At 40.4% G+C, this 64,048-nt stretch overlaps 2 protein-coding genes across 4 annotated transcripts in view; one reads left to right on the top strand and one right to left on the bottom strand.

Moving 5' to 3' along the window:
- Window positions 1-30,041: 30,041 nt before the first annotated feature.
- On the top strand, window positions 30,042-42,270 carry LOC144716138 (beta-galactosidase 6-like). Of its 3 annotated transcripts, none has more exons than XM_078591194.1 (19): window positions 30,042-30,265; window positions 31,544-31,639; window positions 31,698-31,810; window positions 31,888-31,954; window positions 32,821-32,913; window positions 33,313-33,456; window positions 33,539-33,633; window positions 35,287-35,392; window positions 35,483-35,567; window positions 36,733-36,851; window positions 36,921-37,085; window positions 37,252-37,433; window positions 38,815-38,906; window positions 38,974-39,083; window positions 39,168-39,275; window positions 40,493-40,600; window positions 40,678-40,775; window positions 40,889-41,045; window positions 42,075-42,270. In XM_078591194.1, exons 1-19 carry the CDS (start codon window positions 30,092-30,094, stop codon window positions 42,180-42,182), a joined length of 2,220 nt encoding a protein of 739 aa, XP_078447320.1. In that variant the 5' UTR covers window positions 30,042-30,091; the 3' UTR covers window positions 42,183-42,270. The 3 variants fall into 3 exon arrangements, with proteins under 3 accessions (XP_078447320.1, XP_078447319.1, XP_078447321.1); XM_078591193.1 differs by having other exon boundaries at window positions 40,678-40,823; window positions 42,075-42,222; XM_078591195.1 differs by lacking the exons at window positions 30,042-30,265; window positions 31,888-31,954 and having other exon boundaries at window positions 31,545-31,639; window positions 40,678-40,823; window positions 42,075-42,222.
- An 18,809-nt stretch (window positions 42,271-61,079) lies between these two features.
- The window catches only part of LOC144716133 (MATE efflux family protein), a 3,377-nt gene continuing 408 nt past the window's right edge, over window positions 61,080-64,048 (bottom strand). Inside the window, exons 1-2 of the mRNA XM_078591183.1 lie at window positions 62,794-64,048; window positions 61,080-61,795 (exon numbers count right to left, since the gene is read on the bottom strand). The exon at window positions 62,794-64,048 is cut by the window's right edge and continues 408 nt beyond it. Coding sequence (XP_078447309.1) covers window positions 61,259-61,795; window positions 62,794-63,690 — 1,434 coding nt within the window. The 5' untranslated portion in view covers window positions 63,691-64,048 and the 3' untranslated portion in view covers window positions 61,080-61,258. The remainder of the gene's footprint in view (window positions 61,796-62,793) is intronic.

Here is a 64,048-nt window from a genome sequence, read left to right on the forward strand (position 1 = left end):
TCATCTGCAACTTGACGACCAACTCGAATTCTCAAAATTTAAGCTTTACAATGACCTTGATTTCATTCCGTACAAAGCAATCTTGCAGGAATTAGGAATATGGAATATTCTCACAGTTGACCCAGATATTCCACTAAGAAAGGATTTGATAACACAATTATTTGTGTATTACATACCCTCCAAAAGGAAAAGCTGGATTGATAATGCCAGGATATCCATGAGCCGACCAGACCTAGCTAGAGCAATTGGAATTGATTGGAAAAAGGAAAAATTCCACAATAGCAAATCTGAAACCATTATTCCTCAAAGTGATGACTGGATAACTGTTTCTCGATTACTCAAAAATCTTCTCCAACATTGGCACACTTTAGGAGGTAAATTCAAAATTGAGAATTCGGGAATTTTCTGAACAGCAGCAAAATGGATACAAGAAAAAAGACCAATTCGTATTGAATGGACAGGCCTTTTATGGAACATTATGGAACGTGAAATTAAAGAGCTGATGGTTACAGGAACATGCCATTTTGCACTGCTATGGCAACTTATGATATAGACTCAAAAACCAAAACTTTTGCAGGGAGGAGAGAATGGAAGAAGTAGAAGTACAGTGATAAAGATGACATATATAGATGTGCAAGACAATCTTAGGCCAAGGTACAGTAAAATCAAAACTGAAATAGAGTTGGATAGTTCCTCTCAACAAAAGATCGAGAAGGAAAATATAATTAGGACAAGCCATAATATAAATCAAGAAGATAAGATCAGTTATGGTCACCCTACAGCTGTTGATGGAATTTTGTGCGAAGTGGACAATACTGAATGTTGGAGCAATGATAAACGTAACCAGTCATTGAACACACAAACTGCTTCTCAACTGATTCAGCTCCAAAACAATCATTACAACAGAAGATTTACACCTTTGAGGACTAGAAAGCAGTTAAATCATAGTCGACATGTTACACGACACAAAACGTGTTCTAAATTATTTACCCCATTTCCATTCAAAATTAAACATATAGCTTGGAAATTGGTGAAAAAAACAAAAAAACACCAACTATCAGAACAAAGACCTGACTTCCAAGATCTGATCTCGACTCCCCACAGTTTAGTAATACCTTCAAATCAAACTTCAAAATCCAAATCGGGTACCCCAACTATAGGAAAATCAGTTAAAAGGCAACAAAAATCTGAGCAAAATTTGAAGAGACCCTTTAAAGATGCTCTCTTGGCAAACTCGTCAACATATATGGACGACAAAACACCATCATGCCAACAGGCTATTCTCAAAAAATTGAATTCATTCCAAAATTTACTCAGTCAATATCTGCGCGGAATTATTCCATACGTGATGGAATTAAACTTATTACATTTTCAGATGAGGAAATCATCCAAATGGCACAACCTTTTCAAAACACGCTTGTAGGTAAATTTACATATGGAAGGCCAGGTGTTGATTTTATTATTGCACAACTTGAACAAACAAATATCTTTCAAAACAACTTTATAGTGACAGTTTTGGATGATAGACATGTCCTTGGAGCAAAAACATATGGAAAATGGACAAGGTGACTATGAGAACATTTCTATGGACGCCAGACTTTTCATCAGAAAAAGAATAAATTCTTATTCCCTTATGGATGGGTTTCCCAGGTCTTCGACACCAATTTTTTAATCTAGAACCCTTTAAATCCATTGCCTCCATGATCGGAACTTTTATTAGGACTGATGAAGGTGTTAGCAAATTTACGAGACCAGGATATGCAAGAGCATGTGTAGAAGTAGATATTTCACAAAAAATTCCTGAATATATTTTTATTCAAAATGGTTCTAAGGAGATCATTAAACAGAAAGTCATCGTGGAAAGGCACCCCTATTTTGTGCACAATGTCAAATGGTTGGACATCAACAGGATACATGCCGAAAGAACTTCAAAACTAGACAACAAACACACATAACCAACCATAGTAACTACAATAACTTACAAAAAAAATACCACCGACCAGTAGGATCTGATAAACCTAGACACGTGATAGAGTCTGGAAAATTTGAATGGAGACGGAAGGGTATATCGAATTCTGTAGAAATAGATAAAGCTTCTCCCACAATAAATTATTATCACACTCGACACTCATCATCAAAACTCAACGATAACCTAGTCACCACCAATCAGTTTAATATCCTTGAACCCTAAGAGCAACTCACAATCATCTCTCCCAACTCAACTAGAACATGTACCACTATACTCAATGCACAAGCATCACACCCAGATACAAAACTGACTAACTTCAAAGGAAGTGTCCCTAAACTATATGAGGTGAGAAACAAAACAATGGATGGACAGATTCAACAACATCAACACATCATGTCATCAACACTATGCATGTAACCGTCCTCTGATGATGCATGGAGTACCCAAAGTCTAGACAATGGCAAACATTACCTAGACCATCACAAAAACCCAAAAAGAATAGTGACTCATAAACCATTTAGAAAATCAAATTCTCTAAACAACCTGCGACATCCACCCGTTAACACAATAGAGGACTTCTTAGAGAATTTAACTTCTGATGATGAAACAAGAAACACCGATAAACTCCATGTTTATCACACACAGTTGAATCTAAATGGAAAAGTCTATAACCATAGCCTCGGTTCTGTTCACTCAGTTCACAGCAAAAGCCCCTTAGAGAGTATGAGGCTCATCCATAATAGTGATTAATGTTTAATGCACTAATATGGAATTGTAGAGGCATTGCAAAAGCCAAAACAGGGACGAGGATAAAAGAACTAATAAGGAAGTATAAAGTTAACATTATAGGCATATTAGAACCGATGACTGCCCAAAGCAAGATTGATCGATATAAAATGAAATTTGGTCTCCAAGGATGTTATGCCCAACATCGAGGAAAAATATGGATCTTATGGGACAAACACATTACCTTCAGACGACTTCATGAATGCTCTCAGAGCATAACAGCTGAAATTATCTTTGAGGCTAAAACCTTCTTGATAACTTTCATTTATGCATCATATTTTAAAGAGCAAAGGAATGCATTATGGGACAGCTTATATCAAAATAATCATACATCTAATCTGCCATGGATTGTGGGAGGAGATTTCAATGCAATTCGAAATTGCTCTGAAAAGCAAGGAGGGAAAGAACGAAACATGAACGATATGGATGGATTTAACTCGGGAATTATGAAATTAGCATTATCAGAACCTATTCATGAAGGAAATCCTTTATCCTGGTGTAACAAACAAAGAGGTCCAAAATGAATTTATGAAAGACTAGATAGGGTCTTGATGAATAACAGATCCCTGCTTCACTACAACTTTGTTATCAAATACTTGCCTCGTAGATTATCAGATCACTCACCAATGATCATTTCCTTTCAACAACCCGCTCAAATAGTAAGGCATCCACCTTTTAGATTCCAAGCGATGTGGACTAAACATCCACAATTGCTTGACTTAGTTAAAAAGTCCTGGGATCTAATTCATCATAATGATCCCATGATAATTCCTAGCAACAAACTAAGAAATCTTAAGGCAGTACTTAAAACTTGGAATAAGGAAGTGTTTGGAAATATCTATACTGAAAGGGACAAAATGAAAAAGAGAATTGACACACTAGAAAATGACCTACAAGATCAATGGGATGATAGTAAAGATAGAGAATTATATTTACTAAAACAAGAGTTCCTCCAAAAGGAAGAACAATATCTAATGTTTCTTAAACAAAAGGCAAATAAAAAATGGATGCAAGAAGGCGATAAAAATACCAAATATTTTCATTTGATTTTAAACCAACGTTCAAAGCTAGATTATTATACCACCATGAGAACAAAACATAACAAGAATCAGAAAGCTATGGAACTAGAGGCCGTGCAATATTACAAAACATTATTAACGTCACCATTTTCTCCACTGAATCAAGAACTCCTAGAGGTTATACCAATAGGAGTACATGAAGGAGATAACCAAAGATTGTGTAGCCAGCCCAATCCACAAGAAATTGAGAACGCCTTAAAATCCATGCATCTTGATAGTGCACCAGGACCAGATGGCTTTACTGTCCGGTTTTTTACATTTTGCTGGGAGATAATTAAACGATATGTTTACGCTGCCATCCAAAGCTTTTTTGAAAAAAAGATATTACCTAAAGCTTGGAAAGCAACATTCATAGCATTGATACAGAAAAAACAAACTCCATCATCATTCTCTGAAATGCGCCCTATAAGTTTATGCAATGTCACATACAAAATTATATCCAAAATATTGAACCAACGATTAAGTTCAGTACTACCAAAACTTATTTCCAAGGAACAATTTGGTTTTGTTCAAGGAAGAAATATCTATGAGAGTGTTAACCTGGTACATGAAGTTTCACAATCTCTTAACCATAAAGTTTCGGGCCAAAATGTTATCATTAAGCTCGATATGGAAAAGGCATATGACAGGATTGAATAGCCATTTCTTATTTCAGTTTTACAATGTTTTGGCTTTAATTCAGAATGGATAGATATGATAAAAGCACGTGTTGAAATGAATCTTTTCCATTCTAGTAGATGGAAACTCCACACCTTTTTTCCAAGGAACAAGAGGCCTTAGACAAGGCGATCCAATATCACCGAGCTTGTTCATATTAGCGCAAGAAGTCTTGAGTCGAAACCTACACTCTAGAATTATCACATCTTCCATCGGAACGTATTACACGAAACATGGAGCCCCTATAATATCACATTGCTTGTTTGCAGATGATACAATTATATTTTTAAATGGAAAGAAATCGTCTTTACAAAATTTGATGAAATTAATAGATGAATATGAAATATTGTCTGGACACAAAGTTAATAGAGATAAGAGTGCTTTCTATATTGCTGGAAAAACTCCCTTAGTTCGAAAAAGAAAATAGCAAAAATTACAAACTTTAATGCGGGCACACTTCCTTTTTTGTACTTAGGTTGCCCTATATTCATAGGACAAACCAAAGCTATTTATTTTGATCGTCTTTTGGAGAAAATTCGCAGGAAACTGGACGGATGGCAAAGTAAACTTTTATCTCCAGGTGGGAAAGTTATTTTAATCAATCATGTATTGAACAGCATTCCCATTCATACATTAGCTATTCTTGACGCCCCCATGAAAATTATAGATTCTATGCACAAAATCATGGCAAATTTTCTATGGTCTAACAATGATGGCAACAAAAAACATCATTGGACATCGTGGAAAAATGTTTGCTACCCTCTAGATGAGAGTGGGCTAGGAATTAGAACCCTAGCAGAAACCATAAAAATTCTTCGAATGAAAAGGGCATGGTCTTTTCATACGAAAGATACCTTATGGGCATCATTGATTAGAGCAAAGTTTGGAAAACTGGACTCAATGATATCTACTCGATATGTACCAAAACGTATTCAGAACCTCATAGAAAGCTGGGAGGAAATGAATGACGTCATTCAGTGGTCTATAGGCGAAGGAGAAGTTTTGGTGTGGCAAAAAAATTGGACAGGACTTGGATGTCTAGGAAATCTTCCAAACATCCAGATTCGGGATCAAAATATAAGGGTTAAGGATTTGTTAGATCATCAATGGGATCAATACCTTCGGCAAGACGGAGTTGAGGACACCATAATATCACAAATTAAGCAGGAAAATATACATATTTATAATCATCCTGACCAACCCATTTGGACATTGACTACCCATGGAAATTTCACAACTAAATCTGCATGGGAATATTTTAGGGCCAAACAACCCAAAATTCACTTTTTTGCTGCTGTTTGGAAGATGAGAATTCCCACGAAAATACAATTTTTCATGTGGCGATTACTAAAAAATATTTTACCACTGGACAGGAATGTAAAAGCTATTGGAATACAAATTGCTTCTAAATGTGTATGCTGTCTTAAAAGTCCACAGATGGAAGACATGGAACACTTATTCTTTCGTGGTGAATGTGCGATAGCGGTATGGAAGTGGTTCCTAGCAAAATGGGATATACCTCACAGGTACAATTTACCGTTTACGCAATTGTTAGAATCCTTCCTGAAAACAAAGACCAAGGAAAGCAAAGCATATTGTTTAAAAAAAAATTCATTTGTGTTCATGCTATGGGAAATATGGAAATATCGAAATAAAAGAAAATGGGAAGGCGTGACTGTCAATGACCAAACTATTATTCATGCGGTAACCAATATGATGAGACTGACTGAACATAATATCACCCCTACCAAAATAACATCTCCCACTGAATGGAGAGGACTATGCAATTGGAATTTTACATTCGGACATACATTGTACATTTACATGACTCAAATTATTCGTTAGGTATCACCCCCATCTTCAAAATTCAAATTCAATATAGATGGTACTTCTAAAGGTAATCCAGGATTATCATCAAGAGGGGGCTGGGGTTATCTTAGAGATCAAAGGGGAAATTTAAATTTTGCTTTTTCAAATTTATATGATATAGGAACCAACATGGTAGCCAAATGTAGGGCACTATTCGATGGACTTGAGTTATGTGAACAATTTGGCTTTCATGAGATTTGGGTGGAATCAGATTCAAAAGTAATGTGTGATATGATCAATTCACAGAAATGCAATAAATGGAAACTGAAAAATTGGTGGAATAAAATCCTAACACATATGCATCTAATTAAACATATCTCACATATTTTTCGCGAAGGTAATTCTGTTGCAGATGCTCTTGCTAACCATGCTTTAGTTCAGAAAGAACAACAAATTTTTTGCAGGGAAGCAGACTTGCCCACAATGGTTCGTGGGAAATTAAGGACAGATCGTCTAGGGATGCCCTATCTTAAAATTCGGAAGCACATACAGCGAGAGCAAGGGAAGACATGAAGATAGAAAGTGCAATCGTTGAACACTGCAAATTTGAAGTACAGGCCAGCAAGATCATTCCTAAACACCATGTTGAGATAAGCTGAGTCCGGAAACAAGCGAATCAGGTGCACACTTTCCTTAATCAAATCACCTTACATACAGTATCTGCATGATATTAATTCCTAATATCTAGTATTGCATCATAATTTGAAAACACATGCATCCAGTAATATTGCACATGCATCATGACATTCTAATGCATCCATGATCATAATTCTGAATTTAAACTATCCATACATACACAAGAAAGTATCCTTACTATCCTTGATGAGCTAATATTCCATAGAAGATAAGGGAGAACATTGGACTATTTCATGACCATTATGGAAATAACTGCCCTAGTTTTCAGCATGATACACCATGTCCTGTATCGTCAGCTACATATAGTGTAAGCTTGTATCCGTAGAGTCTTTGATCAATGCAGCTGAAGGCGACCGGGGAAACCAATACATCAAATGGGGAGAAATGAATAATTCACGTGATAGAACAGAGTTCAATAATTTACAAGCAATGGCATCAAAAGAGATGCATGAAAAGCGCAAAACACTAAAAATCCAGAAGCAATGGCATCAAAAGAAATGCATGCAAAGCCCAAAACAGCAAAAAATAAAAACTTTATAGCCAACAAGAAGCTGAGGCACAAGATACTATTGATCATATCCGAGGGCAGCATATCAAAGCCGCACAAGAGCTAAGCAATACAATTCCGCTATCATCATATATCCAATTCACTCCTCAGGCGATTGATGCTAACTCTCATCCAATTCACCTGTATTTGGAACTGGATTTGGGGAAACAGGAGTATACTATGTGCAGCTAATTGGTAACTGATAACACCCTAATTTCTGTCTTTATTTCAAATTATTAGCATGATTTTATGCATTTAAATAGCTTAAAATGGGGCTGTTATCATATATTTACATGAAAATAATTTTTCAAGTAATTTCTGATTTTTCCCTAATTTTCTGTTAATTATATGAATTTTAAAGGATTTATTGAAGCTCGAAATAATTATTTTTTGAACGAAAATGGCATATTTAATATTTTATTTCAACATTTATCAGCATGGGAATGAATCAGTGAATTTTCTAGCATTTTTTCAAAAAAATTTACGAATTTTAAGGATTTTCTGAGATTTATTTGAAGAGGAGATGTATTTATTTCAAGAAAAAAAAGTAAATTTATAATAGAATAAGAAGTATTTTTATTATTTTCTAACTTTCAAGGGCCTTTTTGCGAACTTTCGTTGCAAAAAGACCCTGAAAACAGCTCTCGGTCGCCACTCCAGGCGTAAAGATCCAATTTAAAATTCTATAGGGTTTTATTGCAATTATGTTTTAATGTTTTAGAAAAAAAAAATGGAGGAGAGAGAATGCGGGAAGGGCATATACACGAATATTTTGAGGGCGGCGTCCACATGCAAATTTTTATTTTATAAAGGGTTTCATTGAAAAAAAAAGCAAGGAGTCTCTTTTAGGTGTCGGCGTGGCACTCGTGGCCGTCAGATGATGATCGGATGGGGCGTGAAGAGAGAGGCTGCGGGAGGTAAGTTCACCGCCCGTGCGGCGCATGCGGCACGCGCGCCGCGGCGGTGGCGTGGCGCATTATCAATGGGAGCTCTAGCGCCCAGCGCGCGCAAAGGTGCGTATCGCTATGTATACAAATTCCGCTTTTGAATTTTCCTTTTGTTTTCTTTGTTTTTCGAAGTACGTTGCGTGACGAGAGAGCACCCGCCCAAGGGAGTTGAATCGGTGCACCCAATAGGAGGGCGACACCTCAGCCTGCGGTTCAGAAAAATAAATTGATTAATAAATGAATTAATCCAATGGTTAACATTGGTTTAACTTCATTTATTAATAACTTTTGATCCAGAAGTCTGATTGAGATGATTTTTTTATGGATTTGTTCGTCTTGACCACCTCTTTCACTCCTTAGGGGCAAAATGGTAATTTATTACATTTTACCTAGGTATAAAAGCTGAATTTCGAGAGGAGGGGGTCATTCTTGATGGTTCTCTATCTTAGCTGCAAGACAAAGAGGAGCCCCAGCCTGGATCAACCCTTTTGGTACTTTTTCCCTTCATTGTATTAGAACTTTGATGAATTTTGAATGAAATTGGTTAAGTTGTTTGTTTCTTCTTCTCGATTCTAATCTGAACTTCTAAATCGCTTGGCTTGAGCGGCATGTACAAGCCCTGATTAGGATTGAGAGGAGAAATTGAGGGATTTACCCAGGCATTCAGTTGCATTACCAAAGAAAAACTCTAAAAAAATTTAATTTTAATTCTTAGGAGATTGAATTACCCATTTCAGTTCTGAATTATCAAAGTTGCAAAAACAAACCAAACTCAATTTAAAAATTCCCTTTTAACCTCTCTAATTGACCTCTTGGATCCTTTCATTAGGATCAAAGAAGCCAACTTAGAGTCCATAATTCTTCTACTCATCTCACCTCTTCTACCCCCTTTCTAAATTCTCATCTAATTAGGGTGACTTGATCCTCATTGAAGATTAAATTCACTCTAATTAGGATTAAACACCAAAAAGATCATCAAATTGAATTTCTTACTCGCTTCCCTTGGACGACACTCGTACTTATCACTATACACCTTAAGTAGAGTTTTTATAAATTTTATTGCTTAAGCCAAAATTCACAACGACAAGGGCTAAAAATTCATAATTTTTACCCCTATTTTTGGCTTATCAGTAACGGATCTGTTGTGTCACTGGAAGCATAGGTTTCAGTCATGACCACAGTGATTATGATTGTGTCCAGCTATTTCCTGAAAATAACATGGAGTATGAAAATCACAAGGATAGTAGGGTCATTTAAACATTACAATCAAATAAAGAGCTTCCAAATTCTCTGTTGCATGATCAACATATACATCTTTACAATTACATAATCATCTTCTTGGTGTAAATGACAGATTCACAGGATTAAACCACAGCGGGAACGTGCATCCCGACAGAGCTGCAAGTGCAAAGACAACAAGATACCAAAATAACAGAGGGGAGAACGAGAAGAAGTACCACACTATCAGCAGCATGGTCAATGTATCAAACACTCTCCACCTTGAATACACTTCATGATAAGAAAGATATCAGCAAGCAAAAAAGCTACACGTAGAAGATAAAATCCCCAGAACAAGTTCGTACAAGGAGGCATTGAAGAAGAAAAACAAAAAGCATGGACGAAGCCAATGCAAATTCCCCTCAACGAGACTGACCAAGCATGCATATGGTTCAAATTTCAAAATCTACCAGTCACAGCAATATTCTATCAATCATGTATGACCGTAGGGCATCTTGAACTATGTATCCTCACATTTATATCAATGAAGAATTTATAACTAAAAAAATAGATAGATAGATAGATAGATAGATAGATAGATAGATAGATAGATAAAAAAGCGGGGGTCGAAGGAGGGGCATGGACGAGGGATGGAGGATTGAGTGCGAGGGTAGGGAAGGGCGGGATAGGGAAGGGCGAGGGTTGAGGGGAAGCGGGGGCTGAAGGAGGGACGAGTGAGGGGGATGGAGGATTGAGGGAGAGGGAGAGGCGAGGTTGGATAGTGCGAAGGAGGAAGGACGGGATAGGGAAGGGCGAGGATTGAGGGAGGGGCGAGGTAGAGTAGCAGGAGGGAGGAGGGAGGGGATAGGAAAGGACGAGGGTGAGGGAACGTGAAGGAGGGTCGAGGACGAGAAAGGGGGAGAAGGGAGAGTTTAACTGTGCAGCACAAGAACATAGAAGAAAAAACCAAGCAGCCATTCAGATCAGAAACGTGAGAAGAAGATCCTTGTGAGATAGAGACGATGAAGGACCGGGGAAAAATTCATATGGTCAAGGCATTTAAAGTATATACAACTTTGTGGAACAAAACAATCAGGTATTCTCACAGGTATGTTCAAACTCATCAAGATTAAATTTGCCTTAACGCTTTCTATAATTGGCTGAATTTAAATGCTAGATAGAAATAACTGATGAATTGTTTTTATACTTTTTTCTTGTCTTTAGTTGCTTTGTGGTTATATATTTCGTGTTGATTAGATATATTTAAACCAGACCAAACGAAACAACTCTTATAATTCACGATAGACACAGAAACAGATCTCTAAAAATAACATAGGAGTAGGGTTAGTTGTACTTAGCTATATTTATCATCCAAGAGAGTGAGTGAACTTCTAGGTCGTCTGGATCAGTGGAAAAAAAAAACAAAAAAGAGAAAAAAAAAAAGGGAAAATTGACTGCAATGGAAATCAATTTACAGATCTCCCCATATCTACAACTCACAACAAATCAGTTTCCAAAAAACAGCTGGATATATATCATTCAAAATATGCTCATTTGGAAGACAAGCTTGAGATCATAACATTTCCATTGGATAGAGGTATAGACTTCAGTCGTTTTGAAATATGGATGGAAAGGTGTGGATTACTCAAGATTTTGGAAGTAGAATCAGATACCCAGATACACAAAAACCTTATCCAACAACTCTTTGCATGCTATGAACCTCAACATAGACGAACCTAGGTCAATAATCTGCGTATCTCGATGAGCCGACCCGATTTAGCTAGAGCTGTGGGATTAGATTGGAAAGAGGAAAAATTTAACAACAGCAAATCTGAAAGGCGGGAGGAAATGACAGATACATGGATTGAACTGAGCAATCTACTAACGACCATGTCACAAGTCTGGAAAACAATGGGTGGGATATACAGCAGAACGAAATGGGCAGTGATAGATGTACCGTTGAAGTTGATCACTGAGAGAAAATTGGTCAAGATTGAATGGACAGAAATATTATGGGCCATGATGGAACGAGAGATTCTAGAAGTACCCACTACAGGAAAATGTCTACTAGCCCCATTCTGGAAAAAACTGATAACTTTCCAAAAACCGAGATTACTTCAGGGAACTAATCCTTGTGTGCTTGAAGATCAAACCCTCATAAAAGGCTTGGCAAAAGAGAAAAAGGAAAATGCTGCAAGCTGAAATATGGTAGAACTCATAGCTTGATTCATATTACAGAGCACAGAGCATTACATGGAACCAGCAAACAATTGGGGGAAAATCAGGACTTACAGGTCCACGAAATTCACGACCATCTAGAAGATGATCATAAATTATGGAATGTGAAAAAAAATAAGCAGTTATTCAAACATCAAGGTGTGGAAGGAAAAAATTACACACAAAAAATTTTACAAAGTTACCCTGAAAAAATAAACGGTTGATTCATCTTAACGTTCAGAAGATAGCTCGAAAAGATCATAAGAAAAAAGATTTAAAACTGAAATCAAAGACAAAGAGGAAGAAACTCCTTTTGGAACGGGTACCTAAGGCAGGTTTAGAATCCATGATGGCTGCAGCAAAAAATTGGCAAGGGAGAAAGGTACATTCTTCACCCACAATGAAGATACACACATATAAAGAAATATTAATCAATAGTTACGGAAGCCAAACTGATCCACCAAACATGAAAGTACCTACAAGTCCTATGATCCCAAATTACACCAATAAGGTTTCATTTCGACCATATTCAATATATGAAGGTCAAAGGATGATAAGTTTCACAGATGAGGAAATAGGAGAGATGGCCCGACCATTTGAGAAGACCCTTATTGGTAAGTTCACCTATGGAAGACCTGAAATAGATTTTATTGAACAGGCCTTCGCCAATCTCAAACTTTTTCACAATATAATACATATAACGGCTTTAGATGACCGGCATGTCTTGATTAGATTTGAGAATGAAGAGGATTTTTAAAAAGCCTAGGCAAATAATGTGTGGCCTTTAGGAAATCATACCATGAGACCTTTTAGATGGACTCCAAAAATTTTCATCAGAGAAGGAAGCTACAAAAATTCCTGTGTGGATAGGTCTACCTGGTCTACGTCCACAATTTTTTAATCCTGATCCTTTCAAATCCATTATGTCCATGCTTGGTACTTTTATAATGCAAGATGAGGGTGTAAGTCAATTTTCTAGACCAGGGTATGCAAGGGCATGTGTTGAAATTGATGTATCCTAATCTATTCCAAAATTTGTCTGAATTAGAAATGGCAGCACAGAAATCATTAAGCAAAGGGTGATAGTAGAACGATATCCCATGTATTGTCAAAACTGTCAAATGGTAGGACATAATTTAGAAAATTGTAGAAAAGTAAGAAACTTTAGTACTCCCTCCCAAGAAAGAAGATATCCAGTTGAGAAACATCAACATCATGCTACAAACAAACCCCAACGACCTCTAGGAAACTACAAATGGGTTCCCAAAAAGAAAAAACAAAATTACATTTGGATCCCAAAACCGATAGAAATCCAACCATCACAGCACACCTTAGATCCATTTCCCAGAGGAATTACTCAACCATCCATACCTTATTATGCATTAAATGATACAAATATGTTTAATATACTAAATAATATCCAGGAAGATGAACAGTCAGGATTTCAAACAATAGATACACTTAGTGTTGGAAGTTTAGATGATGGATTTAATTCTCAGACACCTAGCAGAAAAACAAATTCTCTGAGAAAAACTAAATCGCCTGACACACTAGACCTCAGAAAAAAAAGTTTGATGAACATAGATGATTTCTTAGAACAAGTTACATCCGATGACGAACATCTGGTTCCATATGACCATAACATTCACGGCCCCTTAGAGAATCAAAGGCTACTACACTTGAAGTTAAATGATTAACACCTTGTTTTGGAATTGTAGGGGCATAGCTAAGGCTGAAACATGCTTACGTATTAAAGATCTCATCAAAGAATTTAAAATACAAATGCTAGGAATTATTGAACCAATAGCTCATGTGAATAAGTTGGATAAATATAGAAATAAGTTAGGCATGGATGGCTGTTGTGCACAACAAAGAGGCAAAATTTGGTTGTTCTTGAAAAATGATGTTAACCCAAAACTTATTGATTCATGTGAGCAAAGTATTATCGTTTAAGTCAATATGGGACTTACTAAGGTGATGATGACTTTCATTTATGCATCTTATCATGCTGAAATGCGAAAAACACTGTGGGAAAATCTTGCTCAAAAATTTAGTTTTACATCAAATCCATGGATTGTAGGAGGTGACTTTAACTCCATAAGAACGGTTGCTGAAAAGAAAGGAGGAAAGGATCCGCACCTAAGGGATATGGAAGATTTTAATAATGGTATTATGCAGCTTGCACTATTTGAACCCCGACATGAAGAAAATTCATTTTCCTGGTGCAATGGACGTCAAGGTAGTCATAGAATATATGAACGACTGGACAGGATATTAATGAATGAACACACACTGACATTACCACCTTACGAGATCAAGTATCTTTCCAAACGACTGTCAGATCACTCTCCCATCCTACTCAGATTCAAACCACTTACTTCCCCAATTCGGAAAACCCCTTTTCGATTTCAAGCCATGTGGACCAAACACCCTAAATTCCTCGAACTCATTAGAAACAATTGGGGGAAGGCAGGCCACACAGATCCTATGATAAATCTAAGCATGAAATTAAAAGCATTAAAACAAATTCTGCGGTCTTGGAATAAAGAAAATTTTGGAAATACTTACACAGAAAAAGAAAAGTTAAAAGCTCATATAGACAACTTGGAACTTGATTTACAAAATCAATGGGATGAACAAAAATACAAAATATCGACACAATTTAAGAAGGAATTTGAACTTAGGGAGCAACAATTTGAGATGTTTTTGAAACAAAAAGCAAATCAACGTTGGTTGAAAGAAGGTGATCAGAATACAAAGTATTTTCATTCCATTATCAATGCACGCAAAAGAAGAGACCATTACTCAAATATTAGAGAGCAGTTTGAGCATGATCAGAAGAAATTAGAAATGGGTGCAATAGACTTCTATAAAGCATTGCTTACTTCGGAGCCCTTACACAGTGACCAAGACCTATTAGAAGTAATTTCAAATGAAATACGGCCAAAGGAAAATAACATGTTATCTAGACCTCCAAACATAAAGGAAATCTTCGAGATACTAACCTCTATGAATCCGGATAGTGCCCCTGGTCCAGATGGTTTTACTCCTCGATTTTTTATTAAATGTTGGGAAATTATTGCATCTGATATTTATGTGGCAATTCTATCTTTTTTTATCACTAAATCATTGCCGAGAGCATGGAAAGCCACCTTTATAGTTCTGATTCCAAAAATTGAGACACCAAACTCATTTTCACAACTCAGACCAATTAGCTTATGCAATGTAGCATACAGGATTATCAGTAAACTTTTAAATAAGCGTTTAGGTATCTTACTTCCAAAGTTAATTTCCGAGGAACAGTTTGGTTTCATTAAATCTAAATCAATTCATGAGAATGTGTGTCTTGTTCAGGAAATTGCACAATCAATAAATCATAAAACTGTTGGACAAAATATTATCATGAAACTTGACATGGAGAAAGCATATGACCGAGTAGAATGGACATTTCTTTTCTCTGTTTTAGAACGATTTGGATTTTCTACCTCATGGATAGATATGATTAAAGCCTGTGTAGAGAATAATCATTTCTCTGTGATAGTAGATGGAAACTCTACACCTTTTTTCCAGGCATCAAGAGGCCTCAGACAGGGAGACCCCATCTCACCAAGTCCCTTTGTTTTGGCAGAAGAAATCTTGAGTCAAAATTTAAAGAGGAATATTCAAACAAAGCGGGTTGGTCCATTTTTTATCAAACAAGGCGCACCAGTCATATCCCATTGTTTATTTGCTGATGACACAATTATATTCCTCAATGGAAAAAAACAATCAGTAAAAGATATAATGCATCTATTGGAACGATATGAAAATGCGTCCGGTCAAAGAATAAATAAGCATAAAAGCGCCTTTTGTCTGGGAAAATTTCTACTCAGTGACTAATGGACATCAAAACCATAACATCTTTCAATCAAGGTAGTTTTCCATTTCAATATTTGGGATGTCCTATTTTCACAAGACCAGCAAAATTGAAATATTTTGATGGCATTCTCACTAGTATGAGAAAGAAGCTTGATGGATGGAAAGGTAAATTGCTTTCGTCTGGAGGCAGAATTATTTTGATAAATCATGTCCTAAATAATATTCCTATTCACATGTTGTCAGTTTATGATGTTCCAAAAAAATTGATTGACTCATTACATCGAATTATGGCATCCTTCTTATGGTCGAGCATTGGGGAACGTAAGAAAAGACATTGGAGGTCATGGTCAAATATATGCCACCCTAAAGAAGAAAATGGCCTTGGAATCAGAAATATTGAAGACATTATGAAAATTCAACGCATGAAAAGAGCATGGAATTTCCACAGAACAACATCACTCTGGACCAAACTACTCAGAGCAAAATTTGGAGATTTGGATCAAATTAGATCGACTCGACGTGTACCTCAAAGAATCAAAAATTTGAAGAGTTCATGGCAGGAGATGCTTGAAGTCATACAGAGGAAAGTTGGAAAAGGGTTGATAAATCTCTGGTCCTCAAATTGGACTGGTTTGGGGCCCTTAAATAAACTACCAGGATATATCCCCTTGAACCCAGACTTTAAAGTTAAAGATTTGTTATCTCAAGATTGGGAATGCATTCTCAGAAATACTGGAATCGCAGAAAACATTATTTCTAGGATCAGAGAGGAAAGTTACAATTATCACAAAATCAAGATATAGCCATTTGGACTCTAACACCACACGGTGAATTTACTACAAAATCTGCATGGCAATACTTTTGTTCAAAAAAGCCAGCCAATCCCATGAACACAGCCATTTGGAAATTACCTCTCCCAACAAAATTAAATTATTTATATGGAAGTTGGTGAACAATATAATACCTTTGGATAAAAATGTTCAACAACTTGGTATTCATACTGTTTCAAAATGCGTATGTTGCATAAAAAATCCTCAAATAGAGGATCGAGAAAACTTATTTTTTGTTGGAGAGTGGGCAGAACACACTTGGCACTAGCTACTGAACAAATGGGCTATTCACATAGATCCAAATCTTTCTTTGATACCATTAATGAAGCACCTTTTATTAGACCATATTACAGAGAGTAAAAGTGTTATCCTCACCAAATGTTCAATACTGGACCATTATACAGAAACTACAATGATGGATTAAAAATTTAGAACCTCTTGTAAAGCCTACAAAGATTACATCTAGAAAAGAATTCCTAGGTTTGAACAACTGTAAAATACATCCTGGAAAGTTAGTGTATAATCATGCTATTATTTTTACCACATGGGTACCACTGCCTATGAGAATGTAAAAGTTGAATGTAAATGGTGTGGCAAAAGGAAACCCAAGGAGAGGCATGGGAGGAGGAATGGTGTGAAATGCAGAAAAATTAATGATCTTTGCTTATTCTAATCCATACAGAAATGACCACTATGGAAGCTGAATGTGAGGCTTTATTTGATGGTTTGGTAATCTGTAGACAAAAAGGAATTGATAATATATATGTGGAATCAAACTCATTGGTATTGTGTCAAATAATTAATAGCCATGCTTGTAAATTATGGAAGCTACAACCTTGGTGGGACAAGATTCAAGAATTTCTTCCACTAATAAAACAGATCCTACATGTCTCAAAAGAAGGCAACCAGGTAGCAAATGGACTCACTCATCATGCATACCGCCACCAAGAAAATGTTTTGTTTTGCAGGACCGAGGAGTTGCCAAATCAGGTACGAGGCTGCTACCACATGGATACATTGGGCTTGCCATCGATAAGAAAGGTAAAATACATGGCATAACAGGTTCAAACTTCACACATAAAAGGAATGCAAAAAAGAGAGGTAATTTTTATTTATCCAACCGTATTTGATTCATATGGATATCTGTTTTATGATTCTTTTTTATGCTAATTTTATCAGCATCCACTTAGACCATAACAAGTATCATACATGAAGGTAAGGGGATAGTATATATGTTCCTTCTCTAGCTCATTGATTATTGAAATCCTAGATGGGCAAGAAGCTAGTCTTGTTGAGTATTCTTAGGGCCTATGAAGGAGTAGCAGAGGTTGGATACTCGACAAAGTAACACAACCTTTATTGCAGACTCAGCCATTATATACGTCTTAGCAAGGGAACTGCTAACCATTATCATTGGCAATGAACGGGGGAACCACGATGGAAAAGGGGAAAGAGGAGAAGAAAAGGAAAAAAAAAGAGAGGGAAAAAAAAAAGGGAGAGAAGCAACATGGGAATAGAAGGAAAAAAAAATGGAAAAATAGTTGAAAAAGTTTCAATACATAGGAACCTGATAAAGGCAATACAAATGTCACACATATCGATTGCCACCAAACCCTCCAAATCAAAGTTGTCAAAAAATATACACGAAAACGAGATTTAGAAAAATCTCATACAGTCCATCCCAAAGTAAAAGTGAAGAAACAGCTGAAATCAGTCTCTCCAAACTTTTCAAGAAGAGAGAGAGAGAGAGAGAGAGAGACTCCTCTTTCCCCCCATAAATCAATGCTAACCCTCTTTAACGTCAAGGTTGTGGTTATCCAGCTTTTCGGGCCGAGAAATATATTTTGTCTGAGAACTGCAATAGAGATTGTGTTGCTGCGCCGATTCTCATTTTCTATTGCTCTTTGACAGACGTTGAAAATGCTTTCAAGTTGATAAGCCGAAAATAGGGGTAAAAACTATGCAATTTTAAGCCCTTGTCGTTGTGGATTTTGGCTTATGCAATAAAATTTATAAGAACTCCACTTAAGACGTATAGAGATAAGTACGAGTGTCGTCCAAGGGAAGCTAGTAAGGGATTCGATTTGGTGATTGTATTGGTCGTTTCACTCTGATTAAACTGAATTTGATCTTCAATGAGGATCAAGTCACCCTAATTAGATGATAATTTAGAAAGGGGGGTAGAAGAGTTGAGATGAATAGAAGAAATATGGAGCTCTAAATTGGCTTCTTTGATCCTAATAAAAGGATCCAAGAGGTCAATTAGAGAGGTTAAAAGGGAATTTTTAATTTGAGTTTGGTTTGTTTTTGCAACTTTGATAATTCAGAACTGAAATGGGGGTAATTTAATCTCCTAAGAATTAAAACTAATTTTTTTTGAGTTTTTCTTTGGAATGCAGTTGAATGCTTAGTTGAATCCCTCAAATTCTCCTCTCAATCCTAATCAGGGCTTGTACATGCCGCTCAAGCCAAGCGATTTAGAATTTCAGATCAAAACCAAGAAGAAGAAACAAGAAATTGAACTAATCTCATTCAAAATGCACAAATCCAAATACAATCAAGGAAAAAGTACCAGATAACTTGATCCAGAGTGGGACTCCTCTCTGTCTTGCAGCTGTAATAGAGAACCATCAAGAATGAGCTCCCCCTCTCGAAATTTAGCTTTTATACTTAGGTTATATGGCAAAAATCACCATTTTACCCCCGTTTAGTACTTAATATTTATCTATCACTGTAGGCTGGATCTGAATGATCCAACCATACAGATAGAAAGAGGGGATCAAGAAAAAAAAATCCATAAAAAAATCATCTCAATCGGACTTCAGGATCAAAAGTTATTAATAAATCAATTTTAAACCAATTTAATCCATTGGATTTAAAATTTATTTATTTATTAATTTCGTTTTTAAACGCGCAATGACGTGTCGCTCTCTCATTGGCTGCCGCATTTTGAATCCTCCTTTTTGCAGAAAAGTCCTTAAAAATCCTGGAATTGCTTTTGGACGCCGCCCAAAAGTAATTGCGTATATGCCCCTGGCGCACTCTCTCTCCTCCGATTTATCCTAAAAACATTAAAAATATATATTAAAAATTGCAATAAAACCCTGTAAATTTTAAATTGGATCTTTACGCCTGCAGTGGCGACCGAAAGCTGTTTTCAGGGTCTTTTGCAACGAAAGTTTGCAAAAAGGCCCTTGAAAGTTCGAAAATAATAAAATACTTCTTTTTCTATTATAAATATACTTTTTTTCCTTGAAATAAATACATTTCCTCTTCAAATAAATCTCAGAAAAATCCTAAAAATTCGTAAAAAACTCTAGAATATTCACTGATTCATTCCCATGCTGATAAAAGTCGAAATAAAATATTAAATATGCCATTTTCATTCAAAAATAATTATTTCGAGCTTCAATAAATCCTTTAAAATTCATAGAATTAACAGAAAATTAGGGAAAAATCAGAAATCACTAGAAAACACTATTTTCATGTAAATATATGATAACAACCCCATTTTAAGCTCTTTAAATGCATAAAATCATGCTAATAACATGAAATAAAGACAGAAATTTGGGTGTTATCACAAGTCACGCTTTGAAACTCAAACGGGTTTTTAATGGTCAAGATACATGTAAATGTAGAGCGATTTCTCTCATGTTTCCCTAGATAATAGGATACATACAGTAAAATTAGCACATGGCACATAGATCAAAACATTCTGCAAACATTCTCGCATAATGCATGTTCATTTATTTTATCGATCGCAAATGACATGGTTGTAGAACAGGTAAGTTATTTTCCTTTGACTTGATACAGGAAAAGCACTATAAAAGGTGGAGCTAGTGATGTCAGACATGAGAGAAATCCAACCAGAAAGATTGAAGATGCAGTCAAGAAGGAGCAGCTATGAGCCGTATAGGTCAAAGCGATCTACACAATAAGACAAGAGAAGGAGACAAGCTTCTCCACTCATGTATATGCGACCAATCTCCAGAGATGCAAAGATATGCTGGGCAATGATAATGACAGACCACAGGCATGGAAAACATCTAAAAGATCAAGATCCATTAAAAGAAAAAGCTCCACACCAGAGATCTGCAAAAATGGAGGGTTGACCAACCAATCTAGACTCAAATCAACCTTCGTGAAGAGCACAAAAGTCTCAAATAAACCTTGGTCAAGAGCCTAAAAGTCTCAAGACCAAAGTGAAAAAACAAGAATGCTCCACTCACATATCTATGTTGTTTTTTCCCAAAGTCTCATCAAACAATGTATTTTCACGTTCAAATCAATTAAATTTTCTTTTAAAAAAAAAGATAGATAGATAGATAGATAGATAGATAGATAGATTAGAAGAAAACTGGAAGGATGGAAAGGTAAATTTTTGTCACCTGGAGCACATTTAACATTAATAAAGTTTGTTCTGAATAGCGTGCCCATTCATAATCTGTCTGTCTATGACTTTCCTCAAAAAAAATTTACATTCATTAAAAGGATTTTTGCACAATTTTTATGGTTCAATGTTGGGGGACAAAAACTACGTCATTGGACATATTTGGAAAACATTTGCTTTCCTAAAGATGAAATGGTTTGGGGATTCATAAGCTTGAGAAGATTATGAGGTGTCTTCGTATGAAAAGAGTGTGGTACTTTCATACTAAGGATACTGATGACTCTAATTATGTCATAAAATAATCAAGGATTTACCGGGCATCAACGTGCCTTTTGCATACATTCAGTCCACATTTGTCATTGTTTTCATGCATTATTTCCATACTTACTAACCCCTCTTGATTCTCTGAATCAAAGTGGATTAGATCTCACTTTTCTTTTTGATGAGTACAGATGTGGATAAAACACAAGAAGAAGGCATCTGATGAAATGAAGCTTACAAAATTTACAAGGAAAAGCACTAAAAATCTCCAAGAAGCACTCCAAAGAGAAACCTATAAATGGTCTCTTGAAGGATCATTTTGGGGTCGTCCAGAAATTCTGTCAAAACAAGCTAGGGCTTGGAGAAGAGGAGTTCTGCAGAACCCTCCACACACTGATGAGCATTGGAGTTGGGAGGAGAAACAAGCTGAGGCATAACAAGAGCAAGAAGATCATCACCTCGCCGGAAGGAACGTGACACAAGGTTGGTGTGATTACTGTGGTTTCAGAAAGTGTATTCTCCTCCCTCTAAGACAATCTAGGCTGGCTTGGGAAGCATCCATCAGGGTTCTTCCAGCATTCTCCAACCAAAAGTTGTTTCTATTTTAGTCAATCTGAAGTTTTTGTTGTTCAACAAGCGTTCTTTTCCATCTCTTCCTTGTTTGATTTCACCACCACCTCAATATTTCTTGCTCACCTTCAACTCTGTGCAAGCCTCGTCCAGGTCTGGTTCAGCTGGAGCAGAGCACAACCAAGGCTACGCCCAACTAAGCTAAGCACAGCCAAAGTTGTGCCCCGCCAAGCTGCACCCAGCCAAGGCTGAGCGCAGCCAGGGCCGCGCCAGCCAAGGGCCGAGCGCAGCCAGGGCCACGCCCAGCCAGGCTGAGCGCATCCAACAAACAGGTGCACAACACCTGTTTGCTTCCTGTGCGCAGAGAGCGCCGCGCGCAGCCACCAGGCCGCGTGCCTCTCCTGCGCACGTCCCGCGCAGAGGAAGCCGCGTGCAGGAAACTTCACGCGCAGCTCCTGCGCCCCGCTACAGGAGTGCGCGCGCAGCTCTGCGCGCCGCGCGCCATAGGCGTCGTGCGCAGCCTTCAGGCCGCGCGCAGCTCCTGTGCATGCCCGCGCACAGGGAGCGCCGCGTGCAGCCTTCAGGCCGCGCGCAGCTCCTACGCACACCTGCGCGCAGGGAGAGCTGCACACAGCCACCAGGCCGTGCGCCTTGCTCATACCCGGCCTAAGATTACAGGCTTAGAGCCTATAATCAATCAAACTGCTCCATAAGCTAAGATGTCGACGTTGAATTCTCCTAATCCAATCTTCAGAGAAGAACTGTAACAGAAGTTAATTAAGTTTGGCATAAACTGAATCGTCCACTGAAGATTTTGCTAAATTGATTCCACAAAAGAACACTCTGCAGAGAATTGATACTTTAGACCAACTTGAAAAGAACTACTATTTTCTTATTGGCTCCCTGTGGATCGACACCTTACTCGCCCTACGGTTGTGAGGTTAATTTTATTGTTGATTAGCTCAAATACTCACACGACTAACCAGTAAAAAACCCCTAAATTTGAGCTTATCAGATACTCTTTGGACTAGATTGCTAAGAGTTACATTTGGAAATTGGGAATTGAATACTTTAGATAAGAGGCTGCCTCAAAGAATTCAAAACCTAAAAGCTGTATGGCATGAAATGGGTGAGGTTATTCGATGGCATATTGGGCAAGGTCATATGAATGCATGGTCAACAAATTGGACAGGTTTGGGATGTTTGGCTAATTTCCCTGGTATCATATGTCCAGATCCTAACTTATCGGTTCAGAATTTTCTGCAGCGAGATTGGGAAGAATATCTTGAGGAGTGTGGTTTTTCAAATACTGTAATTTCAGATATAAGGGCCATGAATATAACGTTGTCAAGTGAGAGGGATAGAGCTATTTGGAGTATTACAACACATGGAGCCTTTACCATTACATCAACGTGGAAATATTTTCGTAAAAAAAAACCTAAAGATGCTTTAACTGAGGTGATGTGGAAAATGAATATGCCCACAAAGATTCAATTCTTTATTTGGCGATTGCTGAGAAATACATTACTTGTGGATACATCTGTTAAGAAACTTGGCATCCATATGGCCTCAAAGTGTCTTTGCTGTATACGAAATCCACAGATTGAAGACTCAGAGCACTTATTTTTCAAAGGAGAATGGGCGATCCAAGCATGGAGATGGATGCTAAATGCATGGGATATTCCTATCAGGTCAGATTTCTCATTACTACATTGGATTCAATATTTTTTACAAAGTTCATCGAAAGAAAGTAAAGCTGTTATCCTTAAACGATATTCGTGTATGTTTTTACTGTGGGAGATTTGGAAGAAAAGGAATTGCCTAAAATGGGAGAATAGTAATAGAAGATATTGGTCTATTATTCAATCTTTACAGAGATGGATTAAAATGATGGAATATATAATTAAGCCTACAAAGATCACTTCAAGGAGAGAGATACCGGGGCTATTAAATTGGATGCTATCCATTGATCATGTTGAGTATAGTCATAGTGTAAAATTTATTTACTGGGTGCCACCCATTAGCCCCATGCACAAATTAAACGTGGATGGGGTATCTAAAGGCAACCCAGGAGCTGGTGCAGGTGGTGGTATCTTACAAGATTGCAACCATGCTATGGTTTTTGCTTTCTCGCATAAATATTCATCCATAACAAATATGGAAGCTGAATGTTGGGCTATACTAGATGGAATGAAAATTTGTGATCAAATGGGAATTCAAAATATCATTGTGGAAACAAATTCTGCAGCTCTATGCCAAATCATAAATACACGTGTATGCAAGCCTTGGAAGCTCCAATCATGGTGGAAAATAATGCACCCTTATATACAAAAACTGTCTTGCATCAATCATGTTTATCGTGAAGGAAACTCAATTGCTGATGCCTCAGCTAATCACGCTATCCGTCAAGAGGAAAATCAGACTTTTTGCAGGTTAGCAGACCTACATCTTACAGCAAGACGCAGCTATCGTCTGGAACAGATGGGGATCCCCTACGTCAAGCGTATAAAAAGTCTTCCTTCTGTTTCAACATAGCTAAAGGAGAATGACGATACGAGCCTCTACGCAATGATACGTGTCAACCAAAGGTGGTCCACGATAACTTGACATACCAAGGTGCACACGTTCCACGAAAGGGTCAATTTTATTTCTATGATGCATGTCATTATTTCAATTATCTTTATATATATTCAATCATTTTATATTCATGGATAAGCTTTGGAACTCCACATATGTGACGTCTCCGCACTAGCGTTGTTGATCAAATATCCCAACGACAAGAATCAAAACCATTTGGGCCTTCTCATAAGTATTGTGGAATAATCTGCCTTGTATTTCAAGCTGATACCCCATTTTTGTATCATCTACTGGTTATAGTGTAAGCTTGTTTCCGTGGAGTCTTTGATCAGTGCAGTTGAAGGCGATCAGGGGAACCAATACGCCAGAATTGGGGGTAAAGGAAAAGTCATTGGATGGCGGAGGACGAAGCACAACGAGCAAACAAAAAGACATTGGCAAAAATGAATCAAAAGCCCAAAAATCAACACAGCAAAAATTGGAAGACAAACACAGTGGCAGAGAACAACAGTATCTATCACACAAAAATTCTGCTGATCAAATCTCAAACACAAAGGGCAACACCTTCAAGCCATATAAATCTGCTCAAGATCATTTATCATCAGTACATCCATTTTCCCATTAAAGTTGGTTTATGCTAACCCTCATCAAATTCAATTGTCTCTAGAACTGGCTTTGGGGGAACAGGAGTATACTATATCCAGTAAACGGGCACAATCCATGTTGTGTCATATGAATTGCGAGTCGCAGGTTTTCCCATAGTGGTTATGTGTAGTCTTCAGTTGTGTCTTGGTTTGATGTTCAAGGAGTATGGAATCACAGGGATAGTTGGGGGACGTCACCATCATATTTCATATTGGAACTAAATTGGATATAATGATTTACTATTTTCTCAGATTTCTTTTCATCTTAACCTATCATAATTTAAAATACACATAAATAGTTGTGTAAGTTCTCTGCTCATACTGTGATTGAATGAGTGCTATCGTCTCATCGTATAAAGTGAATGAGCTTCAAAACTTTCTTTATCAAATGCAGGAACTTGCAGACAAGGAAACAATTCAACTTCATCAAAGACGAAGAAATATTTGCACCCAACAAAAGAAACCCATGCAGAAGAAGACTTTTCCAACATGCTCTAATGAACAGGTCCTCCAACAAGAAAAAGCTTGAAAAAGATGAAGTCGAAGCGAGAAAATAAGCCTCAAAATCTTACAAAAAATCTTGACAGCCACAACCATCCCAAGTACAGAAAAAACAGAGTGGCCAAGTTCAACAGTCATCAACACAATGACAACAAACAAAACCTTCAATCCAAAGAAGCCATGAAAATCTTTATTATATTTGTTGTTGTTGTCCCCAAATCTCTTAAAACAATGTATTTTCATGCTCATATCAATTTCCTTTCTCATATGTCTGACGATGAAGAACACTCATCGCTGACCACAATAGTAAGGGTTGTAATATATCTATTAATGATGAACCAACTATTGGTTTTTACAGTCCTATCATACAGAATTTTATTTTGGCTTTGATTAAAAATTGGACATTATGAAAAAGAAATGTAGAGTACATTTTTAAGGAGAAAAATGATTAATATAATCTATATTGAGTAAAGTAGATAATTAATTGATCTAACCAACAAGAATCTGATTCAACCAATAATAATTCAGCAAGCAATTTATTATTAAATTTCCATCAATAGCGTCCAATTTAGTCTGACAGAATTAATATGCAAAAACTGTTAGAAACTTCAAAGAAATCCAACACATAAAAATAATATGGGATTTTTTGGGGGATTCTTTTAAGCAGACTCATTATAGTCAGATCCAAAAAGTAGATTGGTTTAATGCTAGGGGGAATTTTCAGCAGTTATCAAATAGCATGGATACCACACACAACAAAATGTTCCATTCATAACGGTTTATCATATCTTCACTATTTCTAGGAAGGGATAAGAACCTGAATTTTCTTACCTTGAATGTTCTTTCTTGCAATTTTTAATAAAATATTGAAATTTAATTGATGAAACTTTCGATTGAAACTTGGTCTTAATCTCATCGCTAAATCGAGTTCATGAAGAGTAAAATTATTTTTTCAAGAGGGTGGAGATATTATTTAGAATAAATATATTTCTCACCCATAGCATGTTTTAAAAGTACATTTGTAATTTCCATATTTATATGATAATAAGTAGTTATATAAGTATGATTTTTCTGAGGCTACATTGGCAATCCCATAAGGTTAAAGATTTACCCAACTTGACAATGTTTGCTAAATTTAAGCACCATATTCCAATATTTGGGCATATCTAAATTCCACATCACCATTGAGAAAACTAGAAAACATGATTATTTTCTTTCCGAATTCTGCACTTTAGTGAATGAATCTAAAAGGAACTCTCGAATTCTAAACAAGAAAATTCATGAAATTTATATTCCAAGTAAAAAAGAATTCCTCCATATTGAAAAGATATTATTCAAATTACAGAAGAAAATAAGAAACATGTGATGAATAAGCAAGTTTACAGTACATACAACAGGCAACATATAACCATCAAGTGTCCAAATATTATTTTTCTTTGTAAATTTTTTACAACTACTGAATGAACTTAAAAGAAATTCCATTTTGCTGGAAAAAAATTGACAAAGGCATAAACAAAGTAAAAAATGAATTCCTCAAAACTGGATAGCTAAAATTTCAATTACAGATAAAAACAAGAAACATGTGATGAATGAGCAAGTTTCGAATATATGTAACGGGCAACCTATGACGAGCAAGTTTCAAGAAAATAGTTTTCGTTGAAAATTCTTTACACTATTTAATGAATTTCAAAAAAATCTTGATAATGCTAAACAAAAAAAAAAAAGAAATGCGTATCCCAAAAAAATATTAATTCTTTAAAACTATAAAGCCAGTATTCAATTTACAGAGAAAAACAATAAACAGGAGATGAATGAGCAAGTTTACAATATAGACATAACTGGCGACATATAATGAGCAAGTTTACAAAATAAAAATTTGTTTGTAAATTATTTACACGTGAATAAATTTAAAAGAAACTTGCTAAGGCTAAAAAATTGAGAAATGTATATTTCATGTTAAAACGAATTCTTCCAAAATTGGAAAGCATATATTCAAATTAAATTTAATTTAGTTTCCAACATATAATTTTATTTTAAAATTGTTTACAGTAGTGAGTAATTTTGAAACAAGTTCGCTAATGCAAAAATAGAACTCGAGAAATGCATATCCCATGAAAATTGAATCATAAAAATTGGAAAACTGGTATTCTAATTACAGGAAAAATAGGAAACCAGTGATGACTAAGCAAGTTTCCAATATATATAAAGGGAAACACATCACAAGCAGGTTTCCAATGTATATAACTTGCAGCATATAACGTGCAAGTTTACAGTGTATATAACTTGCAATGTATAAAGAGCAACTTGCCAAAATATTAGTTTCTTTTTAAATTTTTCATTTGGGTGAATGATTCTAAAAGAACCTCACTAATGGTAAAAAGGAAGTCAAGAAATGTATATCACAAGTTGAAACGAATTCTTCCAAAATTGGAAAGTTAATATTCAAAGTACAGAAAAAATAAGCAAAGGGAGATGAATGAGCGAGGTTCCAATATATATATATATATATATACCAGAAAGCTTTCAAAATATTATTTTCTTTTTAAGTTCTTTAACTTAGTTAAATAATCCGAAAGAAACTCAGCAATAGAAATCAAAATAACCAGAAATTTATTTTCCACGTAAATATCAACTGTTCATAATTGGAAATCTAATACCAAAATTACAGAGAAAAATTAGAAAAGTAGATGAATACGGAAGTTTACAATATATACAACGGTCAGCATATAACAACGAATTTGTGAAAATATTATTTTCTTTGTAAATTATTTATCTGGGTAAATTATTCTAAAGGGAGCATGCTAATACTAAAAAATAACTCGAGAAATGTATACCAGAAGTTGACACGAATTCTTCCAAAATTAGAAAGTTAATATTCAAAGTACAGAAAAAAAAAGTGACAGGAGATGAATGAGCAAGTTTCCAATATATCAATGTATGTATATGTCGGGCTGCATAAAACCACCATGTTTTCAAAATATTCTTTTCTTTCTAAGCTCTTTAAGTTAGTGAAATAATTAGAAAGAAACTCAGTAATACAAAATAAAATAGCCAGAAATGTATTTTCCAAGGAAATATTAATTCTTCACAATTGGAAAGCGAATACCAAAATTATATAGAGAAATTGGAAAAAGGAGATGAATACAGAAGTTCACAATATATATAACGGGCAGCATATAACAAGGAATTTTTGAAAATATTATTTTCTTTGTAAATTATTTATCTGGGTAAATGATCTAAAAGAAGCATGCTAATACTAAAAAAGAACTCAAGAAATGTATACCAGAAGTTGACACGAATTCTTCCAAAATTGGAAAGTTAATGTTCAAATTACAAAAAAAGGAAATAGGAGATCACTGAGCAAGGTTCCAATATAGATATATATATGTAGTATATATGACCGGCTGCATATAACCAGTAAGTTTTGAAAATATTATTTTCTTTTTTTGTTCTTTAAATTGGTGAAATAAGTAATTCGGAAGAAACTCACTAAAACAAAACATAATAAGTAGAAATGTTTTTTCCAAGTAAATATTAATTCTTTACAATTGGAAAGCCAATACCAAAATTACATAGAGAAATTGGAAAAAGGAGATGAATACGGAAGTTCACAATATATATAACGGGCAGCATATAACAAGGAATTTTCGAAAATATTCTCTTTGTAAATTATTTATCTGGGTGAATGATTCTAAAAGAAGCATGCTAATACTAAAAAAGAACTCGATAAATGTGTATCAGAAGTTGACACGACTTCTTCTAAAATTGGAAGGTTAATATTCAAATTACAAAAAACGGAAATAGGAGATCAATGAACAAGTTTCCAGTATTACAATATATATATATATATTGTAATATATGTTACGGGCTGCATATAACAAGTTTTGAAAAAATATATATTTTTTTATGTTCTTTGAATTGGTGAAATAATTCAAAAGAAACCCAGTAAATTAAAACAAAATAAGTAGAAACGTATTTTCCATGGAAATATTACTTCTTCAAAATCGGAAAGCTAATATCGAAATTACATAGAAATATTAGAAACATGAGATGCATACTGAAGCTTCCAGTATATATATCGGGCAGCATATAACAAAGAAGTTATCAAAAGATTATTTTCTTCGTAAATGATTTACTTGGGTGAATGATTCTTAAAGAAGCTCGCTAATGCTAAAAAAGAACTCGAGAAATGTGTATCAAAAGTTGAAACGAATTCTTCCAAAATTGGAAAGTTAATATACAAATTACAGAAAAAATAAGCACGGGAGACGAATGGGGAAGTTTCCAATATTTACATAACGGGAAACACGTAATAAATAGAAGCAGGCGGGCGAGGGAGGGAAAGGCCGTTACGGCGGTGACCTTACCGCAATCCGGCAGGCGTGCAAGCGTTCGTTAGTTGTGGTGAGGTTACCGCGGGCCCGCTGTTGCCGCTCCTATTTAAATTCCCGTCCCTGTTTCTCTCTCTAGGCAGTTTCGATCAGAGTTCTCTCTCTCTACCTCTCTCTCTGTCTCTGAGCCCGAGAACTGTCAGAATGGGAGTGGCGGCGGTGCTCTTCGCCGCGGCGGTGGTGGCGGCGGCGATGGCGGATGGAGCGGCGGCGCCGGCGTCGGGCAATGTGACATACGACGGACGATCGCTCATCGTCGGCGGCGAGAAGAAGATCGTCTTCTCTGGATCAGTGCATTATCCACGCAGCACGCCCGAGGTTGATCTCTCCCTCTCTCTCTCTCTCGATCTCTCGATCTATCCATCAGTTTATCAATCTCGATTTGTATTTAATCTAGCAAAGGATCGCTCTCGGTATAAATATACATATAATTAGCTATCTCGCGCGCTAAAAATCCATCTAGCTATCGCTCCCTCTCTATTTGTTTATCTCTCTCTGGATCTATCAATCTAAAAAATTTCTCTTTCTATGTTGATATCTATCTATCAATCTAAATATCTATCTATTAAGTTATCAATCTCTTTGTATTAATCTCTCCAACTCTTGGTTTCTGTGCATATAAATATCTAATTAGCTATCTCTCTCTCGATTTACGCCGATAAATCTCAGTTTATCAATCTCGATATGTATTTAATCTAGCTAAGGATCGCTCTCTGTATAAATATACAAATGATTAGCTATCTCCCGCTCTAAAAATCCATCTAGTTATCTCTCTCTCTCTATATTTGTTTATCTCTCTCTGGATCTATCAGTCTAACAAATTCTCTCTCTATGTATATATCTATCTATTAAATTATCAATCTCTATGTATTTATCGAGCCAACTATCGCTCCTTGTATAAGTAAATATATAATTAGCTATCTCTCGTTCTACCAATCCATCTAGCTATCTCTGTCTCTCAATTTGTTTATCTCGCTATGGATGTACCTACCTAACAATCTCTCTCTCCATGTATAGATAGCTATATTTCTCTTTCTACTTTTTTATCTCTCTATCAATCAATCACTCTCTGTCTCTGTGTATATCTATCTTTCCATTTAGCTCTCCCTCTCTCTCTATCTTCTTTCTATCTAGATTTCTCTTTGACTAACTATATAACTATTTATCTAGCTAGCTGCTCTCTCTCTATTTTAAGGTATCTCTTTCTATCTCTTAATTTATTATTTATCTCCCTCTAACAATCTATCTAGAACGCTAGCTCCGCTCACTCTATCTGGATATCCCTTTCTTTCTCTTCATTTTTTATTAACTATCCCTAACCACCTACTGATGTATTTATCTATCTATCTAGATAGCAAGCTACTCTCTCTATCCCTTTATAGCAATTTCTTTCTATCTTTATTTTTTATTTATCTCTGTCTACGCATATATGAACTGTTATCTCTATCTAAATATCTATCTAGCTATCTACTATCAAGCTATATCACTCTAAATATCTAACTATCTAGCGATCTACTCTAACTATCTGTTTATATTGTTATTTCTCTCGAACTAGACCTTTCTAGCTATTTCTCGATCTATCTATGTTCTATGTAGATGTGGCCGCGTTTGATTCAGAGAGGCAGGGAGGGAGGACTCGACGCGATACAAACCTACGTTTTCTGGAACCTACACGAGCCGCTTCAGGGACGGGTAAGGTTTTTTTGTAGCGGATATTGATCATGCGCGTGATTCCCAATCTCAATTGCAGTATAATTTTGAGGGGAGATACGATCTTGTGCGGTTCATCAAAGAGATTCAAGCGCAGGGTCTCTACGCCAGCCTCAGAATCGGGCCCTACATCGAATCGGAATGGAAGTTCGGGTAAGAAATGTTATGGTTTAAGGAATATATGATAATTTCAAGATTAAATTGTTTATTGGGTGTTGTTCCGTGTTAAGGGGTCTTCCCTTTTGGTTGCGCGATGTCTCGGGCATTGTCTTTCGGTCCGACAACGAGCCTTTCAAGGTGGCTGGATTCCCTTGAAATCACGTCTGTGTTCGTTTGTTCTGCTTCCTCTCTCTCTCTCTCTCTAAATATATAAACGTCATTTATCCGTCAATAAATCTTTCTCTATCTCTCTCTCTCTCTCTAAATACATATATATCGCTTCCATTGTCTCCCGCGCTCCATCTCTCTTGACATATATATATATCTTGCTCTCATTCTCTCTCTCTCGATCTATGTTTCTGGCTCTATCACTCTTTTTTTAAATAATTATCTTTCGAACCTCGATCTCTCTTTACATCTATCTTACTTGCATCATCTTTCTCGCTCTCTCTATATATATTTCTCATTTTTTCTCTCCATTTCGATTTCTCTCTATCCATTAATCTGGCTCTTTCGCTCTTTTATTTATGTATCGTTCTCTTTACGTATATGTTGCTCTCTCACAACACATACCTCACCCTCTGTCTCTCTCTCTCTCTTTATCCGTCTATCTGGGTCATCACACGTATCTCTTTATCTCTTTCTATTTGATCTCGCTCTCTTTCTACATCTGTCTGGCGCGAGCTGTTTCTTTCTCTCTCTCTATCTCTCTCTCTCTCTCTCTCTCTCTCTCTCTCTCTCTCTACACACACATATTTATATACACATTTCACTCTCTCTCTTCGTTCTCCATCTCCCTCTCTCTCTCTCTATCTCTCTTCATTCTCTCTGACATTAACACTAAGCCTTTCCCTCGCTGTCTATGTCTATCTTTCTTAATTCCACTCTCACACACTCTCTCTCCAACTATCTTTCTCCTCCTTTTAGTATATCTATCATTTATCTCTATATCTCTTCCTTTCCCTCACCCTTCTCGTTCTCCGTCCATGAATTCGCCCGTGCAGTTCCACATGCAGAGATTTGTAACTAAGATTACAAACATGATGAAGGCCGAGGGACTGTTCGCTTCACAAGGCGGCCCTATCATAATCACCCAGGTAAATTTTCATTGCCTTATATGTTAATTTGTGATTTCTTATACGGACAATAATATTGTTATTATCGATCCATTACGTTCATTTGAAATTAAGATATTTCATTAAGTGTGGGAGTTAGTTATTATGCGTAGAGGCTAAGTCAATCTTGAATAATGATGGGTTAAATTCAAGAGAGACCATAGAGGACAAGGATGCTCCTCTTGCCTTTAAATAAGGACCAGTCTTTGAATCAAATATGTTATATTATTTTTACATATATATCTATTAATAATATCTTCTTTTCTTAATGTAGTATCAGCTATTTATTCCTTTTTAAGATATTCATACAAGAGATCTTGAAGATTTTTTCAACATCATAATCAAATAACGAACTGGTGATGATCTGGACGGCCGCTGTAGATCGAGAACGAGTATCAGACGGTGGAGGCTGCGTTCCACGAAAAGGGCCCGCCCTACGTTCGATGGGCGGCGGCGACTGCGGTGGGGCTCAACACGGGCGTTCCTTGGATGATGTGCAAGCAAGACGATGCCCCGGATCCTGTGGTATGTTATGTGATTGTTTTTTTCTAGTGAATTCTTTTCTCGGAAGTCCGTTTTTTTTTGTCAATTTTTTGATTAATTTCAGATAAACTCTTGCAATGGGATGAACTGCGGTGAAACGTTCAAAGGCCCCAATTCCCCTGGCAAACCATCTCTTTGGACGGAGAACTGGACGTCTATGTACGTTTTCTCCTGAACCCAATTCGTGTTTTCCCGAGCCCTCCTCTCTCTTTCTCTCTCTCTCTCACTCAAATCTCTCGTCTCTCTCTCTCTCTTTCTTGCGGGTAGACTCTATATCTGACTCTCTCTCTCTCTCTCTCTCTCTCTCTCTCTCTCTCTCTCTCTCTCTCTCTCTCTTTTTAACTTCCATTCATTCTCGTTCTGTCACTCGGAGGGACTGTCGCTCGCTATTTCTTTCTTGCTTTCTGTCTCTCCGATAGACTGTATTTTGCTCTTTCAATGTCTTTCTCTCCGAGGATCTTCGCTCTTTCCTTCTTGCTTTCTGTCTCTCCGAGACACTGTATCTTGCTCTTTCTCTTTATGTCTCTCCGAGAGATTCTCTGTCGTTCTTTCTTTTTCCAACTCTCACTTTTTGTTATGTCTTTCTAGAGGCAATCTATCTCCCTTTGCCTTCCTCACTCTCTCTTTCTTTCTCCTACTATGTTTGCCTCCCTGGAGCGCTCAATGTATTACTCTCTCACCGTCCCCGATTCTCTCCTCTCTCTTTTCTCCCTCCCTCCCTGGAGCTCTCAATGTATTACTCTCTCACCGTCCCCGATTCTCTCCTCTCTCTTTTCTCCCTCCCTCCCTGACTCTCTATTTCTTTCTCTTACTCTCTCTCTATCTATCTTTCACTCACTTTCTCTCTCTCTCTCTCATATTCTCTCTTTTCTCCTCTTATTCTCTTTCCGTCCCTGTCAAACTCTCTTTCTTTGTCTTTCTCTCTCTCTCTCTCATCTACTCTCTCTCCCTCCCAATATCTCTCTTTCTTTCTCGTATTCTCTCTCCCTCCCTCCCCAGTTCTCTGTTTCTTTGTCTCCCTCTCTCTTTCTCTCTATCCCTCCCACAATCTCTCTTTCTTTCTCGTATTCTCTCTCCCTCCCTCCCCAGTTCTCTGTTTCTTTTTCTCTTTCTCTTCACTGCTCTCTATCCCTCCCAACATCTCTCTTTCTTTCTCGTATTCTCTCTCTTTCCCTCCCAAACTCTCCATTTCTTTGTCTTACTCTCGTTCCTTAACTTTCTCTTTCTCTCTCTCTGTATATATATGTATATTGCTTTGACTTACTCAGTAGCCCTTTTTAATACATCTCTCTCACCCTTCTTAACTCTCTTTTTTTCTGTTACTTTGTCTCTCTCTCTCCCTCGTAAGTTCTCTCTTTCTTTCGATTACTCTCTCGCGCTCTCTCACTTAATCTCCCCCACTCCCAAAATCTCTCTTTCTTTCTCTTATTATCCCTCCTCCCTGACTCTTTCTTTTTTTATGTTCCTTTCCCCCAAAACCGTCTCTTTATTTTATTTTCTCTGTCACACCCACATTCTCGCCTTCTTTCTCTTACTCTCTATCACTTCGAACTACCTCTTACTTTCACTTACTCTATCTCGCTCCCGAACTCTCTCTTTCTTTCTCGTTTTCTATATCCGTTCCTAACTCTATTTCTCTTTCTCCTCTTCTTCACTCTCCCACACCGACTCTCCCTCTTTCTCTTACTCTGTCCCCTCCCGATTCTCTGTCTATCTCCCCTCTCTCATTTAATTCGCCACTCTATTGCCGAATCGAATTCACCGCGGAAATAACAAAGACTAACCTGCCTGTCTGTGTTTTTCTCGTCAAAGGTATCAGCGATTCGGTGAAGAACCGTACGTTCGAACAGCACAGGACATCGCCTTTGCTACTGCATTGTTCATTGCGAAAGGAGGAAGCTTTGTAAACTACTACATGGTGAGTTCATTCCTACCTACGCACACCATCTCTTTTTATTTAATTTTTTATTCCCATCAAGTTGTTAAGTATACCTGCTGTTTCGTTCAGTACCACGGAGGCACGAACCTCGGCGGGTTTGGCTCTTCATTTGTGAGTACGAGCTACTACGACGAAGCCCCTCTCGACGAATACGGTAAATGAGAATTAGAGTTAGTTTTCATCGACGAAGATGACGGATGAAGATGATAGATCATCATCGTTGTCGTTTTTTATCCTCGCCAGGATGACGATGACACCGGAGAGCTAATCGTTGTCCTCTTTTGTCATTGCCCCTTTAGAAACTACAGTCAGATGACGAAAATCGATGACCTGGATGAATCTTAGTTAACGATTTTTGTCATCGTTGAGAAAGTACATCTCCATCTATTAGGGAGGATGATGATGAGGATATCGTCGTGAACAGCCAAACTGTCGGAAATGACGGGTTTCGACGACGATTTTCGTCATCCTGTAGTTTCTGAGGACAGTGACGGAAGTCGTCATCAAACCCTCCAACGCCTGACGGCATCAATTATCGTGACCATTTCGTTATCGTCATCCACACCCGTCATCATCCTATTGGAGGAGACTATGTCAATGCTCCATCAATAACGTCTCCAAAGGAGATGAATATGTAAGAGTACTCGCCCATAAGAAGAAAACAGTCGTCATCCACAAATCCGTCACCGACATCCAAACACTATTTTGGATGATGATTTTCGTTATAATTTGAGAGATTTCATCTTCGTCTCCTCTCAAGTCTCGAGTAATTGATGGAGGATGACGATGACCACATCGTTATAGTCTTCCAGACTATTCTGATGACGGATTCGGGAGACGGATTTTGTCTCCGGGCCAGAGCATGCATCTTAATCTCCACTTGGTACAGTTTCTAAGAGAGGATGACAATGAAGACATCCTCTCTACCACCCAAACTGTGATCGGTGACGGATTTGGATGACGATTTTCGTTGCCGGGCGAGGGAATAGATTGAAATCTACACTGTTGGAGTTTCTGATGATGACGGTGCTGGGCCCCCAGTGAAAGAATACATTATTTAGTGGAGATTTTGAGGTGGATGAGGATGGTAAAATCATGACCATCAATCAATTTGTAGATGATGACGGATTTTCATGACGATTTTCATCACCAGGTGAAATAATACATCTTTATCTCCTTTGGTGGCGTTTCTGAAGGACGATGAGGATGACGAAATCTTCATCCAAAATTTTGTTAGATAACTGGTTTTGGATGACGACTTTCGTCACCGTCATCTCCTATAATGAAGTTTCTTTGACGCCACGGTTTCCTATGGGAAGGTCTGGTATGGCAACCCAAATGGGCACATCTAAAGGACCTGCACGCTGCGGTTAAATCCGTCTCCCAGGCTTTGCTGTTCGGACAACCCAGTAATATCTCCCTTGGGCCGCTTCAAGAGGCAAGTTTTCCTTCTTGCCATTATTTCTTATCATGGGAAGAGAGTTAAGAAAGTGGAAAAGCCTTCCAGGCCTTTGTGTTTGATGATACTTCAGGTAAATGCGCTGCTTTCCTTTGTAACAATGATCGAAGGCAGATAGCAAATGTACAATTTCGGGAAGCCATGTATGTATTGCCTGCAAGATCAATAAGCATTCTTTCGGATTGCCAAACCGTGACATTTAATAGCGGAAAGGTAGTATCAACTCCATTTTTTTTTAATCTATAAGTCTTTCAAGTTATCCATCTGTCTATATATCTCTACATATTATTTATTTTTTATCTCTACATGTTCTCTATGTTAGCTGTTAATTGCAACAACTTCAAATATATTAGGCTTTACTAATGGGCATAAATTACAGGTGAGAGCTCAGTGGGGCGTGCGATTAAATACAGCAGCTGAAGTTTTCAATAGTCCAGAGAGATGGGAATCGTTTAACGACACAATCTTGAGCATGGCGACGGCTCCGCTCTCTGCAACCGGCCTGGTCGAACAAATTAGCACCACGAAAGCTGAGACAGGCTATTTATGGTACTCCACAAGGTACGAATAGAAAAATCCCTTTCAAAGCAATGTTTTTACAGTGTGACCTACTCTTAATTGTTCGTAAAAACCCTAATCACAGAGCTTTGCCTAAACCAAGCACGTATTTCAAAAAAAAATCATTATTCATTTCACATGTAATTCAAATAATGAAAAGAACAAATTACATCCGGTTCTATTTTTTGTTAACTTTCTTCTTTTTTTCGATTTAGTAAATCTCCCATAATTTTTACTATTATGGGATTGATCTAGGGTAGTGTTCGCCGTCCCGATATCCGTCCGATATCCGGTATCGGACAACCGATTTCCGATATCCGGAAACAAATGGGACGGTTCCGAATATCGGGCGATATCCGTCTATCAGGGGTTAGACAGATATCGGTACCGGATATCGGGGGGTGAGGACGAAGGCGGTATCGGATACCGGATATCGGAAAACCGATATCCGGATATCGTTTTTGTGATATCCGATACCGACCAATAAAATAATCATCCATCTGACATAGCATTAGATAGCTTATATCAAAAAAAAAATTATCTTTCCATATGGGATAAAGGGATTCTGAGTTTACCACAAAACCAGAATCCCTTTATCCCATATAGAACAAATAATAAAAGGTAACGTGTATATAATAACTTAGTTGTATAACCAAATGTTTATTTCTTCTGGTGCCACCTTGCCAACGTTACCCCTGCAAAATATGAAATGTCAGTCGACCATATTTTTAGAGAAACATGGTTTCATGTGCTTCTCATATTTTTAGAGAGCGAGGCATGAAAAGCTAGAGAGAGAGGGGGAGAGGGATAGAGCGAGAACGAGAGAGAGAGAGAGGGAGAAGGAGAGGGCGAGAGTGAGAGAGAGAGACTGAGAGAGAGGGAGAGGGAGAGGGAGAGGGCGAGAACGAGAGAGAGAGACTGAAAGAGTGAAAGAGTGAGATAAGGGTACACGATGCGCATATCAAAAACCGATATCCGGTACCGTCATCTGTCTCCCTGAGACGGGAGACGGATGCCGGTATCGGATGGATACCGGTATCGGATATCGGCACTGTAGCAACCGATATCTGGTATCCGGATATCGGAAAAAACGGATACCGGAAAATTCATTTCCGGTATCCGGTTCAGCATCCGTCCCGATACCAGTATCCAATACCGGCATCAGGATGGGCGAACACTAACCTAGGGAATATGCAAGGTAAAAAGTTCGTAGTACAGAATCCTTTTGTTTCTTTCTATTTTCTCTCATTATCATAAATTTGTAGCAATTAGAAATGAGAGCTTTTCCTCTGTTTTTAGAAAATGCATGACGACTTTACATCTAGAAAATAATTTTAAAGAATAAGGCAAACAAAAGATTTTTCAATTTTTTCTCGTATTGTAGCTTCAACTATACACCAAACTTTGGCAAATCGGTTCTTCACGTCCATTCACTCTCCCATGTGGTTCACGCTTTCATCAACGGCGTATACAAAGGCAAGATATTATTCTAGTAGTTTTTTAATTAGGAAACATATTATTGAGAATGTATTTTATTGCATAGGAAGTTCACAAGACGTTCCGGGGGAGAAAGGAACTGTCTTGGACAAAACCATTGCATTTAAATCCGGCAAGAATGACATATCATTACTCAGCGTCATGGTCGGAATGCCAGTAAGTGGTTTTCCAATGAGATTTGTAAATCCATAATTTAATATTTAGTTTAACGATTAATCATACTCAATCATTCATTTGAAGGATGCTGGAGCGTATCTGGAGCGCAGAGTTGCCGGTATTCAGACAGTTATTATCCGAGGCTCGGCCAGCAAATCCGAGAATCTCAGCAATTATAAGTGGGGTTTCCAGGTTGGCACACATACTCTCTCTCTCTCTCTCTCTCTCTCTCTCTCTCTCTCTCTCTCTCTCTCTCTCTCTCTCTCTCTCTCTCTCTCTCTCACTCTCTCGCTCGCTCTCTCTCTCTCTCTCGCTCGCTCTCTCTCTCTCTCTCTCTCTCTCTCTCTCTCTCTCTCTCTCTCTCTCTCTCTCTCTCTCTCTCTCTCTCTCTCTCTCTCTCTCTCTCTCTCTCTCTCTCTCTCTCTCTCTCTCTCTCTCTCTCTCTCTCTCTCTCTCTCTCTCTCTCGCTCGCTCTCTAGCTCTCTCTCTCTCTCTCTCTCTCTCTCTCTCTCTCTCTCTCTCTCTCTCTCTCTCTCTCTCTCTCTCTCTCTCTCTCTCTCTCTCTCTCTAGCTCTCTCTCTCTCTCTCTCTCTCTCTCTCTCTCTAGCTCGCTCGCTCGCTTGCTCGCTCGCTCTATCACTCTCCATCTGTGTTATCTATCTCTCTCAATCCTATCTAGCAATCTATCCATATCTCTCTAGCTCGCTCGCTCGCTTGCTCGCTCGCTCTATCACTCTCCATCTGTGTTATCTATCTCTCTCAATCCTATCTAGCAATCTATCCATATCTCTCTATCTATATATCACTTCTTATGTATTCATCACATATCTCTTCATTCTCTCGAGATCTATTTATATATGTAAAATCAGCCTTCTGTCGATATCTATCTACTCTTCCAACACTCCGCCTTTCTATTTATCTCTATATATTGCCTTATCAGTCAGTCTATTTGTACTAATACCCGTATCTATATTTACCTATTATCCACCCATTTGTAAATCTTTCTATTCATCTACCAATCTCTTGCTATGACTCTATCCTCTTATGGATATCGACTTCTGGCTATTCCTTTTATTTATTTATCTCTATTACTGTGCCAATCATCCATCCATCTTTCTGTTTATTTTTCTGTCTCTCACTCTATTTCTGAAACCACCAATCTGTTGATCAGTCTATTTATCCATTCACTGATCCACCCATCCGTCTATCCTTCCTTATCTTCCACTATCTGTCTCTAACTATCCCTCTATTTATCATTCTAACTTTCTATCTACATCTAGTAGATGTATCTACATAAATGTTTATCAATTATGCTTGTTATCCATCCATCCATTTATCTATCTATACTTCCACTCCTTCCTCTTTCTATCTCTAGAAATTTAACCATGTGCTGACGTGGATGATGTTAGCCGGGGCTATGGGGTGAGAGGATGAAGATCTACACGAGAGACGGTTATTTCAGAGCCAACTGGACAACAGGCTGCAGTCCCACCACCCGTCGCCTCACCTGGTTTAAAGTAACTTGCAAATACATTTCACCCATTGACTTTTCAGTCCGTTGATTTTTACAACTTGTGACTTTGACTTTGACCAGACGACATTTGATTCGCCTTCGGGTACTGATCCAGTGGCGCTGAACCTCAACAGCATGGGAAAGGGCGAGGCATGGGTCAACGGGGTGAACATCGGCCGGTACTGGGTCTCGCATTTGACCCCCAAAGGCCGTCCATCTCAGTCCCTGTGAGAGTCAAAGATTTTGTTTTTTTATATTCTGGAAATTTGATGAGAATCTATTTTTCTCTCAGGTACCACGTTCCTCGTTCATTTCTAGAAGCTTCTGGAAATCTTCTCGTTCTTTTGGAAGAAGAGATAGGGGACCCTCTTCGAGTCTCTATTGACACTGTCTCTGTGCAGAGCATCTGCGACTGCCGTGTTCCCAATTCAAAGGCATCAAGGTCTCAGGTATTCTGTTCAATCCTCTCTCTCTCTCTCTCTAGCTATTTCTCTATACCTATTACTTTGTCTCTTTTTTCCTTCTCTTCTTGTCGTCTCTTCATCGTCTCTTCTTGTCTCTCTTCATCACACAGAGACTCCTTTTCTTCATCTCTCTATACCTGACTCTTTCTTCTCTCTAGCGCTTCGCTCTACTCTCTCTCTCTCTGCATATCGATATCTCTATATACATATCTGTATCTCTTTGTATCTCTCTATCTCTGTGTCTCTATTCCTATCGCTCCCCAATTATCTATCTCTACCTCATTACACCTATCTATCTATACCTGGCTCTTTGTCTCTCTCCATCTTTGTCTCGCTATTCCTATCTCTCTCCACCTCTCTATCTCTACCTCACTATATCCATATATCTATACTTGTTTTTTGTCTCTCTATCTTTATCTCTCTTTACCTATCTCTCTTCACCTCACTCTCTCTCTCTAATTCAGTAAACCTATCTATCTATACATGTGTCTCTTTCTCTCTCTCCATTTCTATCTCTCCGTATCTAATTCTCTCCACCTCTCTACCTCTACCTCTCTATGTCTATCTATCTACACCTCTCTTTATCTATCTCTCTGTCTATCTATTTATCTTTCTATACCCATCTCTCTCCACCTCTACTTAGGTACACCACCTATCAGTATTTCCCGATACCTGTTTCTCTATCACTATTTCGTTATACCTCTCTATATATCTCTCTGTCCATATTTCTTTCTCTACCGCTCTTTGTGTCTGTCTCTTTAGACATTCCTTATGATTTCATTTTTCTCTTTGTTTTCCACAATCTCAATTTTCTTATCTTTCTTTCCACGACCATCTACTTATCTCTCCCTCTATCACTATTCTCATTTTGGGTCACTCTGCACCTCTCAATTTATTTATTTTGATTACTGAAAATCATATTTATATCACTATTATCCAGTAATGAACTAGGGTTGTTCTAAAAAATGATAATATCCATAATCTATGATTCTTTGGTTTTTTGTTTCTAATTAGGCCTGCGCATGTAAGGAGTTATCAGGCCGAGACTCGTCCAGGCGTGGGCTGATGTCTCATCATTTTCATGCAGTCAATGAAGAATATTTTTTGAGACAAAAGACATGAAACATATAATATATGCATTAATGTGTTCAAATTGTGATAAGTATAGAGGAAGTGAGTGTGAGAAAGAAAGTGTCGGGCTTTTCATGAATGACATTTAACCAATTAGGACAGCGCTTGTCATCGACAAAGATGATGACTGTAAATGTTGGCGAAGATCATTGTCATTGATGGTTGTCATGCAAGAGTAATAGTAAGATAATACTTATTGATAATGATGATTGTTGTCAAGGACAATGAATTTTTGTTGACAACGGTGATGATGCCGATAGGTATGATGACGATGGTGTTTATGGAAATGACCAAGATGACAACTATTCTCAATCATCAATTTATGTTGTCTATAACAATGACACCTGCTGTCAACAATTGTGATGATGTCTGTTGTCAATGAATAGCACAGAATTGGTTTAGGATGTTTTATTTTTTTTTGGAAGATGAAAATGATGATTATTTCTATAATGGTGGTGGACTAAGTAGCAGAAATGTTGTCGACGAGCATGTTCACTATTAATGATGATGACTACAATTGTCATTGTCGATGACAATGATGATGACAATTACGATTGTGACGCTGATAGAAAAATCTGTCAATGATGACTAGAAGTATCCATTCAGTCATGTCTGTTAAACTAAAAGTGTCATCGTTCGCCATCCAACAAACTGACCCATTACATGTATTTGGAGCTATACTAAGGAGAAATATCCTTGTAGACAGATGTTATTGTCATTATTAGACCATTCAAAATGGCTCTCAGTCGTTCTCACACAGGACTCTAGGTTTTCATCATCGTCAACATCCATTATTCTTTATTGTCATCCATGATTCTTTATCATCATCCATGATTCTTTTAAAGCAGATGGAGAAAAACTCTGAACAGTATTCGAAGCTTTTGGACAACAAAAAATCATGAAATGGCTAGCTAAGTGTGACCGAGATACACAATTTTATCCATGCTACAGTACAAAAAGACGCAAATATTTATTGTCTAACCTGGGAAATAAAATTAGTGACAATAAAAATTAACTACACTAGCAAGAACGATTCATTTTCAAAAAATCTTAACACCCCACGAAAGGAGGGGTTGAGAGCTACTAGACCAGATAACTGTTACAATGAATTAAGAAGTAAGCAAAAACATTTTCAAAATTCTAGGGCAAGAATCTATAAAACACTGCAATCCATGCAACAAGATGGTACCCCTAGCCCATTTGAATTCCCCAAAAACTGTTTCCCCAGATGTTAAAAGATAGACGGAGACGATGCTTATGAAGAAATTTGACAATCTTCAGGCGTAATTCCAAATTAGACCTGGGGAATTCAGTAGTAGACGAGGCCAATGTCATATCTATGTTGGCCAATAACAAGTCCAGAAGGTTGCAGAGTAATTTGGAACAATCAACCTCTACATTTTCATGCTTAAAATAATTTTTAAAGTTTTAAACACAAGACTAGCAGACCAACTACCAATTTCTATATTTGAGTTACAAGGAGGTCATGGAAACAAATCAGCGATACATGAAAATGGAACATCCGTCGCACAATTGACAGAATTAATAGACAAGATTCTATGATAACTTTTCTATACAGTTAAACATGAAAAAACTGGTGACATATGAGAGCTCTGTTTCGTGTGAATAGTTTTAAACAAGTTTAGAGTGAGCAATACTTGTCTGAAAATTTGAACAATAATGTGTTGTTTCAAAAATCTTTTACATTATTATAGACAGAAATACCATTTTCAAGCCTCAAGGGTGTCAGGACAAGTTGATATGGGGTCCTGTAATTTCAGTATTCTAGAAGAAGAAGTTATTACAAGGATTAAGGACTGAATTTTTTGGAAAAAATTGCACCTACAACACCAAAAAAGGATGGATGAAGATAATTCATAGACCTTTTCAAACAATCCTTTGCGTATTCAAAGAAGGAAACATAGTCATGAAGAAACATAAAGTTGTTTTAAGGAGGAGATGAAAGGACATCAGTTTAGAGAATCAGCAGAAACAAGAGTGGCTCATATATCATATAAAGTGGGCAGGGTGAGTGCATATTGAATTACACAATTGACATCCTTGGTAAAAGGGAAGTTCCATTCAGATTCTTAGGATGCCCACTTTTCAAAAGTCAAACAAAATTCTGGTATATTGAAGAGATATCATCCAAAATGAATTATGATATGTTCAAAATTAATAAATTAACTCAAACAATTTTTATAGAAGGGAAATTATAATTCTTGAGGGGACAACTCACTACGATTCAGCATGAATTCAACAGCACTGTTCTGCATATTATGTCAGTTTATGTGATGACGGGAAACTGGATTCTAGGACAACTAGGGGTGATGGGATAAAACAGACCTCAAATCACACGGTTGAGTTCGAAAATTAAATCCGGTGAAAATACTGATGGTGCAGCCCCTCTCCTCGTCGAGGGCGGGAGTACTGTCTTACAACCACCCTGGTGATGCAAAGCACCAAAATCAATGACTTCGAACGGCCGATCGCTAGAAGATTCAAAGGCCTATTCAATCTACTCACTTGAAGATTCAAAATCCAAATCTAATCCGACGGCGGTGGATGAACACTCGAAGAAGACTGGATGAGGAACACGGTACCAAACAGTGTAGAAGTAGCTCGGCACTTGATGGTGCATGAAGAGGCTATGGGAAATTCTCGACATGTCGTTGGCGGGACGATTGACGTGCGCTTCGACAAGGTGTCGCAGATCGAACTGGCGGGGGGTCACGGGGGGAGTCGGCCCCTTGCGGGGTTCGGGGCAGCGCCCTGACACCTAAACGGTATGCGCGGCGGCCAGTGGCTGCGAGGGCGTCTGGGTGCACGACGGGCACGCGCTGGTGGCCGGGACTCTACGGGCACAGGCAGACGGGACGCAGCAGCCACAGGCGGCCAAGGGGCGCGGGCGGCTGGGTGTGCGGCAAGCGCGGGTGGCCAGCGCGTGACGGGGGGGCGACCAGGCGCGCGGCGAGCGCAGGCGGCTGGGTACGCAGCGCGGCGGCGGCGCGCGGCAGTCTGGCGACCGGCGCGCGGCGAACCTGGCGGCGGGCGTGCGACGGCTGCCCAGTGGCCACGAGTGGCCGAGCGCGTGGCGGGTGCGTGCGGCCGGGGGGAGGGTGCAGGCGGCTTTGGTGCAGGGCGAGGGTGGTGGTCAATCAACGGGTGGGCGGCAGGAGTGGTCCTTCCTCGACGGCGGCGGCGGTGACTGCAAGCGGCAGTAGTGGCGACGGCTTGGGAGGGGACCACCAGGGCAAACTTTTTTTTGAAGAAGACGACTTCAATCCAAAAGAAAATTCGCCAAGTGTTTCTTACAACTTTGGCCTACATATAGGCCTTGGAGGAAAGAGAAAATACGAGAAATAAAATAAAGTGGATGACGTATTATCGTGTCACGTCAAGGGGCAGTTCTGGATCTGGTGTTAACGACATGTCATGACACGGAACATGTCGTGTGTAAGTGGAGACGCGTGTAATGCCGATTCGTCTGGTGCCTGTGCGTTGACTTGGTCGTTATCATAACGGTCCTTCAATTGATGTTGGCGACGAGTCAGGATGCGGGGCGTCTCAGTTGACGGTGGCAGTGCGTCCAAAGATGATGCATTGACATTGTTGTCACCATTATGACAATCTTCAAAAGACAATAACCTACATAAACCATGTGATTCTAATTTCATATAGTTAGGGAAGGATCTGAGTAATAAATAACACTTAATTTCTTGCTGTTGTATTGCATACCTATTGATGGGAATGGATTGGGTGGTAGAAAGGTGAATGCCATCATGAAAATACTAGGAATGAAAGTGGTGGGCTACATCACAAGGAAGTTATTGTGGACGAAAAAAAATATGCCAACCTAAGCACTAAATCATAACTAAAGACATCTAGATATAATGAGGAACCTACTTTAGATATAATGTGGCTATCAAGATGATCACACTTGGAGATCATATTTACGTTTGTTCAATTAATATTTGTTTATTAGTATTCACATGTGATTTTCATAATGAATTCCATGAATTAATTCAATGACTTAGTGAATTACCATGAGATGATAATATAATGATTTTTAGCCTTTAATCATGTTTTATGTAGATTCTTATTTGAAGGGTATTCAAGACAGACATTGAACTATCTAGAAAGAATGACACTATCTGAGCGTATGTATAGGATAAATATAGCTAATGTTGTGGACATAAGTGTGAAAAAACTAGTGGCAAATGTCATGTGCACTTTGGAAAATGAGTTCATTGAATTGAATATTGTAATGCTATTACACCTATACATCAATCAGGTTGATTCATGTGAGGACCATATACATTGTTCCTTGACCTGAGACTATAAGGGCATATTCTAGATGGATGACTATATTTGGTTGAGAGGTACAAGTCTCTCATCATGGGATACAAAAAATATTAGCCGTGATATAGGAGGAGGTATACAAAGGTGATTGAGTCCTCAATGTGAGATTATATGCTCTAGCTATAAGAGGAAATTTACTCAAAGCAGAAAATGCGTTAAATTCCTAGCCAAGTTATGCAGGTATTAGAGAAGACATTCTCTAATGATCTCCGTTATGTACAAGTACTAACGAGAGTGATAGATAATAACCCAAGACATACTATGAATGAGATTATTCGATGGAGAGTCATGCAATGATTAATCATTGCGTGAGACACTTAATTGTCAAACTACAGAATTTACAGTCACATGCTTTATAATTACATAAATAAGATCTCTTTAAAAGTTAAGAATTCACTTTTCTATAGTCAAGATTTTATAACATTTATTAACAAAATTTTTTTGTTAGGTTAACCAAGAAAGGCTCTGAAAATCTGGAGTCTAAAAATATGGCAAGGTTGAGATGAGCAAGGGTCATCTAGACAGGGAATATATATTATGTAATTAAGAAATTTTAAAATGGTGATTTTGGGATACTGCTAGATATTGAAATATATAATAAATGAGGGGAGACGAGAAGGATCATAAGTAGGAATATATGAATAACATATAATCATTGGATGATGATGGTGATGAGTGAAGGGATATGTAGGTACAATTATAGAAGGCTGAATGTGTATAGACGGATATAGAAGGATGATGACGATGGATAGATTGGAAGCGTGTACGTGCATAAATAGAACTTTAAAAATAGATGGCATCAAAATTGAAAGGAAATTCACCTAATTTCCTTAAATTCCTCTAGGGCCACGGTGATTTCTAGAAGCTAAAGAGCCCTTCCCACATAACTTTATGGATCTCAAAAGCACTTTGTTTTACTTGGCCTAGCAATTCATCCAGTTTAGTAGACTCTGAGGAAGGAAATAACGGACTGACATGAGCTGCAACCAGAAGTCAGGACTGAAAAGATAATAATAATACAAGAAGATAATACATTTGCATTGGACACACACACAAATAAGGGAGATTTTCTTGTGAAAAATAGGGACATAGATTGATAGATAAGTAGGCAGGTACGTAGATAAATATATAGATAGGTACACATAAAGATAGTTAGGAATATGGTTGTATATATATATAATAGAAAAGCAGATATATAAATACATATCAATGGATGTAGTTCTTGTGACCTAAGTGGCAGTAGTGTGAGATAGTGATTAACAAAAACAATCCAAACTTCCAAGCAGCATATGTAGAGAAAGACATGCCATGAATTGTAATAATCATATGCCTACTTTGTTGTAGGCACATTAACGAAGGACTAGTGACATGAAGAGAGGATAGGGTGATTTCCACCAAACAACATCGGTGTCAATTTCTAAATTTAGTAGTCATGTGGTCATCCAATGACCTGGTGAAGACCAGAATAGGAAGAATAGATCCTGATGGAGAATGACAGGGGGAATGAACGTTCAACAAAAAAATTAGTATTATGAAGGAGAAGGTCAGGGAGCATAAATAAAGTTTTCAATTTGTTATTTGACTAACTCCTTTTATAGAATTCCAAAATTCATATGAGAAAGGCTATAGTGCCTTCTTCCATGGTGTAAGGATTGCTGAATTTTCAATATAGAAGATCTTCACTTTGACCCTTGAAGTAGCCTACAGATCACTGCCAATATGGCTGCTAGTATCGGAGTTGAAACACCAAGCCTACCATCTGCACGATTATTACCTGTAGAAGGTTCATGTTTATCTTACATGTCAATTTCCTGCAATGAGCATATTCCCAACCTATGTCTACATGTTACTCGATTGCAGCAGGCATGTAGCCCCACATTAAGTGTCATCCCTGGCCTGTGGCAGATATACAACGGGCCATCCACCATTTTCCATCACCTATCTCTTGCCCACTCCACTGGCCATCCACCCCACCTAAAGCCGCTGTGTTTTTCTTCTAGATCCACACCTAGCAGTGTCATCATACTCATTGTCATGGTCATCAACATCACCATGGCTGTCTTTCTGGGCCTCTCCAACTTACCATCTTTGTCCTTGCAAAATGACCTCCCAATCATAAATGTAGTTTATGTGCATCTTTATATTTAATTAATCCTCATTGTATGTTACTAAAGTTTAGGCTTTAGAATAAATCTTAGACTTTTTCATCTATATTAATTTTCATAAAAATACAATTCAAGTCATAAAGTATATATTTCAATTATTAAAAATGCATTTAGGTGGTTATTATATTTTAATAATGAAATTTGGGGTTTGTTTTGACTATTTGGTATTTAATTTGGAATTCTCTTACATTAAATTCAAAAGTAAAATAATTTTATATTTTCTACAAATATAAAATTTAAATTTATTCAAATACTTTAAAGGTTTGTTTTTATCCTCTGGTATCTTTTAAAATGTCATGTGATGTAATACGATGAGCACCGGGATCGGTCAGCTCGTGTTACAATGCATGACAGTGTGTAAACAAATGAATGAGTATCTGGATGCCCCGAGAATGAGAAAATCCAATGAGAGATAAGTGGCACAGGCTGATTTCTAATATCGTTCAACTAAATTCCAAGAGTGGGTGGTCCCGACTAGACTCCCAATAACCCAAATGGACCAACTAGACGTATATGAGTGGGGGACAACAAAGTGCCTAAAGATGTCCTCGTACTTCTCAGATAGTATAAAAATTGCTATCTCAGGAAAAATAATCCTACCCCTCGACAAAGGGTGGCTAATCCTAATGAATCATCAATAAAAATCTGGGCAAGGGAGCAAGTAGTGGAAGACAGCACTGAAAGAAGTAATAATACTGCTAAAGAGAAGGGGAAATGATAGAACCTGTTTGGAGGTCATAGACCCAAAAGTCCGGAGTGAGGAATATTTTCCCAGAAGATGATTGTGGTTGTGGGGAAACTGCTGGCGTGGGCAGACGGTCAGGCGTGAGCATGGTCCCGCGTGCCCTTGCGTGCACCCTGCTGCCCCGCATGCATAGTATGCGCGTAGGACGTGAAATACGCCCGGAGCACGCATAGTGCACGCAGGTCCATGGTCGCAAGGTGACGGCAATACTGATGACCGCAGCTGACGGAGGTCGGCAGCAGCACTGTGTGCAGGCACGCGGGCAAGGGACGCACGACCACGTGGGGCATGGGCACGTGACACCGGTGGCATGGGCGGCACTCGGGTGCTGGTGGCGGGCAGGTGCAGGCTGCTATGGTGCTTGGTAATGAAGGTGCTTGACGAGGTGTGACTGTGGCACGACGCTGGCGGCGCTCGAGCGATAGTGTGGCTGGGAAAAGATCCAAGAAAAGGGTTCTTGGAAGTTCAAACACCCAAGAATCGGTCTATTGGAGTGTCATGGTGATCAATGGCTGCCAAAAGCCAACGCGATGTGGGCGTGGAGGGGTAAACGCTAAGGACGCGCTTCTCGCAGGCCGGTTGTCGGGACAAGGCGACTTCCTTGAAACTGCTCCAAGAAGACATGACAATGAGGGGAAGACAAAGTTGGTAATGAGTGGTTCTTCCATGGAGTGATCTCCAAGTGGTGAATCTGGCATCGTGCGGACTGATAATCTCAATTTTAGGTTTTTTAATTTCCTCATTGGTGATTGAGATTATTCAATTATATTTAAAAATTTTAGGGGTTTTAAAAATTATATTTAACTGTACTTAAGAATATTTGGTTAGTGATGAGTACATATCATCTACATGAGGAATGATGATTAAGGAATTAATTTTTTATGATAATGATGATCAATGTGAAAAGAGATGAAGACTAGCGATATCGAGTAAAAAGATCTAAGTTGTGTTAATTTAACTTAAAGCTAAGAGTAAGTAAATGTGACAGGCATGATGATGGTTGATGATATGAACAATGCTAGAGGTTGAATGTAGAGTGGTATGATGAAGAGAATAGAGAGACAAGATAACATTATATAACTAATTAAAATATGAGTGAAGATGCGATGAAATCACCAGTTAAGCGAACGATGGTGTCGAGAAAGGAAACAATGTAAGGTGAAGAAACTTACCTTAGATCCTTATGTTGTGCCAGGATCACGGCGATTTACGAGTGCCGGTAAGTTCCCCCGCTTCTCCCATTCTTCTCCGCACACACCTAGGACACCAAAAACACATTTGATGGATATCAAAACTCACTATCCTTCAATCTGCTCACACAAGTAGGAAGCAAGTTCAAGTTGAATTTAATATTGTCCCAAGGCTCTATTTATAGATCATAGAGTATGGATGGAAATAGGAGGGGAAGACGAAGCAATGCTGAAAATTTCAGCTCAATCAGAGTTGTAGATCAAAAGTTATGGCTGTTTGAAGTTGAGCCAATCCTAGCCCTTGACTTCCTTCTCTCTCCTCGTCACCATCCTCATTTTTCGTTTCTGTACCATTTTGTCTTCCACGCGCACGCTTTTCGGAGTTCACGTGTATGTGAAAAAAGGACAAAAAGAAAAAAAAACAAAGAACAAAAACAAGAAAGAAATACTCTTTCTCAAGGCTGACGTGTGGCACCCAAGCGTACCCCATGTCCCTTCTTTCTCTTCTTTTTTTCCTCTTTTTCTCCATTCTCTCTTTTTTTTATTTCTACAGCAAAGGATGCGAGCGCGCCAGGTGTACACTCATGGGCCACGTGCACATGTGGCGCCCCGCCGTGCACCCACGTCGCCCTTCGACGAAATCAAGAGAGAAAAGAGCAGAAAGTGATTTCTTGTTGTTTTGTGCATCAGTCCACGCGCATTTATTGCAAAAAAATAGCGCCCTTTTTTTTATTCGTCCACATTGTCTACATCACAAATGATCACTGATGATAAATGACCAACGATTTTTTTTTATTCGCCCACGTTGCCTGCATCAGAAAAAAAATCGTTGGTCATTAATCATCAGCGATCATCAGCCAACCATCAATGAGTGCTACGATTCGTCGAACATGGATAAATTTGGTTAAAAATATACTTGAAAATCCATATTAATTAAAATAAAAGCCCAATTCTAAATATAAGTAACTATTTTGACTTTAAAAAATCATATTTTCCAAATTTAATGTCAAAAATTCCATAAAAATCATATTTCGACTTAGAATAATATTGTTTTAGACTTTATTGTCAGAAAATTCCCAAAAAATACACAAAATGTAGAAAGTTCATAAATTTATTATAAAAATAGATTTAATGATTTTAAGCTTGATAACATGCAAATCTGAGTGATCTAATAAAAATAGACATGTGAATATGAGCATATTAACGTACTAAATATGCATGTTATCACGGATGAAGCTCCCACGGTTTCTATCTAGAAAATGGTAAAGATAAATTCCCAAAGGGAGGAGCCGGGAGCCCATTGAAAGAAGACTTATGCAATTTTCAATTAAACTTCAAGGCTTCCTTGGGCATGGCGACCCTTTATATATGGGAGGGAGGATTCCCAATTGGGCCGGACGAGGGGAAACTATCTCATGACAAGAGATTTCCCCTTAAGTGTACATCAAAAGAAATAAAATAAAAAAGAACAGCAGATGAGGCCCATACACAATGGGCCACCGATACTTCCAGCCATTTGACCGACGACCCGAGGCCGACCTACCAGCCCGCCAAGACGTCCACGTCTTGCACAACAATCATGGTTACAACGCCGACCTACTGGCCTGCCGAGGCGAACACGTCCGGCACCATGATCGAGGGTACGAGGCTGACATACCGGCCCGCCGAGACGACTACGTCCATCGTGACGATCATTGTTACCCAGCCGATTTACCGGCCCGTCGTGACGAACTTTTCCGACCCCGCAATCGTGTACACGAGGCCGACATATCGACCCACCGAGACGACTATGCCCGGCACAATGACTGTGGTTATGTGGCCGACCCACCGGCCCGTCGAGATGAACGCGTCCGGTGCCACGGTCGCCGATACAAGGCCGACCGATCGGCTCGGCGGGATGAATATGTCTCCCGCTATGATCGTGAGTACGATGCCGACCTATTGTCCCGCCGTGATGACCATGTCTGGCCCCCACGATCGTAGATACGACGCCGATCCACCGGCCCGCCGTGACAACTACGTCCGGCCCCACCTCCATGGGTACGAGGAACCTGACGAGGTTCCCCGGTACCTGCCACACGTGATGCCCGACATCCGCGCCCCGCGCGATGGTCATCCCCGAAACTGGGATGACCACGATCGTGACCTGACCTCACCTCAACAACGTGTCAACCCACGTCATGAGGATCACCCAGCGCCCGAATGGCACACGTTCGACGATGAACGCCAACGAGAGGAGCATGCATGCCGACGTCGCCGTCTTCGAGGGTTCAAGAAAACTAAAGGAGTTCATAGACTGGGAGTCGAGCATGGACTCTTACTTCTGGTGGTACCGCAAGGATGACAACTTGTGTGTCGAATATGCAGAGACGAGACTTGGCAGACAGGCCAAGATCTTCTGGGAGAACGAGCGTGTCACCGCCAAGCGATGAGGACATCCCATAACGTCCTGGGCCGAAATGGTGTTGAAACTGAGGAGTAAGTATGTGCCGCGACAATACCAGATGTCGTTATTCCTCACGTGGCTCGACCTTAGGCAAGGTCGACTCTCCGTGATGGAATATTTTGAGGCATTTGAGGAGTGCCAGATGCGGTGTCGATTCCTCGAGGATCCGCGAATCATCATCAGTCTATTTGCCCACGGGCTTCGATCGACCCTACGCAGCGGGGTTCTTAAGTGCAACCCTGCCGAGGTCGACGAAGCCTACCACTTAGTGGAGCACATGGAGCATCCAAGCAACGAAGCCCTCGTGCACGTAACTCACATCGCACCCCGAGCCACTCCCGCTCGCACCGCACTGCCCGTTACTGTTCAGGCCTCTTAGACCACCGGGGGCCAAGGAACTGCCCCCGCCACCTCTGTGGGTTCTACCCCACCCGCTCGGGCCATCACGAGTGACACTCCGGCCCGCAGCACTACCGTCAGTCAAGCACCACTTACGTGCTTCAAGCGCCAAGGGAAAGGACACAGAGCTAGCGAGTGCCCGTCTTCAGCCCTCCTGATCGATACGGGAGAGACCGAACAGGACCTGAACGGAGAGTTGGATCCGTTACCCGCCGACGACTATCGTGCTAACGAGGAGATCACGAACAGGTACGAGTCACCCAACCCCTGGGTTGGGTGCATCCAGATAGTGGACACCGGTACAACCCCGGCGCCTGCTCCACACCCTAGCGCCCGACGACTCACTAGCATCGTCGCCGACCACCCAAGCACTAGTGGGACAACCGTCCCACCTGACGTTGTAGCGCAGGTTAACCCTGCGCCTGTCCTAAAGAGGACAGCCCCGATGGCCGACGTGACGCTACGAACATCGGTCGTCTGCACATTTATCTGGATCGACGACAAAGCGTGCAAGTGGACGGTGGATAGTGGTAGTTGCGTCAATGCCATTTCGGACACGATGGTCGCCCGACTAGGGTTGGCAACCATACCTCATCCTACACCATTTGACGTGTGGTGGATTGACGCTTTGTCCTATCGGTGAAGCGACAATGCCACGTCCCGTTAAAAATGGGGACGTACGATGAGACCGTCTTGTGTGACGTCCTTCCTATGAAAGCAGGAAGCATTATCTTAGGTCATCCCTGGATCTATGATAATGACGTCGCCATAGCCGGCAGAGCAAACACGTGTTCGTTTCTGCATAAGGGACGACAGGTCACGTGGTACCCTTACACCACGAAGGCTACAACGAAGAGTGCCCCGACCAAGGTGGTCGGGCTAACTACCATCCGCTATCTCGCACCACCTCGAGAGCCAGGATACCACGACGAAGATGTGATATCGTGCCCGACCGATCGTGCCACCCGCCGAACAGCCTGCACCACCCGTCAGGAGACCCGCGCCATGCACAGCGCCGCCCGAGCCGTTCGTCCAGCTACATGAGCCGCTTGTGCCAGTCGTCCGACCAGCCGTGCTGCCAAACCAGCCACTCGCGCCACTCGCCTAGAGCTGACACGTAGTGTCCCCACTGGCTTCGTCTGGGATTTTCCTCAACCCGGTGTGGACCCCGCACTCTTCCACAACCCGAATAATGAGCGACAGACGCGTTGTGCTCGCCACGCCATCCACAAAGGAACATCTAATCGCCGTTGCCCTACCTCGCGCGCCGAGCACGCGCTTGTCTCCTCGGAGGCCCATGCCGCCAGGTTGAGCCCACCCGAGATCGCCAATGGCCAAGTCCCATCACGACTTCAACCCCTAGCACCCGTAGTAGTCCCTCATTATGCATTCGCCCAGCAAGTTTTGTCGTTGCATCATGATCATCATGATAGGTCATCATTTAGGCATGCACAGTACAAGCAGGATGATGACTCGCAGAGCCGACTCTGAGTGACCGACGTGGGAAACCGAGTGTCAGTGAGAATTTGGCCGGTGACCTATTCTCCCGGGCCAGCCACAACGCTACATGTTCGTAGCGCCGGCCCGTTCTCGACCCTCCGACAAGTGGGCAGATACGCCTACGTCGCCGAAGTCCCTCCTTCGTGGGGGACCTGCTCCACTAACGTGGCAGGCCTGATCCCGTACCAAGCCCCTTCTCTCCCCCCTACCCTGGCCTTTCTAAACCCCATTTATGTGAGCGAGTTTGCCACGACCACTTCCCCTGTGAACACGCCCGATTGGTATGAGTCGGGTGATCGTATACTGATGGGGTAATTAACGATGCAGGGAACAGGGTACCGCGAAGGATTTCATGTGCAGATGTGGTAGCCCAGATCACCACGACGCCCACCAGCGACGACCAGGCCCTCGCTGGAGTCGTCATTGACGTCATCCGCGTTGCGCGCCCTCGATGTTGAAGACCGGGTGAAGCTGATCCAATTTCCCTTTCAATTTTTCTCGTCTCTCTCTCTCGTGTTTTTGTCTCTTTTCCGTTCTCATCCGTCTTGTTTCATCGTGTTTTATCACGTTCGTGACCTTCGTCCTTCGGTCGTTTTGCCGTCGAGGGGGATGGGCCATTGAACCGTTGTTTTTTGTTCTGATCTCCCCATTCTTCTGAGAAGTGATAGCAGAGAGGGAGGGAAGGAGAGGGAAGGAGGAGGCTTTGGGGGTGGCTTTCAATGTTCCTACAGGTCGATTCGCCTCTCAAACTCCGTGTGGTAGTCCTGGCCACCTCCGTGGGCAGGCAATTCGAGTTCATAGGATCAACGTCCGTCACTTTGGCGAAGAGGAAATTACCTTTGTGCAGGGCAAAATCGAGTGGGATTGGAATCAGCATAAACGTGCTACCCGTCTCCCCGCCCCATGGTTGGATCAAGATCGAGAGTCCCCATCGGCTCTATGGAATTCTATAGTCGTTGGGCGAAATCTGCCGCCGTATCCTCTCGCGCGGCAGCCACGAGACAGTTTTTGCTGTGGTGACTTCAGAACTTACAGAGAAATTCAGCACCCGAATTTCCCCTACCGACGGAGTTCAGGCGTCGGGCACCTGGTGATTGCTCCGACTGCCAGATTCTTCATCGACGTGAAATCTGCCGACCTTGACCACGGCTGAAATCTGCTGATCACTGTCTCGATCACGATCACCTACGTGAAATCCGCCTGGTGATTGCTCCGTTCATGACTACGATCGGCCAATACAAGGAAGGGCTCGCTGTATCTGCAGCGCCCCCCTTGGAAAACGTTGGGATTTCTGTTGTCCCTCGACCCGCCCCTTCCTCTGATCAATTGGTTGCTCGCTTGACCCAACTCTCTTGAATTTGGGATCTTCTACTTGTTTGCACTACACCGGTCCCTCCAACACAGTTGGCTAACCATCCGAGCATTGTGCGGACACATCAAACGATCACACCACCCAGCCCACCCTCGCGCCACCGGGCGGGTGTCCCGCATCGAAGGCGAGATCATGCCGTAGTCTCTGCTCGCCATAGCTGTTTTGGCATCGCGTAGCCGCCACCTTGCGCCAACCTCCACTAGTTCTGGCTGGAGCTGCGACCGCTGCCAAACCTCGTGGCCCTCTCCTCTGCCCCTTTACCCTTAGAGCTCCAGCACCAACATTGTTCGTCGAGCTGCCGTGACCTCTCCAGCGCCTCTTCATCGAACCCGCTCCGACCGCCGACTGTTGACGACTCCCTGCACCACGAGCCACGCTGTCGAGGTAAGCCGTACTCTCACATCGCTCGCTTATTTACTTCTTGTAGTGTTTTCTCGTCTCAACTCCACCGCGCTCGGGCTAGGTAGGTGAGAGAGGTTAAACGAGGGAAAACTATGTCTTTGAATGTCATACCGGTACGGACGAGTATATTCGTTACGTGCGAGTCCAACGGATTGATTCCGTTTGGCCGTAGACATCCTCGTCGCTCCAACGAGGTTCGAGAGGCCACCGTCGCCGTCACCCGGCGACTCCCGTCCAAGCTCGGAGCTTGGCACCTCCCTTGAGTCGGGGCCTGCATGTCCAATACGTAGGGCATTTTCTTGCATCGTAGTCACATAACCCGCTAGGGTTATCCGTCGAAAGACGACACTGCCGTAGTCCAATACCTTCATCCCTTATCGGCACCGAACTATCATATTTGGTCTCGACCGAACGACATCCCCGACGACATCTGACATCACCAAGGCTCTATGAAACTTTGAAACTTTAGTTTGGAAAAAGCATATGGACATATGGACATATGGACATAATAAAAGTATGCGTCAAGTGTAAGGACATATATATGCTTGTTGATGGAAACTCAATTGTATTTCTTCCAGCATCAAGAGGTTTAAGACAAGGTGACCCTATGTCACCAGCTCTTTTTATTTTAGTTCAACAAGTTAATAGTGTAATTTTTTTCAAAGAGCATGTCAACTATCCATGTAGGTACATACTTCACAAAATTAGCAAAACCTATTATCTCTCTCAACTAGGGATTGTCCATCTGATATCTGTCTGGTAAGTGAAAACGAATATCGGAGATGGATATCAAATAGGTAAGGAGGAGACGGATATCGGATGCTGGATATCGGATTTTGATATCCGGATATCGGAACGGGTATCCGGATATCAATATCCGGTATCAACGGATAAAATCAGTATTGATCATCATTTTAGATGATTTATGTTAACAATGTCATGTGTTTTTGATATGTATCCTATCTCGTTTAATATATACAGCTCAAACTTTCTGATTTCATCCATATGGGATAACATGATTCAGAGTTTAACGTTAAACTCCAAATCATGCTGTCCCATATGGAAGAAAACAGAAATTTTGAGCTGTATATATTAAATGAGGTAGTATATTTATTACATGACTTGATAATATATTTAATAATTAAATACTATACTATTACCTCTTTGAATAGGTAATATATTTAATAAATATATGTATTTAATATATCAATGCCTCATTTAATATATGCAACTCAATATTGTTGTTTTAATACATATCGGATAACAGGATTCGGAGTTTAACATTAAGCTGCAAATCCTATTATCTCGTATGGAAGAAAACAAAAATATTGGGCTGTATATATTAACGAGCTACTTCATAACTTGAAAAGCTCTCTACTTACCTGTTGGCTATGTAATTCCTCTCCAAGCCCTTTCACACTGACTACTATGATGATTAAATTATATTTTTACAACCCTTTTATGTTGGATATCGAAATCCGTTATCCAACTTTGAAATCCTATATCGTCATCCTCCCCAAGAGACGGAGGCGGATGACGACATCGAGACGGATACAGATATCAGATATCAGTAGTTTAGCAACCTGTATCCGATATCGTTATTCGATATCCAGATATCAGAAAAAACGGATACCAAAAATTTGATTTTCGGTATCCTGTACAGCATCCGTCCCGACACCGTAATCCGATGTACATACGGGACAGGCGATCCCTACTCTCAACACCTATTTGTAGATGACACGATAATTTCCCTCAATTGTAAAAAATAATCAATTATAAATGTGATGAGACCAGGAGAGGACAATGTTAAAACAAGGAAAAGAGCATTATATATCACTATGAAAAACCCTACACAAAGAGTCAAGGAAATCAATGCACATTGATATATCTGCTGTAATATATTTCATTTTACATAGTTAGGATGCCCAACTTTTGCATGAAATCGATATAGCTATCTCACTCTCAAAACAAAATTAGAGCTCTAAACGTTCAAGAATTTATAGCTATCTCACTCTCCAAACAACCATTTGAAGAATCATTTATCACTGAAATTTACTCTAAAATCACCATGGCAATATTTTTGTGACAAAAGACCAAAAGTTCAGATTGCATATGTAGTATGGCAAATTTTCTTCCCACTTGGATAATTTTTTGTATGTGGCCATATTGATTAGTATTTTATCTCACAAAACAAACATCCAAATACTAGGATTCAATAAGCCTCAAATTTGTGATGTTGCCTACGTCAACCAAGCATGGAAGATAGAAATTGCCTTTTCTTTCATGGAGATTGGGTCACCAAACCTGGTATTTGCTACTGCATATGTGGAATATCCCAAAACCAACCAAATTTTCCACATCGTGCTGGAAACATCAAACTTTACAATCCAAAGGAACGGAAACACGGATTTAAAGAGTCCAAACATGGATCAAGCAAGTTGAATTCGTTATCAAAACCACAGCCATTTCAACCAAACAAGGAGTCCGCATTAACAACAAGAAATTGACACCAGTGAGACAAACCTTCACACTCTACTTCACTAAATCAATGGGAGACACCAAGCCCGCGATCAGTCTGTGCCAGGAATGCCATGCGGCATGGCTGAGATAGAGAGAGGGGGGGAGAGAGAAAGGGCAGGAATAGAGAGGGGCGGAGAGAATGTAGGGAGAGGGGGAGAAGAAGAGAGAGGGGCAGAGAGAATGTAGAGAGAGAGAGAGGAGAGTGATATGGGAGGTAGAGAGAGAGAATGTATAGAGAGAGGAGAGTGATATGGGAGGTAGAGAGAGAGAGAGGAGAGTGATATGGGAGGTAGAGAGAGAGAATGTAGAGATAGAGAGGAGAGTGATATGGGAAGTAGAGAAAGGCAGAGAGAATGTAGAGAGAGGAGAGTGATATGGGAGGTAGAGAGAGAGGCAGAGAGAGTGTAGAGAGAGAGGAGAATGATATAGGACTTGGACAGATAGAGACAGTGATAGTGTATGGATAGAAGAGAGGGATATGGGAGTTAGAGAGAGAGAGAGGCATCGAGAGATATGGGAGATAGAAAGAGAGAGGCATAGACTATTGGGAGAGAGGAGAGATATGGGAGTCAGAGAGAGATGAGAAAAGGATATGGGAGTTTGACAGAGAGGCAGAGAGTGCGTACGGAGAGACTAGAGAGATGCGGGAGTTAGAGAGAGAGGAGAGAAGGATATAGAAGTTGGACATAGAGGCAGAGAGTGATGGAAGAGAGGAGAGAGATATGGGAATTAGAGAGAGAGGAGGGAATGATATGGCAGTTAGACAGAGAGGCCGAGAGTATAAAGAGAGAGAAGAGAAATATGGGAGTTAGAGAAAGAGGCAGAGAGATATATGGGGGTTAGAGAGAGAGGCAGAGATTGTGCAGGGAGAGAGGAGAGAGATATGGGAGTTTGAGAAAGAGACAGAGAGATATATGGAACTTAGAGAGAGTGGAGGAAGAGATATGGGAGTGAGGGAGAAAGTACAGAAGAGGGGGGAGGGAGTAAGAGAGAGGAGAGAGAGTGGGGAGTTAAGAGCCGCAGAGAGTGAGTGGGTTTCAGAGAGGCAGATAAGAGAGGAGAGTGAGGGAGGGGAGCGAGGGGGAAGGTTAGAGAGAGAGAGAGGAAATATAGGGGAGAAAAAGGGGAGTTAGAGAGAGAGAGAGGAGAGTTAAAGACAGAGAGAGGAGAAAGAGGGGAGTTAGAGAAAGAGGAGATAAAGGGAAGTTAGAGAGAGAGGAGAGAGAGGAGAGAGAGAGAGAGGAGAGTTAAAGAGAGAGAGAGAGGAGATAGAGAGAGATAGGGGAGTTGGAAAGAGGAGATAGAGGAGAAATAAAGAGGGGAGTTGGAGAGAGAGGAGATAGAAGAGAGAGAGAGAGAGAGAGGGGAGTTGGAGAGAGAGGAGAGAGAAGAGAGAGAGAGAGGGGAGTTGGAGAGAGAGGAGATAGAAGAGAGAGAGAGGGGAGTTGGAGAGAGAGGAGATAGAAGAGAGAGAGAGAGGGGAGGTGGAGAGAGAGGAGATAGAAGAGAGAGAGAGAGAGAGGGGAGGTGGAGAGAGAGGAGAGAGAGAGTGGGGAGCTGGAGAGAGAGGGGAGCTGGAGAGAGAGGAGATAAAGAAGAGTTGGAGAGAGAGAGGTGATAGAGGGGAGTTGGAGAGAAGATAGAGGAGAGAGGAAGAGGAGATAGATAGGACATGGAGGAGAGAGAGAGACAGAGGGCGGTTAGACAGAGGAAATGAGAGAGAGAGAGAGATATATATATATATATATATATATATATTTATATATATATATAAAGAGAGGGAGACAAGTAGAAACGGACGGCGGAGGATATCTGGGAGCAAACATCCAATCCGCCGGGAATAAGAAAAGCAGCACCCAGATTCGCGCAGCGAGTCCTGGCCGTCAGCTTTCCAAAGCACCTCTCACCGTCTTGTCTCCTCCGAGAAAGAAAACAACCTAACCTCTCTACCCTCTACACCCCCCCACTACACGCTGACATGCCCGTTGACGAGTCTCTCCTTCTCCCCACCCGCGGCGGCGCCGCCCATCTCCACGGCGGTCAATTTCCTCGCCCGCCCCGTCTCCACCTCCCAATCCGTCCTCAACAAGACGACCGCGAGAACAGACACTGCGCAGGCGGTCTGCGCGGCCAAGAGCCCCGCCCAAAGCCCAGAGAAGCCCCGCCCGAGCCCAAACGCCAGCGCCACCGCTACCGGCGTTCCGACCAGGTAGAACGAGACGAAGTTGATGATAGCCGCGGTCGTCGGCCTCGCCGTGCCGCGTAGAACGCCGCAGCCCGTCGTCTGCGGGCAATTGCCGAGCTCGCAGAGACCCACCAGTGGCAGCGCCGCCGCGGCCATGGCCACCACCGCCTCGTCTCCCGTGAAGAGCGCCGCCCACTTCCTCGGCACCGCCGCCGTCCACGCTACGTTGCACGCGCCCACCGCCAGCCCGCACGACAGCGCCACCGCCGCCGCCCTCCTCGCCCTCTCCGGCCTCCCCGCCCCCAGCTCGTTCCCCACCTGCGCCACCATGTTCGTGTCATCGTTCCACGATAATGTGTGATAATGCGTCGAAATGAAGAACACGATTATCGTAAACAATACTGATTATCGTGCGGTGATGGGTCTCTTTGATAGATTAAAATTGGCGATGGTATGATGTTTAAATGCTTTTACGATAATTAGATCCGTATGATGATGAGTTGAGTGAATATGGGTTATCAATGATGATGACGGGTTGAATGACCGTATATGATATATAAAGTCGACCGTATATGATATCTAAACCATCGATAACGGACGTTGTATGGTGATCGGATAACGCAGTTATGATGTTGGATGGTGACGGTGATGATGGTGATACAGAGTCATGAGTGCCAATGTTAATTTAGAGTCATGGATGATGATTATGAAATAGAGTTATCGATGATGAAATAGCGATGATGTTACAGAGTTATGGATGATGATGATCATGATATAGTCATTTATGAAAATGACGATGATGATCGTATAGAGTTTTGAATCAAATGATAATACAGAGTAATGGATGAAAATGATGGTAATAAATATTCATGGATTATCTTCACAACGATAATGATGACGAAGAGTCATGGATGATGGTGAAAATGATGAAGAAGAGTCATGGATGATGGTGCTGATGATGACGATGCTAAAAAGCAATGGATGATGATGATAAAGAGTCATGAATGATGATGATACAGATTCGTGGATGACGACGATGATGATAACACAGAGTCATGTATGACGATGACTGCGATAATGATGTCGACGATATAAAGTCATCGATAACAATGATGATGATGATGATGATAAAGAGTCGTGGATGACAATAAAGTAGAGTCATGGATGACGGCGATGATGATTACCCAGAGTCATGTGTGGCGAAGACTATGGTGATGATGCCGGATGATGAAGATGGATAATGCATGATGATGTTGATGATGGATGATGATGATGATTAGGCAGGATGACGGATGATGATGGTGATAATGGCAGACCCGGGCGGAGACGGCGGCGGCTAGGGCCATGGGGACGGTGTACATGAGGCTGGTGGTCTGGATAAGAACCGCGGCAGCGGCGACGGCGACCTGCGGCTCCGGCAAGTACCCGGCGAGGAGCGTAACGATCTCATACCACCACCACTCGAGGCACACCGCGGCGCAGCTGGGCAGCGCCAGCCGAACCAGCGGCCCGAGCCCGGACAGCGCCTCCCTGGACCACCCGGTCCACCCCGCGCGAGACGCCCCGGACAGGTAGACGTAGCCGAGGAGGAAGCCGAGGAGGGAGAGGTTGGTGAAGGCCTGAGCCAGGGCGACCCCGGCGACGCCCATGCGAAGCTGGAAGGCGAGGGCCCAGGAGAGGGGGCCGTGGACCGCGGCGGCGGCCCAGGCGGACCACATGATGGGCCGGGCGAGGCCCTGGGAGCGGAGGAAGACGCGGAGAGGGTGGAGGAGCGCGGCGGCGAGGAGGTCGGGGAGGGCGTAGCGGGCGTAGGCGGCGGCGACGGCGGAGATGGCGGGGTCCTGGCGGAGGAGAAGGGAGAGGAGAGGGTCGAGAGAGAGCCAGAGCGCGGCGATGGGGAGAGAGGAGAAGAGGAGCAGGAGGGCGGCGCGTTGGGCGGAGAGGGAGAGGAGGGAGGGGTTGCGGGAGCCGTGGGCTTGGCTGCAGATGGGTTCGAGGCCGGAGGCGAGGCCGAGGAGGACGGAGTAGCCGGTGATGTTGGTGAAGACGAGGGCCATGGCGCCGCCGGCGAGGGGGAGGCGGCCCAGGCGGCCCAGGCAGAGCACGGAGATCATCGACCGGAGGTAGACTGCGCCGTTGGCGGCCGACAGCGGCCCCGCCAAGGCCCACAGCCGCCGCAGCTCCTCCCCTGGCCCTTCCTTGCTCAAGCCCATCTCCCTTCCTCCTACTTAGAGAGATAGATGGATGGATAGATAGATAGATAGATGGTTGGAGAGAGAGAGAGCTGCGATGGGAGATGGAGAGGATGGGTGGGGAGGGAAATATGTAGGGATTACTGGAGAGAGAGAGAGAGGTAGCCGGGGTTGAAGGTTTAGATAGAGAGAGAGAGAGAGAGGTAGCCGCGGTTGAAGGTTTAGAGAGAGAGAGAGGTAGCCGGGGTTGAAGGTTTAGAGAGAGGTAGCCCGGGTTGAAGGTTTAGCTCTAGAGAGAGAGAGAGAGGAAGATGGGTAGGATGGGTGAGGAGAGAATATGTAGGGATTACTGAAGAGAAATAGAGAAAGAGAGAGGCAG

The sequence above is a fragment of the Wolffia australiana genome, chromosome 20 (assembly GCF_029677425.1).
Source record: "Wolffia australiana isolate 7733 chromosome 20, ASM2967742v1".
NCBI lineage: Eukaryota > Viridiplantae > Streptophyta > Magnoliopsida > Alismatales > Araceae > Wolffia > Wolffia australiana.

Coding starts and splice junctions, on each gene's coding strand:
- LOC144716138 (XM_078591193.1), top strand. CDS start 30,092: ATGGGAGTGGCGGCGGTGCTCTTCGCCGCGGCGGTGGTGGCGGCGGCG. Junction 39,276..40,492: donor ATTATAAGTGGGGTTTCCAG/GTTGGCACACAT, acceptor GGATGATGTTAG/CCGGGGCTATGGGGTGAGAG. Junction 40,824..40,888: donor GGCCGTCCATCTCAGTCCCT/GTGAGAGTCAAA, acceptor TTTTTCTCTCAG/GTACCACGTTCCTCGTTCAT.